General features: G+C 39.1%; 1 protein-coding gene and 1 non-coding gene across 5 annotated transcripts; one reads left to right on the forward strand and one right to left on the reverse strand.

The window, feature by feature from the left end:
- Positions 1-21,496: 21,496 nt before the first annotated feature.
- LOC107800841 (serine/threonine-protein kinase TOUSLED) lies at positions 21,497-53,699 on the reverse strand. Of its 4 annotated transcripts, none has more exons than XM_075243496.1 (17): positions 53,450-53,699; positions 52,557-52,802; positions 42,953-43,042; positions 42,554-42,751; positions 34,644-34,700; positions 34,338-34,445; positions 33,981-34,025; positions 28,705-28,817; positions 25,796-25,862; positions 25,114-25,180; positions 24,444-24,541; positions 24,170-24,349; positions 23,804-24,014; positions 23,393-23,657; positions 23,201-23,255; positions 22,820-22,981; positions 21,497-22,188 (listed from the first exon to the last, which is right to left on the reverse strand). In XM_075243496.1, the coding sequence occupies exons 2-17, from the start codon at positions 52,785-52,787 to the stop codon at positions 22,093-22,095; spliced, it is 2,043 nt and encodes a 680-aa protein (XP_075099597.1). In that variant the 5' UTR covers positions 52,788-52,802; positions 53,450-53,699; the 3' UTR covers positions 21,497-22,092. The 4 variants fall into 4 exon arrangements, with proteins under 4 accessions (XP_075099597.1, XP_075099598.1, XP_075099599.1 ...); XM_075243497.1 differs by having other exon boundaries at positions 52,557-52,798; positions 53,450-53,698; XM_075243498.1 differs by having other exon boundaries at positions 34,644-34,694; positions 53,450-53,698.
- On the forward strand, positions 51,797-51,947 carry LOC142176864 (U4 spliceosomal RNA). The gene has a single exon (XR_012705670.1). It is a non-coding gene; the product is annotated as a U4 spliceosomal RNA (small nuclear RNA).
- Positions 53,700-72,089: the final 18,390 nt, after the last annotated feature.

Consider the following 72,089-nt stretch of genomic DNA (forward strand, 5'->3'; position numbering starts at 1 on the left):
TAAATATGCGAAATAGGGGGATCTCCCGGAATACGTCCGTAGTCCCAATTTAAATATGCAACGTAAGATGAAATGATAGGTATGACATTGAGTTATACAATTTATACTGAACACATATAAGGAAAGTAGGGACTTAACTAAGCATGGCGCACAGAATGTCAAATAGGCAGTTAAAACACGTAAGCATGCTTCTCTAGTCTAAGTTTAACAATTAAATGTATTAGTGCAATTTAATAAGGAAAAAAACAGTTTATGATTTAGGAAGGAATTTTTGTAATAATAGCCTGTGTACGTACTCGTCACCTCACATACACGGCGCCTACACGTCAATTAATATCAAACATCCTTTGTAAAAGTCCCCAACACAAGATTAGGCAAGCCACTTACCTCGAACCGCTCAAATTAACTCGATATCACGTTCTTGCCACGAGTATCCGACTCCAAATGGCCCGAATCTATTCAAATTAATTGCATAATGTAAATATAACTACAAGTAACTAATTTAGCTAATTGATTCGAAGCTAAAGCGTGAAATTAGGAAAAACGCCCAAAAAGTCTCCCCGGGCCCACGTCTCGGAATCGGGTAAAAATTATAAATTATGAACACTCATTCACTCACGAGTTCACTTGAATAAAAATCATCTAACTCCGACTTCAAATTCCCATTCAAATATCAGATTTTCAATTGGGGAACCTTTTCCCCCATTTCCAAACTTCTACCCTCAATTTCCTTAATTAGACAAGAAAAACAACAATAGATTAATGTATTATGATTAAAATAGAGTTGGAATTAGTTACCCAATAGTTCTCCTTCAAAATCCCTCGAGAAATCATCTCCCACCGAGCTTTAAATCGAATTGGTGAAAATATGAGGGATGAACCCTCGAAGCTGCCTCTTCAACCCAGCGATGTCCGCACCTGCGCTCATGGGGCCGCATCTCCGGTCACGCACCTACGGAAAAATCATCGCAGGTGCGAACATCACTTATCCGGGCTGGGTTCGCACCTGCGCGCTTGAGTCTGCACCTGCAGATGCGCTTCTGCGCTCAATCGTCCGCTTTTGCGGAACCTTGGGCCCTTCTCACCTCCGCATCTGCGACTGCCCTTTCGCAGATGCGGCTCCGCTCCTGCGGCTCACTCGTCACATCTGCGACCACTGACTCCCCGACCTAAAAGCGCACCCGCGATACCGGCCTCGCTTCTACGGGGCCGCACCTGCGGACTCCCCACCGCAGGTGCGAAAACAGTAGAACCAGCAACTCAAAAATTCCTCTAAGTCCAAACTTTCACCTGTTAAGCACCCGAAACACACCCGAGGCCCCCGGGACCTCAACCAAACATACCAACCAATCCTAAAACACCATACGAACTTAGTCGAGCCTTCAAACCACATCGAACAACACCAAAATCATGAATTAAGCACAGATTCAAGCCTAAGAATTTAAAATTTTCCAAATTCTACAAACGACACCGAACCACATCAAATCTAGTCTGAATGACCTTAAATTTTACACAAAGGTCACAAATGATACTACAAACCTACAGCCACTTTCTGAATTCCATTCCGAGCTCGATATCAAAATTTTCACTATCAGCTGAAATCGCTGAAAAACTAACTTTCGCCAATTCAAGCCTAAATCTACTACAGGCCTCCAAAACACATTCCGGACACGCTCCTAACCCCAAAATCACTCAACGGAGTCGACAGAATTCCATTTCGGATCCGTCTTCACACAGTTCCGATTACGGTCCAAACTCTAAGGCTTAAACTAACAACTAGAGACTAAGTGTCCCAAAACTCTCTGAATTCCATAACAAATCACTCCAACAAGTCCCAAAGCATAAACAAATATGGGGAAAGAAAATATTAGGGGATCGGGGCTCTAATTCTCAAAATGACCGGTCGGGTCATTACATATCCACATGTGGACTTAGAATCAGTTGAACCGGTGATCAAATTTGTATCACAGTATCCCTCAATCACCGCATGATATTTACTGTAGTGCAAAGCAAAGTCCTAGGTATGTTCTAAATATCCCAAACCTCGTTTCATTGCCATCCAATGAGATTGACCTGGATTGCTCGTGTATCGACTCAATTTACTTATAGCACAAGCTATATCTGGTCGTGTACAATTCATGATATACATTAAGCATCCCAACACACGAGCATAATCCAATTATGATATGCTTTGGCCTTTGTTCTTTGCTAATGTAAGATTTACGTCAATTGGAGTCTTTGCAACTTTAAACCCCAAGTGCTTGAATTTTTCAAGTACTGTCTTAATATAATGAGATTGCGACAATGCCAGACCTTAAGGAGTCTTATTCATCTTAATTCCCAGAATTAAATCAGCAACTCCCAAGTCCTTCATATCAAACTTGCTAATTAGAATACGCTTAGTCGCATTTATGTTGGCAATGTTATTACTCATTATCAGCTTATCATCCACATATAAGCAAATAATGACTATGTGATTTGGAACATTTTTAATGTACACACATTTATCACATTCATTTATCTTAAAACCATTTGACAATATTGTTTGGTCAAATTTCGCATGCCATTGTTTGGTGCTTGTTTTAGTCCGTAAAGGGGCTTAACAAGTCTACATACCTTTTTTGATGTTTACTACGTCTTGGATCCTCCTGATGAAATATACTTTCTTTTGTTTCTTCCCGAGATCGTTTAGATCCTTCACCAATCGACTCACATTCCTTTTTATACGGGTATATATTTTCAAAGAATTCAGCATTCTCTGATTCTACAAGCAGTTGAAGAAAAGCCTCGCATTTGCTTCCTTTCTTCTATAAATAGAGGAGTTTTCAGTTCATTATATATATATCAGTTTGAAAGTTGAATAAAATATCAATCTCCCTTTATACGTGTCTTCAGTTTATTTCTTTTATAGTCTTTATTTTATAATAATCCTTGTATTTTTTTTTTATTTGTCTTAAAAAGAAAAGAATTTGAAAATGAAATAAAAAAACAAGAGCCAATTAGAAATGACCAAGTTGCAAAGATTCTTTTTAATAACAAACTTTGCACCTCCACATAGGATTCTTGGGCACTCTCGTAGCTCACTTTTGGCATGACCCTCACGAGAATAATTCTTATCCAACGGATTTGCACAGCTTATTCCACAAGCTACGTCCCACACTCGGTGATATAAACACATACAAACGCGCATCTGGAAAAAGAATAGAAAGCAGAGAGGGGGTAAAAACAGAGAGGAAGAAAAAGAGAGGAAACAGAGAACGAGGAAGAACATAGAAGAAGAAAAGATCTTCTTCTCTAAGAAGAAAGGAACGAAGCAGAGGGATAAAGAGGGGATGGGATTAGCTTAAATTTCAGCCATGGATTTCTCTTAAAACCCCATGAAAACAACTTGAATCCCCCCCGTGAAAATCATGTTATTAAATTGTATTTGTAAAACAATTCTGGAGAAGATAAAATAGCATATAAATAGAAATGTAAAAGAAACAGAATTTAATCCGAGCCCACTGAATTCACAGTGTATCCTTAAGGAATTTAATCCCCTTCTAGTACCCAAGGTTGTGGATTATTTCCTCCCAGGATAGAACGAATTACACACTGGTGTAGTGATACTTCAAACCCCAGTGTTTCAGCGAACACAAAGATCGGTAGCAAATCACACTTACTGTTGCTTTGTTTGTAGTTAAAACAATGCAGAAGAAAGGAGGAGAAGTCAGAAATTCGTATGAAAAATTTGAGAGAATGGACTGGTATTTATAGCCAATGTTGAGCTCAAACTGAAGAGGTGCAACTCTTCAAAACTTAAGAGGTGCAACTCTTCAAATTCGAAGAGGTGCAAACTGTTTTTTCAAATCTAAAGAGGTGCAAACTGTTTCTTCAAATCCGAAGAAGTGCAAACTGTTTCGTCCATATTGTAAATATCTTTTACCAAAAGCGAAAGGGCATATACTATTCCGTTGGATTTAATATTAATATTCCGTTTATAAAAAATTGGATATTTAATAACATTTAATATTAACAAACCAAAACCAAAACCAAATCCGAAGCTGAAGCCGAGCCGAAGCCGTAGCCGTAGTCATAGCCGTAGCCGAGCGAGCGACGACGGCGGCGGCGTGAAGCTTGCCTTCTTCTTAACTCTTTAAGAGCTAGAAGAAGTACAATTGTATATATACCCATCAAAACCTTTTCCTCTTCCAACATGGGACAATGTCCCTTTGTCAAGGAGGGAAACTCAAATATTTTTAATTTCTCTCCATTTTCCATTCACCCGCTTTTAAGCTATATTTAAGCTTAAAAACCCAACAAATCAGTCCAAAAACAGCCTTCTTCCTCAACCATAAACCTCACTGCTCCAGCTCTAAAACACCATAGAACACCATTTTTCTCCACCTAAAATTATCAATTTCAGCCCTCAAAATCAGCCTTAGACAACCGAAAAACCACCCCAAACCAATGTGAAAATCAGTCGGTCAAGCTGGGTCTGTTCGAGGTTGCGATTCCGGTTCGAGTTCATGGTCCATAGCTCGCTTGAGGATTGATTTTTCTTTGGAGATTCTTTTGCACTGTACCCGTTGGAAAATTTTCAACAATGAAGGTCCCATCTTCGCCTATTGCTACTTCATTAATTTTGAATGTCATCTTATTGCTTTTTTTTCTACTGAAATTGTTTGCTATTTTGATTCCCTTGAGCTATAAGAATATAGAGCCGTTGTTTTGATTCCTTTAAGCTAAGTATTAATCGTGCTATGATGGGTGTTTTGTTGGTAAAATTTCATGTAAATTGTGTACTATTTGATATCATTGATTACATACTTAATTTTGAATTGATTAGTGTATACGGTCAAAATAGATTTCGGCCTTCCTACGTTCGATCGAGTTCAAGTGTTAAAAAGTCGGAATGAGATTTTGGGAGTGAGTTCCGAAGTCAGTACTAACGAGCCTCGAGTCCGAAGGTCACTCGAGGAGTCGGCTTGGTAACCTTATCGAGCCCGTGACCGAATTGATCCGCAAGGCACTGCTTCGAGGTCGAAAATACGCGACGCCCATCTCTAAGGTCAAACTCGAGCCAAGACCGAAGGGCCCGACCTAGTAACGAGTTCGAGCCAGTATCGAGCTCACAGACAAGAGTTGTTGCAACCGCACCAAGAGAGAGAATCTTGGCGGGAATCGAGGAAGAGACAAGTCATCATGGGCCTTCCACTATATGCTTTATTTTATTATTATTTGTAATGACCCTCTACTATAAAAGGGGGAATCCTTATAAGCTATGAGGGGAAGAAAGAAAAACACACTGTAACAAAAAATCACTTCTCATATTGAAAGATATCCCTTTGTGCTTGTTTTACTTTATCTTATTCATTCTTGTTGCTCACTATTTGCATTCTCATAGTCAAGAATAAACATATCTTTATTTCTCTACACGATTTATATCGAATTGTATCGCATATCCTTAGAACCATACACAAATCTAACATTATCCAATTTTTCGGTAAATAGTTTGGCGCCACCGTGGGGCCAAGGGTAACAGTGATCGTTTGATATAAATCTAAAGTACACGCCAGCTTGCAACTTCAAATCAGCAATGTCTTTACCTATCGACCACGAAGCCGGCCTTCAAGATAAAACCAACAACTTGGCACCCGAGGCTGGAAGGCCACTTAACGATTGCACCGAGGCTCGAATCGAAGTACCCGAAGTTTGAGCCGAAGTACCATTGGATGTCAATTCACAAATAGCTTTGGAGGCGAATCAACATTCCGAATCGGAAAAAAGCATTCATGGTGGTACTCGATCCGTAGCCCGAGATACCCATAACGCGGGGGAAATCGGGGCCAGCTTACGTATGATCTTCGAGAAGCTACAAGCCCAACAAGTAGCGATAGCTCAGTTACAGAGCCAAACTCGCGTACAAAGCAGGCCGGACTCCAATCCACTTCGAGAAATCACCCCCAGAACGGAGCCCGCTATAGTGAAATCAAATGAGCAAGAATCGGGGACCACTCCCAGAATTACTAAATTGCTCGAGGAACTCACAAAACGAGTCGAAGCCAATGACAAGAGAGTGGAAGCATACAATTTCAGGGTCGATCAAATCCCGGGGGCTCCACCAATGATAAAAGGGCTTGATTCGAAAAAAATCATACAAAAGCCTTTTCCCTCGAGTGCGGCACCGAAACCAATCCCCAAAACATTCCGTATGCCCGAAATTCCCAAATATAACGGTACGACCGATCCTAACGAACATGTCACCTCTTACACATATGCCATCAAAGGTAACGATTTGGAGGACGATGAGATCGAATCTGTGTTGTTGAAAAAGTTCAGGGAGACCCTCTCGAAGGGAGCGATGATCTGGTATCACAATTTACCACCAAATTCCATCGATTCTTTTGCCATGTTAGCAGATTCGTTCGTAAAGGCACATGCTGGTGCCATAAAGGTTGCAACAAGAAAATCAGACCTCTTCAAAGTAAAACAAAGGGATAATGAAATGCTGAGGGAGTTTGTATCCCGATTTCAAATGGAACGCATGGAATTGCCACCGGTCACAGACGATTGGGTCGTACAAGCTTTCACCCAAGGGTTGAACGAGCTAAGTTCGACAGCATCACATCGGCTGAAACAAAATTTGATCGAGTATCCAGCAATAACTTGGGCAGATTTACACAACCGATATCAATCGAAAATTAGGGTCGAGGATGATCAGTTGGGAGCTCCGTATGGACCCGTGCATCAGAACAGGACAGCTACTAAAAACCAGAAGGAGATCGACAGAGAACAAAGGTCGAATAGAGATCGATATCAACCGTACGTCATAGATCGGGTGAACAACGGTTCAGCACGCAATACAGTTCGGAACAATCAAAGGATTGATCGAGGGAAAAATTCTCGGGGACTTATGAGTAAGAGCAGCTTTGATAAATATGTCGATCATATAGAAGCACCTCGATTATCAGAATATAACCTCAGCGTTGGTGCATCCGCTATCGTGTCGGCTATCGGATGCATCAAAGACACTAAATGGCCTCGACCCATGCAGACTGATCCTACCCAAAGAAATCCCAATCAAATGTGTGAATATCATGGCACCCATGGCCACAGAACGGAAGATTACAGGCAACTAAGAGAGAAAATAGCTCGCTTATTTAACAAAGGGCACCTTCGGGAATTTCTAAGTGATAGGGCGAAGGAACCATTTTAAAAACAGGGATTTCGGCAAGCAAAACGAGCAAGAAGAACCGTAGCACGTCATTCACATGATCATCGGCAGCATCGATACCCCTCAGGGACCAGTGCTTAAACGCACTAAAACATCGATTGTGAGGGAAAAGCGATCTCGGACTCAAGATTACGCACCCATGGGGACTTTGTCCTTCGATGATAAAGATGTAGAAGGGGTCATCCAACCTCATAATGACGCACTGATAATATCTGTACTCATGAATAAAACTAAAATTTAGAGTGTGTTAATCGATCCAGGTAGCTCGGCCAACATCATCAGATTGAAGGTCGTAGAACAGCTCGGCCTGCAGGACCAGATCGTACCCGCAACTCCGGTTCTAAACGGGTTCAATATGGTATGTGAAACCACCAAAGGTGAGATAATCCTACCAATAAACGTGGCCGGAACCATCCAGGAAACAAAGTTTCATGTGATCGAAGGCGATATGAGATATAACGCCCTTTTCGGAAGGCCATGGATCCACAACATGAGAGTTGTACCTTCGACCCTACACCAGGCCCTCAAATTCCTGACATCGAGAGGTGTCAAAATGGTGTACGGAGAACAACCAACCACAAAGGAAATGTTTGCCGCCGAGGAAGCTAAACCAATGTCCTCGCCTTCGCCGATAAAGGGATCGGGCTCAGAAGGAGAACGGGACACCAAATAGCAATCACAGACATCGGCTTCGACCCAGCCAGATAACCAGAAGATCGAAGAGGATGATGATCAAAGGGTCCCTCGATCTTTCATGATTCCCGATGACTCCGACGCCACCAAATCAACAGTCGAGGAACTAGAGCAAGTCACATTAATCGAGCACTAGCTCGAGCGAAAGGTATACTTGGGAACGGGGTTGAGCCCCGAACTCAGGAAGAAACTTGTTCAATTTCCTAACAATAACATCGATTGTTTTGCCTGGTCCCATTTAGATATAACAGGGATCCCGCCGGACATAACAACGCATCGGCTAAGCTTGGACCCTAGGTTCAGACCGGTGAAACAAAAGAGAAGACCCTAGTCCAAGGGAAAGCACGTATTCATAAAGGACAAGGTAACCAAGCTTCTCAAGATAGGGTCCATTCGGGAGGTGAAATATCCCGAATGGTTAGCCAACGTAGTTGTAGTGCCTAAAAAAGGGAACAAACTTAGAATGTGTGTGGACTATAAGGATTTGAACAAAGCATGCCCCAAAGATTCCTTTCCGCTGCCCAACATCGATCGCATGATCGATGCCACGGCCGGCCACGAGATCCTCACTTTTCTCGATGCCTATTCCGGGTATAATCAAATCCAGATGAACCCGGAGGACCAGGAAAAGACTTCATTTGTCACCAAATATGGAACGTATTGTTATAATGTGATGCCCTTCGGGCTAAAAAATGCAGGGGCTACTTACCAACGCCTAGTAAATAAAATATTCGAAGAACAAATAGGAAAATCAATGGAAGTTTATATTGATGACATGCTAGTTAAATCCCTGCGCGCAGAGGAACATTTGACCCATTTGCAGGAAACGTTCAAAATTTTGAGGAAATACAACATGAAGCTCAACTCCAAAAAATATGCCTTCGGGGTCAGTTCGGGCAAGTTCCTCGGCTTCATGGTGTCAAATCGGGGAATCGAGATTAACCCCGATAAAATCAAGTCCAATGAAGACATCGTCGTTGTGGACAGTGTGAAAGCTGTACAAAGGCTAACGGGTTGGATTGCAGTCTTAGGCCGGTTCATTTCGAGATCATCTGATCGAAGTCACAAATATTTCTCTCTACTCAAAAAGAAGAACAATTTTGCTTGGACCCCGGAGTGCCAACATGAATTAGAGGAACTAAAACGATATCTATCAAGCCCACCACTACTTCACACTCCAAAAACAGATGAAAAACTTTGCTTGTACTTGGCAGTATCGAAAATCGCCGTAAGCGGTGTCCTAGTTCGAGAAGAGCAAGGTACGCAATTCCCCGTTTATTATATGAGTCGAACCTTAGGAGAAGCAGAGACTAGATATCTGCTCCTAGAAAAATTGGCACTTGCACTGATAAGCGCCTCTAGAAAGTTAAGGTCGTACTTTCAGTGTCATCCCATATGTGTATTGACCACTTGCCCGCTTCGTAATATTTTGCGCAAACCGAGCTATCAGGCCGACTGTCCAAATGGGCCGTCGAACTCGGTGGGTACGATATCAAATATCAACCCCGTACGGCCATCAAGTCTCAAATTTTAGCAGACTTCGCGGCCGATTTCACGCCAACCCTAGTACCCGAAGTCGAAAAAGAACTCCTGTTGAAATCAGGTACATTATCGGGGGTATGGATCCTTTTTATGGACGGGGCTTCGAACGTGAAAGGGTCCGGGCTAGGCATAGTTTTGAAACCACCCACGGGTAACACTATTAGGCAATCTATTAAAACTATCGGGTTGACTAACAACGAGGCCGAGTATGAAGTCATGATTGCAGGTCTCGAGCTAGCTAGAAACTTGGGAGCAGAAGTCATTGAAGCCAATTGTGACTCTTTGCTGGTGGTGAGTCAAGTAAACAAAACATTCGAAGTTCGAGAAGGTAGAATGCAAAGGTATTTAGACAAACTGCTTGTTACTTTACACCATTTCAAATAATGGACTTTACGGCATATTCCACGAGAACAGAATAATGAGGCCGATGAGCTTGCGAATTTGGGATCGTCGGTCGAGGTAGATAACTTAGGCTCGGGGAATGTTGTTCAACTTTCGAGATCGGTAATCGAAGAAGGTCACGCCGAGATAAATTCTACAAGCTTAACCTGGGATTGGAGAAACAATTATATTGAATACTTAAAGAGCGGAAAGCTCCCATCGGACCCTAAAGATTCTAGGACCCTACGGACTAAAGCTGCTCGATTCACGTTGGCTTCGGACGGAACACTATACCGAAGGACATTCGATGGACCGTTGGCCGTATGCTTGGGTCCGGGAGATACCGATTACATCCTACGAGAAGTGCACGAGGGCACTTGCGGGAATCACTCCGGTGCCGACACATTAGTTTGAAAAATAATCAGAGCAGGGTATTATTGGATCGATATGGGCAAAGATGCGAAGGAATTTGTTCGTAAATGTGACAAATATCAAAGGTTTGCATCAATGATCCATCAACCTGGAGAGAAACTTCACTCAGTCCTATCCCCATGGCCATTCATGAAATGGGGAATGGATATCGTCGGCCCTCTGCCATCGACCCCAGGTAAAGCCAAATTCATTTTATTTATGACTGACTATTTTTCTAAATGGGTTGAAGCGCAGGCGTTCGAGAAAATAAGAGAGAAAGAAGTTATAGACTTTATTTGGGATCATATCATATGCCGATTCGGGATACCCGCCGAAATAGTATGTGACAATGGAAAATAATTCGTTGGCAATAAAGTAACAAGATTCCTCGAAGATCACAAAATAAGAAGGATACTATCGACGCCATACCACCCCAGTGGGAATGGACAGGCCGAATCAACGAACAAAACTGTCATTCAAAACCTAAAGAAGAGGTTGAACGACGCTAAAGGAAAATGGAGAGAAATCCTGCCCGAAGTCCTTTGGGCATATCAGACGACGTCAAAATCCAGTACGGGGGCGATCCCATTCTCCTTAGTATATGGGTTCGAAGCATTAATACCAGTCGAAGTTGGTGAACCCAGTACCAGATTTCGATTCGCGATGGAAGAATCAAATAACGAGGCTATGAATACCAGCCTCGAATTATCGGACGAAAGACGAGAAGCTGCTCTCGTCCAATTGGCCGCCCAAAGCAGTGAATCGAAAGATATTATAATCGAAGGGCCAAGCTCCGCCATTTCAAGCCCGGGGACTTAGTGTTAAGAAAATTCACCATCAATACCCGAAATCTGAACGAAGGAAAACTAGGACCGAATTGGGAAGGACCATATCAGGTGCTCGAGAACATCGGAAAGGGATCGTATAGGCTCGTCATTATAAACGGCAAACAGCAACTGGAATGTATCACATCTTAAACGGTACTACTGCTAAGGTACGACCTTTCCATATTCGTTTACATTTCAAAATTGTCCCCTGCAGAAGTCCGAACAAGGGCTAAGATGGATCTTTCGATTGAAAGCACGCGTTGCACTCTTTTTCCCTTAGACCGGTTTTATCCCAAATGGGTTTTTCGGCAAGGTTTTTAATGAGGCAACCATTGATCGTGCTGCACTTACAACAATATCTGAGGTCTATTTAGAATCGAACTCGAATACTGAGGGGGCATTAGGCCCTCAAATACATCGAGTTCAGATGCAAGAGAGTTATTTCACAACAACAGGGTTCCAATAGGAAAAATTGTAAGAGCCAAATGGTCAAAACGAACCATGTTCATGTAGATTGGCCCGAACCCAGGCACGAAACATGAACACATGTGTAATGACATGTGAAGAAAGTTCTCTTCTTTATCGACATCTTATATCCAAGGAAAATTCCTCTATTTGGAGATTTATTATGCAAACAAAATTAAGTTAAATTTGACCGTTATGCCTACGGGCTACCTTTTATTTTCGAGTTCGAGCAAACACTCACTCGACCACTAAGCCTACGGGCTACATTGCATCGAGTTCGAATCATTCACTCGACTGATAAGGCTACGGGCTACCTTTTATTTTCGAGTTCGAGCAAGCACTCACTCGACTACTAAGCCTACGGGCTACTTCGACCATTATGCCTACGGGCTACATTGCATCGAGTTCGAGTCATTCACTCAACTGATAAGCCTACGGGCAAATTTTTATTTTCGAGTTCGAGCAAGCACTCACTCGACCACTAAGCCTACGGGCTACTTCGACCATTATGCCTACGGGCTACATTGCATCGAGTTCGAGTCATTCACTCGACTGATAAGCCTACGGGCTACTTTTTATTTTGAGTTCGAGCAAGCATTCACTCGACCACTAAGCCTACGGGATACTTCGACCATTACACCTAACGGGCTGCATTGCATTGAGTTCGAATCATTCACTCGATGACTTAAGCCTACGGGCTACTTTTATTTCGAGTTCGAGCAAGCACTCACTCGATGATTACGCCCACGGATTATATTTCTTCAAGTTCGAATCATTAACTCAACTAGTAAGCCCAGGGGCTACGTCACTTCGAACAATCAATCATAGAGACTACGAAGTCCAAATTTGATTGAATTGTTACGATCCTTGTGAAAACATTTGTAAGGCACGCATAAAGTCTTCACAAATCAGCCAAAGTTATCTATATACAAAAAAAAATTACATTATTGATTACAAACACACACAAAAAAAAATTATAAACTAAGCTTCCTGATCATCTTCAGGGGCGTTTGCTTCTCTGTTAGGCTCTCCCCCATCCTCGGATCCGCTCTTGCTATAGTCATCATCATCATCATCATCATCGCCATCAGAAGCCAAGGCTTCAGCTTCAACTTCGAGCTCTTTAGCCTTTTTTATTTCTTCAGTAAGGTCGAAACCCCGAGAATGTATCTCCTCGAGGGTCTCCCTCCGAGACCTACATTTAGCAAGTTCGGAAATCCAATGTGCTCGAGTGTCAGCAGTGTTCGCCGCCTCTCGTGCCTCCATCTGAGCAGCCTCGACATCAGCCCGATACACGGCAATGGACTTATCTGCCAAGATTTTCGACGACTCAACCTCTGCCTTGGCTTCAGCAAGCTGGGCTCCAAGCTCCTCGATCCTCTTAGCTTGAGACGAACCCTTTTGCTTAACGTTTCGAAGCTGAACATCGGCCGATAATAAGTTGGTCAAAATGGTCTCTTTTTCCGCAGCCAGGCGATCGATAGTCTCCTTCCACCGATTACATTCAGCTTTGATTTGATCGACTTCTTCCCGAAGTGACCTGATCTTTTCAACCTTTTGTTGCAGCAGAGACAACGAAGGGTTAACTTCCACAGTCGAGTCAAACCCATACTTTAATAGAACGAGGCTCACCTGCTTGTCAAGTTCGGCCTCTTCTTCACGAGCCTTAGGCAAATCCACTTGGAGGTCCTTTATAGCCTGGTCCTTTTGGCTGCAAAGAAGCCGCAAGGCGTCTCTCTCCCCCGAGACCTTCTGAAGCTCGATCTCACACTGGATAAGGTCGACTCGAAATCTACTAATACCCTGCACAGTAGGGAAAGAACACGAGTCAAATTCGAAAAAGAACAAAGAAACCAAGTATAGTAAAATCATTACTCGAGTAATGAAACGTTGGGCCTCTTCTAGTAGAAGAGAAGCGTCCCCAATATCGGAACCATCATCGACTCCAGTAAAGCAATCCCGAAAGGAATCCCCTACACTAGAGCCTCCGCCTATATCAGGGGTTTTCAATTCTCGAGCTTCCTTTAACGCCTCCTCAGAAAAGGTAGGAAGAAAAGGCGAATAACCCACTGTCATAGTCCCAAGCGAATCACTCGGGGCGTTCCGATCAAAACTCGGGATCCTGGGGTCAACCTCGACCGGTACAGCTGCCATCGGTTCAGGAGCTTCGGTGACCTCGATAGCTCTCGCAGATCGGGTCACCAAAGCCGAGGAACCTCCTTCTTCCTCTTCTTCTTCTTCATCTTCTTTTTCATCTTCTTCTTCTCTCAGTCGTTGGACCGAGTCAATCGAAAGGGCAATTGCCTTCCTCCTCACCCTTTGAGTTTTGGGCTTGGGGCCCTCTGACCGAGAGGCAGCTTTTCGCTTCTTGTCTTTCCCCGGTTTCGGGACCGGGGACTTGGTTCCTTCTTCACCACTCGAAGGCCTCAAAGCAGCGTCCTTGGTTACGCCTGCGTGAAAGGAAATTGGTAACGAATGGAGCACAAAGAACACTTCGAAGGAAACGAGAAGTAAAACCTTACCATGGTTCTTGGATTCCCATTTGCATTTTGCCAAATCACGCCAAGCGCGTTCGGCATAAGAGAAAGTCGAGACTAACTTCCGAACCCAATCCTCGAGGTCGGGCACCGCTTGTGGCATCCAAGGGGCAGCTGTATATCGGGAAGAGACATCAGAAAAAATCGGGAAAGGATACAAAAAGCAACGTCTTATGAGAACAACTTACGGTCGAAATTCCATTCCTCGGGGAACGGCATCTTCTCTCCCGGAATAAGGTCACGGGTCCTCACCCGAATGTAACGCCCCATCCAACCCCGAATATTGTCTTCGTCGATGCTCGACATCAAAGCCTTCGATGCCCGACGATGAAGTCTGATTAATCCTCGAAAGATTTGAGGTCGATACAACCGTATGAGGTGATTCAGGGAAAAATCCATCCCCCTAGCTTTGATGGAGAAGAAGCGAAGTAGGATTACTATACGCCATAGAGAGGGATAAATTTGACCGAGGGTGACCTGATATTTCTTGCAAAAATCAATGATCACCGGGTCAACCGGACCCAGTGTGAAGGGATAAGTGTAAACACTTAAAAACCCCTCCACATGGGTGACGACGCTCTCTTCGGGGGATGAAATTTGCAACACAACCTCGGAACCCCAGTTGCAGTCTTTTCTAACGGCCTCGAGATGACCCTCCGTTATAGAGCACATATACATCGACACGTGCTCGCATCGACCGGGGACGGGTGAAGGATTTTCAATCTTAAAATCGATCTTTAGAGTACACGGGCTGGGAATGTAGTCATAGGTGGACGGCTCCATCGGCGCCTTGTCGCCGGACGGCCGTGAAGAAGAAGCTTTCTCCTTCTGAGGCACAGTTTTCGATGTCTTAGCCATTGATATGGGAGGAAGAAAGACAAAGGAAAGTGAAAAATTGACGACATCAAAACTCTAGTAACAAGAAAGGAAGAAAAGATGAGAAAATTTGGGGGAGTGAATGCATGAAAGTAGTAAATGATAGATGGAAGAGCTATTTATAGGCTCGCATCATGACGGTTCAATATCAAAGGTGGCCGACCGCCATCTGACAAGCATTAAATACCTTGAAAGGCTGAATCGATGGGACAGCTATCACATATGTCATAATCGATCCCTGTGAAAACGTCGGCTTATGACCCGATCGAACCACCAAAAATCTCACTGATTCTCACCGCATCCTTCGTGAGAAACGAGAGGACTATCTGTATACGGTCGAAATAGATTTCGGCCTTCCTACGTTCGATCGAGTTCAAGTGTTAAAAAGTCGGAATGAGATTTTGGGAGTGAGCTCCGAAGTCAGTACTAACGAGCCTCGAGTCCGAAGGTCGCTCGAGGAGTCGGCTCAGTAACCTTATCGAGCCTGTGACCGAACCGATCCGCAAGGCACTGCTTCGAGGTCGAAAATGCGCGACGCCCATCTCGAAGGTCGGACTCGAGCCAAGACCGAAGGGCCCGATCCAGTAACGAGTTCGAGCCAGTATTGAGCTCACAGACAAGAGCCGTTGCAACCGCACCAAGAGAGAGAATCTTGGCGGGAATCGAGGAAGAGACAAGTCATCATGGGCCTTCCACTATATGATTTATTTTATTATTTTTTGTAATGACCCTCTACTATAAAAGGGGGAATCCTTATAAGCTATGAGGGGAAGAAAGAAAAACATACTGTAACAAAAAATCACTTTTCATATTGAAAGATATCCCTTTGTGCTTGTTTTACTTTATCTTATTCATTCTTGTTGCTCACTATTTGCATTCTCATAGTCAAAAATACACATATCTCTATTTTTCTACACGATTTATATCGAATTGTATCGCATATCCTTAGAACCATACACAAATCTAACGTTATCCGATTTTTCCGGTAAACAATTAGGATTTTATATGGTTAAACTCTATAATTGCCGATTAGTATGGACAATGCATAAATCTGGGATTTAGCCAACTGAGCCTTCATATTTCTACTCCTTCAAATGATTGAGTCATTGGGCCAATTTTTGTTGAAGTCGAAGCTTCTGGTGGTACAAAGAGAAGGGAAGTACCAAATGACTCTCAAGTCATACCCTACAGACCAAGAGCTAACTAATTACTTATGATGGGCTGCATAAGGGACGTTGGGCCTCAGCAAGTTTGGAGCCAACTTTTTCCTCTATTCATTATTTTGGGCCTAGATATGTTTGGGTTTAGACAGCTTATGGCATTTTTGCTGAGGAACTCTCTAGAAGATGATGAGTAACAACAAATCAGGGTTTTAATTCTTGTCCTCATATACAGAAAATTTGTCTTTGTACAGAGACAGTTATATGTTTTTGTCATTTTACATTTCCTAGTTTGCATATAAGTAGGACATACACCTTCTAATACATACAAGCAGAAATACAAAAAGAAACAATTTACTCTATAATATTTCACTGCTTTTAATTTTTATTTAATAAAGCTAGTCTATATGTCACAAATTAGTAGATATTAAAATAACTCAAAAGATGGAATAGTTGCAAATATTTCTAAAGGTGAATAACTTGCCAATACTCCAAATAGCTAAAATATTTTTGACCTCCAATAACTCCACATCTATAAACTATTGTCCTTACAATAATCACTAGGTTAGGAAATAATCTTTGAACATCGTAGTTTGCTTTAAGCACGATTAATAATGAATTATCGTGGCTATGGGAACGGTTCCCGTGGCATACTCGTGATACATAATTCCAAATTCAAGTGCACGTTCGCGTGATTTGACTTCAATTTCATAGTAACAATAAAAATAAACATGCTATAGATTGCGGGTGCATTTCACGTGGCGCGATTTGCGATGTGCATAAACAAGAGTGTATGACATTGCGATTCGTCTCAAATTAATTTCATAAACGCCTAAAATGGAGTAAATTAATTTTAATAAAAGCGGTAAAAGGTAAAAAAAAATGCACATATGTCTAACACATGTAATAATCGGATGATTAAGCCATGTATAATTGTAAAACGACCGTGCTAAAACTACGAAACTCGGAAGTGCCCCTTCTCCTGGGTTAACATGATTCTTTACCGAGATCTTCTGTGTTTCGTAGACTTATACAGAGTCAAACTTTCCTTAATTTGGTGGAGTCAAACTTTCCTTGATTTGGGATTCAAAAATAATTGGTGACTCGATACATCGTTAATTAAATAATTCCGAGTGGCGACTTTGAAAAAATATACAAAATCAATCCCATTTCAAATAATGTCACTTTAATTGGAAAAACTCATTATCTTCGAAAAAATGAGGCACGACAAATACTAATATAATTTTATATAATGTTTACCAAACTAACTTTGCAACTATTACTTTAACATTTTTCCAACTATCACCAGTATTCCAATATATGAATCTGATTTTATATTTTTTTAATTAAATAACAGCAAATTCAGTGTAATCTTATAAGTGGGTCTGAGAAGGTTAATGTGTAAGTATATTTTATCCTTATCTTGTGAAAGTAAAAAGAAATAGACCTTTGGGGATAATAAAATATTGGTTTAATTAAACACGGTTCTATCAATTGGAACAAGAAAAGTACTTTTAATTAAAAAATGGAGGGAAGATAATATCGTAAAAAAAGATCTTTGACAACATTAGCTTACAAAAGGACCATTAAAGTAGGTGGAAAGGGTCTTCTGAGTTCTGAAAGTGACAATGGATTGAAGTTGGAATGACATAAAGTCACTAAATGATGGTTAATGCTGTTAGCATAGCAAATACATGCTAATTGAGACTGAGCCTTCTTCAGACACGTCTCTGTTGTATATAATGGGAGTCCATTACTCAAATGGTCATTTAACTATCCCAAATTATTTGTTAAAGTCACTTTTCTTTCGTTTGTAACAACAAAGTCACTTAACTATGCTTATACCACTTAAAAGGTCACCCAACTAGATTTTTCAAATTTTAGGTTGTCAAATACCTATTTTACCCTCTAAATTATAAATATTATCTTCTTTTTATTTTTTTAACTTTTTAATATTATGATTTTTCCCTTTTTAATTTATATTATGGACTTACCTATAGAATAAATAAATTTTATTTATAAATTTAAAAAATAAAAAGTATTTAAGCATATATAATGCTGGAATAACAAAATAGTGAGCATAGTAAAAATATTTATTAGAATAATTTGTTCGTAATAATAATTTTAGTATTAACAACAAAAATTCAAAATTTTAATTAGAATAATTTGTTCGTAAAATGTATATCCATGCATGTAATATAAAAATAATTATTTAAATAAAAATATTTTTATAATATACATTATATATTCTTGAAAAGTATACATAATTATATTATTATTCCGTCATTATATGAGCTGAAAACTAATTTTTTATTTTTTATTTTATAAATAAAATATATTTATTCTATAGGTAGTCCACAATGTAGATTAAAAAGATAAAAAAAATATAATATTTAAAAAAATTTAAAAAAATTGATAATTTAGAGGGTAGAATAGGTATTTGACAATAAAAATTTTGAAAAATCTAGTTGAATGATTTTCTGAGTGCTATAGGCATAGTTAAATGACTTTGTTGTTACAAACGAATGAAAAGTGGTTTTAACAGATAATTTGGGATAGTTGAGTGACCATTTGAGTAATGGACTCTATATAACGGAGTTTCCTCATAAAATTAGGCTCATAAAGTACGAATCATTACTTTTTTTGTTGGGGGGTGTGGGGAGGTGGGACTACGAGAGATTGCAGTGAAAGCCTGAAAGTAGGAGTGTGCATGGATCGAGTTAGTTCGATTTTTATCAAAATCGAACCAAATCAACTATATCGGTTTGGATTGATTTGATGTTGTCGGGTTTTCGGTGTTTTTCGGGTTTTTTAATACTTAAATATTATTTCAATCTTACTTTGTTAAATTTTTGATAAGTAAATATATATTTAGTAAAAATATAAAAAAAATGACAAATATATTATCTATTAAAATATTCTTAGTAATGCATAATAGTTATTTTTTTAGTCGCCTGACAATAATTTTTTGTTGATGTACACTTTCAAGGTTAACCGAATTTAGTAATTAAATAAAAAAATCAATATGATACCTAAATAATAATAATCACTTCACATTCAAAAAAGATATAAGAATTTAATAGATCTTAACATATGATATGAATATGGAAGAAGAAAGGGATTGACGCATTTCAGTAACACTTTATGGGAAAGTGATCATACAACCCATTATTTAAGGTTAATAAATATGGAGCACTTCATATACTATTAAATATTATATTCCGCAAGAGAATCCCAAATATTTCTAGACATTTTTAAAAGAAAATTCTATGTAAAATCTTAAAAGTATATAAAAATTACTATATATTTATGTCGGTTTGGTTCAGATTTTTTTACTCAATACCAAACCAAACCTAGTCGGATTTTTAATCGGTTTGGTTTGACTTTTCGGTTTGGTGCGATTTTTCGGTTCGGTTTGTACACCCCTACCTGAAAGGTTTACAAATTGAGTTTAAAATTTATGCATTAGTGGAGTAAAAAAATTATTATAGTATTATTAAATAATTATAGATAAATCTCTTGATAAATATTAATTGGCAATTTAATAAAAGATGTAACTGACTTAGATAACGAGTTAATATTACTTAATAATTTATTTTTACACTATCATATACTAGTATAACTTAAATCCTTAAATTTGATAGGATCATAGGCCACAGAAGATATTACACAAGCTTTCCTGAGGCACTAATTAAGGAAGAGACATCACCAATTATCGGAAAAAAATATAATAATAGGTCCAGCTGTTCAATGAACTGTTCTATATCGTGTATTGCGTTTCACAAACTTCAATTTGATAGAATTGAGGATATAAATTGATGCAATATGTTGGAATTTCATTAATTAAAAAAAGTCCAATTTTTTCAATCTTAAACATCGACGTAACGTTACTTAAAACTGAGAAAAATACTTATATTGCATGTGGATGGTTACAAATTTACAATTCTACGTGTCTAGCTAACATGTTTGGCAAATCTAAACAAGGAAAATAACCAATTGATACGCAGGCTCAATACTGAAAGAGGACAGACACAATTTCTAGCATTTTACTATGTAACAAGAGTATTTTTGATAATTATTTGCATTAAAAGGATGTTTTCACATTATGTGTATAATATTATTAGTTACTAAAGATAGGAAATTTGACCAAATTGATGCAGACACAACACTCAAAGAGGACAGACACAAATTTTTGGCATTTGATTATGGGCATAAAAGATTTAACATAATCATGTAAAATCTTCAACAAACGGTATGGCGTGATACTAGCTATAAGAATCTTTTTCTATAATTATCTGCATTTAAAGGATAATTTTACTATAAGGGGTAAATTTTTCACTGAATAATTATGTGTGAACATAGGGTAAATCCATAATATTCACCCTAATATTTTGAACTTATGTAACTTGATCGGTCTTGATTCAACACAATTTCAACTTTCAAAAACTTATTTTTTCAAGTTTCAACCAAATCTATATCCAAACGCTAGCTAAGGACAATATTTGGACCAAATTCAAATGGAGAACAAATTTATTTTATTTTCTATAGTTCAGAGACATTTTTGGCCCTTTTCCCATTAAAGTGCTACTCCATTATCTTTTACTTGTACAGTTCCTCTTGAACACTTAATTTTATAGTAAATTTAACCGTTATTATCAAATTGGTTATTACGTTTTTAGAGACATTCAAGGTTGATGTAAATTTTTTTTTCAAATTCTCACGGCTCCTTTCAGTTGAAGTTGTTTTCAGTCACCATCAATTACAAAGTACGGAGTCATCTTCCCTTTTTTTTTTAAATAAAATATTTATATTTTTTTCCACAAACTTTAATGTTGTCTAGAATAATATAAAATCATAAAATGTACTATTAAAAGTTTTTGGGCCTCAAAATTTTGTAAAACTTGCATTGGTCGCTCCCATTTAACCTATACCCACTTTTTAAAAAAGTTTTAACTTATACCCACTTTTTAAACAACTTTAAACCTCTTTCTCCTCCTCTTTCGTTTTCTGAATGCTGAAGCTTGAGATATTGTTATGCGTTCTATCCTGATGATTCATATATATCTGTTTGTCCCATTATGTTCAGTTTGATCTTATTCACAATAATTTAACCTCTTAGATATTTTAGCTTTAAAGGCACATTGATTTTTGGTTCTAATTTATCTGTAGTAACTTGTTTTCATGTCAAAAATATTTTTCATTTTTTAATCTTTGAAATGAACATCAATCGATGCTAATCATGATCTATTAAATTCATTGTTGTTTAGTACTATTTCGTTTATGAACAATATGTTCTTTTGGTGAATTCTTTTTTTGAAGGATTATCTTCCTCATTTCCGTGTGCAGACTTAGAACTTCAGCTCTAAGAATGCTGAAGTTCAGCAAATATAAACAAAAATTTCAACTCCTAGAATGCTGAAGTTCAGCAAATACAAAACAAACTTCACCCCTAGAATGCTAAAGTTCAGCAATTACAAAACAAACTTCAGTTCCTAAAATGCTGAAGTTCAACAATTACAAAACAAAAACTTCAGCCAAAACATGCTGTAATTTTATTGAGCTGAAGTTTGCCATTGCACTATGAACTGAAGTTTGCGTGATTGACTTTGCAAGTCAGGCCAAACTTCAGGCAAAAATATCTGAAGTTTTACTACACTTCAGGCAAAACATTCTGAAGTTCAAACTTCAGACATAAATTTTTGCTACTTCAGACCCGAATGTCTGAAGTTACCCGAAAAGTAGGTATGCTTGCAATTTTTTTTGCAATGCGGATATAAGTTAAAAGTTAACCCAAAAACTGGGTATAGATGCAAATGCCCCCAAAATTTTGGGGCCTAAAGCAAAGCTCCCCTTGAGCCGCCCCACTCTAGTCGAAGGTACAGGGACAAAAAATTACATGGCTTTACAACTATACAAAATTCCTTTGAGCACCAATCCTCGTCCCAATACCCTCTGTCCAAGTAGTTGGGATTAACATCCTCCTATCATTTCTTTGAGTATGTCAAGTAAGGGTCTTGAGCAATACTTAAAACATCTGGCCTATCTGCTTGATTATATGTTAAACAACGACGAATGAACTCCTGCTCAAAATCCATAGAAAAGAGTGAATCAACTATCCAAGAATAAGTGGCAGGAAGAAATAAAACATAATTCCATTTTGTCCTAGTAAATACTGTTTTCTGTTGGAATGTAACTTATCTTGTACATAGCTTAATTGAATTTTGTTTCATCAAACAGCTAGTATGCCAAGTGTTATGGCCTAAAGTAGTCATATGGGATACTAGACATAAGTTCTGAACCCTGATCCCAAATCTTGATATATACTAGAAGTCTTTGGTCTTGGTATGTTTGGACAACTCTCATACTGGCAATATAAAGTAGTCGATGTGGACTGAGATAAGAGCATGGAGTCAATTTGAGCATCGGAGGATGTACTCGAATTGAAACCATATCTATTCTGTATCACTAAAAATACAATATAGCTATTTTGCAACTTTAACCACATTCGGGGCATCAAATGACCCTAGAAGAGAAGGCAAACCATTGGTCGGTTGACTCATTTTATCATATAATCGGGTATATCTACTGCACATTGGTAACAATAACAATATCAACTGAGTTTGAGGGCCACCAGTTGCTCTTGATAATGATTCACAAAAAAAAGGGACAATTAATCATATCTTTGTCAGATAAGGATAGAAAAAAACGCACCTTTGCCTCATTAGAGACAGCTGGTCGTGTAGGGAATTCAACCTTTCTTGCTTTAATAATTGTGTCCTCCCTTAGTATTCTTTCTTGTGACTGGTCATGCCCAAAGGGACGTTTGCCAAACAGCATTTGGTACAACAAAATACCAGCTGACCAGACATCAACCTAGTTGCATAAATAAAAATCACAAGTTTATTTCATAAACAAATAACTGTTCATTCGTTGGACTTTTAGGATAAATGCATCAATTAAGATGCAGACGCTGCATTAGTCCAAGATCATTAGAAATAAGAACTAAAGAAAATGTTGAGGACCTTTCTCCTGGATTTCAGTGGATACCTATTTAACTTTATCGACAAGTGAAAGTAAAGCAGGAGCACTCACCTTTGAGGATATAAGAGGTGTCTTGCTTAGCTCAAAGCATTCAGGAGGTAGATACCTGAAAAATCAATTGACAGAAATAGTGGACCTTATTAATACTTTACGGAGGCAAGAGATGAAAGCAAAAGTAAGTTTCGAACTAATACACCTGGTAAAAATAATGCTAAGTGTGACATTCAAAAATTTACCACTCACCAGTACGTTCCAGCTCCCTGGGATGTTAGCTCCATCCCCTGGGATCCAACATCATCCTCCACTATCTTGCTAAGGCCAAAATCAGTGACCTTAGCAATGCCAAACTCATCAAATAAAACATTGCCTGGCTTCAAATCATAATGGATGATCTTCTGTGACTTCTTATTCAAGTAGACAAGGCCTTGAAAAATCTGCACAATGATGATTCTTGCTTCTCTTTCTGGCAACACAGGTGTTGCTTTGAGAACTGCATCAAGGTCCTTTCCTACAGACAAGAACATTTATGACCAATATGAGAGAGGGAATCCTAAAATACTTCATTCCACTGAGCATAATAACAATTGTACCATATAATTTTTTTTTATTTTTCAACTGTACTATATTGATTATGCAATAAAGAGAGTAACAAACCACTACAGTACTCCAAGATAGTGCAAAAGGTGTTTTGGTCTATCTCAAAAATGTCCCAAAGCCGCACAATGTGATGGTGCACCAAAGTCTTGTGGATGTTGTACTCCCTGATTGCATGCCGTATATAACTTTGCTTCTTCTCTTCACTCCACTGAGCGTTTAGTCCATGTAGCTTACATGCAACATATCTATGGTCTACCAAGTCGAAAGCCTGCCAGAATTTTGCAATTTGAATTGAATGGAACGATATTTTGTCTCAACCTATTTACCAAATAAAAGAGGTCTACAGTGCAATTTTGGTGACTGATCATTCTATTGGTTTTTTTTGACTGGTAATAAGACGAGCAGTCACTTTAAAATTCCTACCTTGTACACCTCACTAAATCCTCCTTTTCCAAGAAGGTTTAAGAGGGCATATCGGTGGTTCAAAATCTGAAAATTGTTAAAATGAGAACCATCTTCATCACGTATGCGTTTCATTTCACGAATTAGCCTTCCTTTCTCTAGTTCATATCGGTCCCTCTCACGCATTATCACATCTTCCTCCTAATTAAAAAGAAAATGTGGTGTGAAGCATGGACAAAGAACTGACATGTGGACAAATATTCAAAAAAAAAGAAAAAAAAGAGAGAACAGTTACACGTTTGATGCTGGCTAAACGAGATTTGTAGATCTCATCCTGAATGAGAGAATCTTCTTCCTGCAAACCTCCCTCCACATCTCCTCCATCACTTTTATCTGCAATGGTAGGGTAAGCATTATTGCTAGTAACCTTTTATACCTCAAGAAACATAGTTGAGACAGTCCAGGAAATTGAAAAATCAAATGAACAGCTATTCCTGCTGAAATTTTGACAAAACTGTCATGAACAAGAAGCCCAACGTGGAAGTCATTTTAATCAGAGAGTACTTCCAAGCTGACAAGACATAAGCAACTATAAATTATAATAAGACAGGACCTCCAGCAAATGTTGCTGAAACCACACTCAAGCAAAAGATGACAATAAATAAAATATGTTGTGCTTAAAGCTCCAGCTTTATTCTAATGCCAGCTGACAAGACAGGAATGAAATTGAAAATCACCCCAACATGTCTTGACCTTTGGAATGCCATGCAACCACTTAACACAAAGCAGATTCAAGTCCAGAAAATATAGTAAAAGAAGTTTTAGAGGTCTAGTACCATTACTAAAAAGCATACAGGTTAGGGACATTTTCAGGAGGAAATCACATTCATGCACCAAAATAACACCATTTCTAGCAAGAGAAGGAAAAATGAGAAAGTACATATGATTCAAAGGGAAAACTTTACCTGGTTGTCGTTTCTTGAGCAATTTACGCTGCCGTTCAATAGCTTCTTTAGTTTCTAATAAGTTTCTCTAAAGAAAAAAAAAATCCATTAACAATAATACCTATTGAATCTAGGCATATGATAAGCAATGATTAGCAGTGTAACTAATATTAAACAGCAAAAACTAAATAGCACACAGGATAAGTGTGTATTGGGCTTATCGGTGAGTTCAGCTTGCAAGAAATCTAACAGAAGTTTCTTCGAAATAGAACTAAACTGGAAAATGTCCAAAGTTACTTGGCCTGCTTTCCTTTTTATCCATCAATTTTACTGATCTCCTTCCCTGATGGACAACTCTTGTGCGTTCTAGGATCCAGGCAGAATAAACTAGTGCCAGTTCGTCCATCTTATTAGTGGTGTTGTGTGGTGTGTTTTCAACTAATTATAGCCCTTCATCAAATTTTAAACTGTTATTTAAATTTTTTACTTGAACTCTTAGATTTCAGTATACTAACTTTTCCTAATTTAAGTCTCCCCTTCTTTTGTGGACATGGTTGTTAAGACATAAGTTGAAGCTCTATTGTACTGTATAAGCTAAACAGAAGTGTAGTAACTATGTTAATCGTCAGTATAGACACCTTAATATATCCCTATAATGAAAAACAAGCACTCTCTTGCGAGAACACCAAATTAAGGAACGTACAAGCTGAGCATTGAGGTCCTTTAGTGCTTGCCCATCTTCCCAGGCCTCAGAAATAATGGTTCCAGCTCTGCAATTAACCAAAGAACATAAAGAACAGAAAACAATCAGCAGTCACAAAAATGAAGAGGTTAGATTAAAATGATACTAAGAGGAGTTTGGCATACAGGATACTGATATTATGGAGTTCTAATGGTACACCTGTTTCATATGTATACATCTACAAAATCACAACTACAATCAATCAATTAACTACACCTCAATCCATAGTTGTGATTGGATAATATGAATCCTCTATGTCTACTTTGCTCTATTCAGATCATTCATTTTCAACACTAGAATATTTGTCCTTTAAGACATAATAGAAGTTCTCTCAAGCTAGAGTTTTTCTAAGCCTCAAACTTATTCCTAGGCAGACCTACAAGTACAACAACAACAACAACAAGAAGTCTCTAACTAAAATAAAAAATTACTCGTAAACAACACACCTAAAGTAAGCTAATAATAACAATTAAACCTTACTCCAAATTAGTTGTTATTAATCATACGGATTTTCTGCTTCCATAGTATTCTATGTTTTATATGTGTCCGCATCTGAAAGAAAGATTGGTGTTCTAAGTCAACTTCTTTCCATGTCATTTTAGGTTATCTCATTGTTTTATTATGTTACCTTCAATCATTATAGTGTTGCACCTATGGACCGGTGATATGCAAGTTTACATAAAGATATGGCCAGATGAAACTCTGTTTTGTTTAATCTTCTATATGTGCTACTTGCAAAGTGGATGTGATCACTCTAATTTTGTCCAATCTTGTACATCCATCTTAAAATTCACATTTTTACAATTTCATCTAGGGATATGGTAGACCTTAGATGCCCAACATTTACTCCCATATAACGTTGTTGGTCTCTCAACCTTTATACAGAAATTACATTTCTTTTTGTTATGTATCTTCCTTTTTGAATATCACTCCTGTAGCATACCTCTATTTCAGACATGCAATTTTAATTCTTTTTTTCTTTCTAAAAAGTCATCCTACTGTGGTTCTATCTATTGCATTTTTTGAGAAGAGTGGTTCTATCTATTACATTTGCATCTATTATGCCTTCTCCTGCAGGACTAAGCTTAGGTATCTCGATATTTGTGTTTAGACATCACAATCCCGTCAAATCCCACTTCACCTTTATTTTTTATTTTTGTTGTGGTAGCTAAACTTGGTGCATATATTATGTCTTTCTTCTACTTATCCTAAAACCTCATTATCTAGAGTGCTTATCCATAGTTTCAAACTTTGATTCACTCTCTTACTGGTTTAGTCATTTAACCTAATGCCCTACGAAAATAACATGCACCATGGAATCCATCATTATACGATTGTAACAAGAACCTCAATCCCAAACTAATTGGGGTTGATTATAAGTAAATGACTGTTAGCTCATCTATAACTAAGGTAAACAAGTACCGACTCAAGAGAGATCCTTCGCGTAAACACAATTATAGGAACTCCTCTTTACCTTCTCTCACTTCTTACACTTGTGAATGCTCCTTCACAAATATCCTTTATGGAACTTGTATGATTGATATGAATTTTTTTCAAACTAAAAGATATTTCTTAGTGCTCTATCATCTGCTTTAGTTAGGCCAATGAATATCAGATGCAGATCTTTCTGTCTCTTCCTATAGAATATCATCCATCTTCTTATAAAAAATATAACCACTATTGCAGATCTATTAAGCATAAAATCAAACAGGTTCTCATTTCAGATATACTTTCTTACTAATTTGGCATTTTTCATTCTTAAATATGTCATTGAATACCTTGGTTCGCCATACTACTACAACTGCTTCAAAGCCACTTCCAAACGTCTATGAAGATATCACCAGCCCTTTCTGGGCCTAAATGGTACCCCTAGTAAATTGTTAAGTGAAAGGATCAAGACTCCAAATTTCCTTACCAGAAACTAACAAGATACTTGAATATTTTGGTTCTAAGTTTGCCCTGGCAAGGTAAGCAAAATAGAGGTAGCGCAGTACACATAGTGCATAGTCTAGAGAATCTACTTCTTACTCCTTGGATTGATAATGATAGCACAGTCATCTGGTATACATGTCCAGTGAACTACGGATATCAATCCACATAAACCGTAAAGCCATTCTTTCTTTCAAGATATTTCGTTTTGCTTCCATTTCTTTTTCAGAATTAACTTGACTAGCATCTTACATAAGACAAAAGCTCCAGTTTCACCTACAATCTCCAGCTGGCATCCTATGGTTAAACCATGACCACGTCCATTGTAAAGCACCTTCAACAGTCATCACTATATTCCAAAAGTGAATGTGCTTTTTGAGCAATAACTTGCTATGCAAGCTTCTGAAAGAAATCATGGAAATCTCTTAAAGCATGGTCAGAACAACAGTTGGGGAATTTTTGAAGCATGTGACCTTCAATCGATACCATAGTGCTAAACAATTCAAAATCCCTAGAGACAAAACAGAGTACATTTCCAGATAAGAAGCAGAAATACAGGCTATATTTTGCATATTAGATTAAGTACCCTTCGCTTCCAAAGCGTCGAAATATTATAAAGCATTTTCCCTCATATCAAATATAAAATGAACACAACAGATAAACAAAGGACAGCATCGTTGGAGATGAGTGAACACTTTGATACTTTAGCAAAATTCTACCATTAGATCAAAATGTGACGCTTATATAACACTGGGCACTCTATAAATAGATTTTCTGTTGATGGGTAAACAAACTTTCTTTAAGTAGGTTTGATGAGGAAATATAATTGCTGGCGGCTTCCTATGGACAGCTTAGTTGAAGTCATCTGTTGAACTTATTATATACACTAGACCAAGCAGCAAATTGCTTGCTCTAAGTAACACGTGATAAGGATGAGGTACCTGATTACTCCCACGTTGCCCAGTCTCAAAGATTCCTGTCGCACTTTCATTCGTGCCTCTTGCCTCTCAGCTTTTGAAACAGATATTAACAATTCAGATATTATTTTCGTTCTCTGCAGAATAAAATATACGTATGAACCACTGCCATGAGGAAATACAAATAAACAGGAATACATCAACCATATTTCTTCAGATTTTTTTTTTATCAAGTAAATAAAATTCTCATTAATGATAGGGCCAAAAGAAAAGTGCCCGTATACGAGACGTATACCAAAAAGTAAAAAAACCTACCAAAAAATAAGGTTCTCTACGAAGGACACCCAATATTCTATACAACAACGAACTTCATGGGTGCACCAAAAGAAAATAAGGGATAGGAGGCTACTCCTCAACTGAACAAAACTCATCTCTACCCCTTCAAAAGCTCATATGTTTCTTTCCCTCCAAATAAACTGATGGAATCCCACATCAGAGATGGATGGATTCTTGGACTCTTTATATGGCTTGGGCAATCCTCATAATTTGAGCTAGCTTTTGGGGTTGATTTAGGCCCAAGGTCCATTCTTATCAAGGTATTAGAGCCAGGCCCCCATTGTTGGGCCCCCAAGATAGATTGTTCACGCTCCAGTTGGCCAGCCTGGGCGTGCGGCGGGGTGATGGAATCCCACATCGGAGATGGATGAGTTCCTTGGACTCTTTATATGGCTTGGCAATCCTCACCCTTTGAGCTAACTTTTGAGGTTGAGTTAGGCTCGAGGTCCATTTTTATTATAAACCACATGAGTGCTAATGGAACAGCAGTCCATGCCATGTGCCTTTTCCTCCTCCTCCCACAATTCCAATTGATCATTAATTCTTTAAGAGTACTTGGCATCACCCATGAAATACCAAACCAAGTAAGTATTTCCCCCATAACTTTGAGCCAACACGACAATATACAAGGAGATGATCCGCATCTTCACCCGCCTCCTTGCACAAGAAGCAGCAATTGACACAAATGACCTTCCGCTTCCTAAGGTTCTCGGCCATCAAGATCACCCCTCTAGCTGCTAACCAAGTAAAGCATACTTTCCCCGACACCTTCGGGATCCAAATCGAGCTATATGGAAAAACAATCTCCTCCCTAATTAAAAGCTTTTCATAGAAAGGCTTAATAATACTCTGTATTCCCCAACCCCCACCTCCATGCATCATGGCCATCTGGTGACGTACATTATTTATGGAGCAAGTCGATCAATCTTGAAGCATACTTTCCCCGGCACCTTCGGGATCCAAATCGAGCTATATGGAAAAACAATTTGCTCCCTAATTAAAAGCTTTTCATAGAAAGACTTAATAATACTCTGTATTCCCCAACCCCCACCTCCATGCATCATGGCCATCTGGTGACGTACATTGTTTATGGAGCAAGTCTATCGATCTTTGGATCTCAATCACCTCCTAATCATGGAAACTCTTCCCAAATCTCAAATCCCAAAAATCTCTTCACCTTCTATCCTCCGAATTTGTTGGACTATCAACTCCTTTTGGCATGATACTCGGTACATGTTCGGTAAATCATCCTTCAACATGTTATCTCCACACCACCTATGTCTCCAAAAACTAACTCTCCTCCCCTCTCCTACCTTGAATGATATATTGCCACTAAATTCTGTCCATCCTGTCATAATGTTCCTCCATAGCCCACAACCATAAGGCATGTTGACATCTTTAGCTCTCCCCCCCCTATTCCCCCCCCCCCCAAAAAAACCCACCACAACCCCTTTCATATAGGTATTTTAACCTTCTTGTCGACATGAGATCATTGCAGACACAAATGGAACACAGATAAGAGGAACATTTTAAAGTTTAACAAATCAGGATTAGACAGCAATATTTGAGAGGAAGCTAAATAGTGATGTTCGTGAACAACTTGCATGAGATGATAAATATGTCCACAGATGGACCATAGCAAAAGGAAGCATTTTAGATTCAATAAAGCCAGATTCCACAACAATATTTTGATAGACAAGCTGAATGGCAATGGCTGTGCACAAATTGCATGTAATACATACCATACATATGTAAAGAACTTCAGTAGTACAGGGTATTTGATATTCCTCTATTCTACACAAGGTAGAAAACTCTGTTTTTTAATTTGAATAACTATATGTTCTACTGAGATGGTCAAGCTGAATACACACCTCTTACGATTTCTGTATGTGTAACGACCCGGCCGGTCGTTTTGAGAGTAATAGCCCTGATTCCCTATTTATTATTTCCCCCGTATCTTTTTCTGCTTATGTGACTTGCCGGGAGGTTTTGTTTTTGGTTTCGGAGTGTTTTGGGACACTTAGTCCCTAAAACGGAAGCTTAAGTCTTAGGATTTTGACCGTAGTCGGAACTGTGTGAAGACGACTCTGGAATGGAGTTTCGTCGGTTCCGTTAGCTCCGTTGGGTGATTTTGTACTTAGAGGCGTGTCCGGATTGTGTTTTGGAGGTCTGTAGCTCATTTAGGCTTGAAATGGCGAAAGTCAAATTTTTGGAGATTTTGACCGATAGTGGACTTTTTGATACCGGGGTCGGATTCCGATTCCAGAAGTTGGAGTAGGTCTGTAATGTTGAATACGACTTGTGTGCAAAATTTGGGGTCAATCGGACGTGATTTGATAGGTTTAGATATCGGTTGTAGAAGTTTAAAGTTTCAAATTCATTAAGTTTGAATCGGAGGGTGATTCGTGTTTTTAGCGTTGTTTGATGTGATTTGAGGGCTCGACTAAGTTTGTATGGTGTTTTAGGACTTGTTGGTATGTTTGGTTGAGGTCCCGGGGGCCTCGGGTGTATTTCAGATGCTTAACGGATTGAATTTGGACTTAGGCTAGTTGCGGAAGATTTTCTAGTTTCTGGTGTTTTCGCACCTGCAGAGGGGAGACCGCAAGTGCGGGATCGCAGGTGCGGGATCGCATGTGCGAAGGAGGAGTCGCAGATGCGGCCAAGAAGGAGCTGGGCAAGAACCGCAAGTGCGATGCATTTCCACACGTGCGATAGTCGCAGATGCGGTCGCATAGCCGCAAGAGCGGAACCTGGGATTCTAAGTGGAATCCGCACCTGCGATGGCATTTTCGCAGGCGCGGCGTCATAGATGCGACAGAGAGTCCGCAGGTGCGAGATTTCTCGACAGAACACTTAAATGCAAAGGTTCGCGATTTTTGCTCATTTTCAACATTTTGAACTCGGGTTTGGCGATTTCTTGGGAGCATTTTGAGGTGTTTCTTGAGGTAAGTCCCTTGTGCTTATTTTTGATCAATAATCTTGCTTCCCCATTTATTTCCCCACCTAGTTAGTGTGTATTTAAGGTGGAAATTGGGAGTTGGAGGCTAGGGATTTGAAGAGTTTGATTTGGGCTTTTGAGTGGTCATTTGAGGTCGAATTTTGATAAATTTGGTATGGTTGGACTCGTGAGTGAATGGGCTTTCGGATTTTGTAATTTTTGCCCGATTCCGAGACGTGGGCCCAGGTCGACTTTTTAGGGAGAATTTCAGAATTTTTGTTAAAGTATTGATTTCATTAATTAGATGAGTCTATTATGGTTGTATTTATGATATGTAATTGCTTTTGGCTAGATTTGGGCCATTTGGAGCCGGATATTCGTGGGAAAGGCATTGTGAGCGATTGATTGAGCTTGGTTCGAGCTAAGTGGCTTGCCTAACCTTGTGTGGGGGAAATCCCCTTAGGATTTGGTACTGCTTTAATATGTGAGCGCCGTGTACGTGAGGTGACGAGTACGTACACGGGCTAATTGTTGTAAAAACCCGATTTCTGCTAAGTAATAACATGTTTCCTTCTTATTTGAGTTACATCAGCATGTGTAGTATCATGTTAGCTTAGAATAGCATGTCTACCTGCCTTAATTGCTTATCTGAACTCCGTGCAGCATGTTTAGTGAAATTCCTGCTTTTCCTTGACTTGTACTTTGTCTAAATTGTAGAACTTCGTGTTGTAGCTGTTAATTCTATTGTTTGAGCTGCATATTTACTTTTGGGACTACGGAACGGTATTTCGGGAGATTCCTCTGTACTGCATATTTACTTTGGGACTACGGAACGGTATTCCGGGAGATCCCCTGTACTGCATATTTACTTTGGGACTACGGAACGGTATTCCGAGAGATCCCCATGTACTGCATATTTACTTTGGGACTACGGAACGGTATTTCGGGAGATCCCCCTGTACTACACATTTACGTTTGGGACTACGAGACGGTATCTCAGGAGATCCCCTATTGTTATCTCTATGTACTCATGCTACTCTCTGCACATGTTTTTCGTGTGCAGATCCAGGTGCTCCTTATCAGCCGCACTATTAGTGAGCCGGGACAGCTTTGGAGACTTCAAGGTACATCTGCCGCGTCCGCAGACCTCGGAGTCCCCTTCTACTCTTTCCCATGTCCATTATCTTCTGTATTTTTCCTTTGTTAGACTCTGATGTATAGAGACACTAGACTTTCCTTCTGTAGTTTGTGATTCACGATGTTCCGGATTTTGGGATTTCTGTGTATTTTGAATAATTGATTATTGTACATGACAAGAGTGAGTTGCTCTAGTGGTAAGCACCCTCCACTTCCAACCAAGAGGTTGTGAGTTCGAGTCACCCCAAGAGCAAGGTGGGGAGTTCTTGGAAGGAGGGAGCCGAGGGTCTATCGGAAACAACCTCTCTACCCCAGGGTAGGGGTAAGGTCTGCGTACACACTACCCTCCCCAGACCCCACTAGTGGGATTATACTGGGTTGTTGTTGTTGTTGTTGTTGTTGTTGGTTATTGTACATGTCAGGCGGCATGGTACCCAGTTATGTTGTTACTGCTACAGTTAGTTGTTAAATTTATGTTTTCATTTCATTATTCCGCAAATGTTAGGCTTACCTAGTCGTAGAGACTAGGCGCCGTCACGACATCATACGGAGGGGAAATTGGGTCGTGACAGTATGTTTCCTCCAAAGGAAAATCATATGAATAGATACATTCTTTAACAGCATATTCAGACTAATATGATATCTCCAAAGGAATACAACTTTAAGAAAACATAGTGCCAATCAGACTCAGCAAAAATTTGATTTGGCGACAAGCACACTGATACAGCTAATAGCCTAATAATAGTGTCCCATATATTTCTTTGGTCTTGAGGTTTAGAGAGGCAACCGCACAAACTAAATAATTCCTTGCACAAACAATACTTATTATTTCTAGGGCAGAAACAGAACTTCACCAACCAAAAGAAGTAAAGCAACTGATGAAGCACACCTTTGGCTTTGTCTGCTGCTCATAATCTTTAAGATCCTTCAATTCCTGTATAATTGAATCATGCAATGACGAATAATCAGTTGCAACTGAAATTATTATTGAAAGCGAAAGCAACTAATGGTTCGTCTGCATACGGACAAGTTATATACAGATTATAATATTAGGGATGCTAATTCAACGAATAATAATTTCTGAATTACTTGCATTCGTTATCGAAGTGTTGGTTAACCATTTAAAAGTTTGTACATAAAATTTAAAACATTTGTTTCTAATAATACCCTGGATCTATTAATGTCGAGATCACTTCCAGTAATGCGGGTAACCAAACAACCGCTATGTCTAGGAAAGAAGTTGTACCTTTTCCAGCTGTTGACACTGATGTTGATAATCTGATGCCTCTTGACGGGATTTCTTAAGCTCTTCCTCCAAAGCCACAACTTTTGCCCGTAAAGAAGTGATCTCCTCCTAATTTCCAAGGGCATTCCACATCATTTTAATAAATTAGAGGTTATAAAACAGTAGCAAACAGTGACTGCAAAAAATTGATGAGCTGCAACACTTTTTATGGGATAAATTTCATCGCATAGAAATTGCAGGTCAGAATGCACTTTTTGCCAGTAAAAAGGAACGGAAGAAATCTGAAAACTGTAACTAAACCCATACTTCGAATACAGTCTGTCGATCGTGCCCAATTTGCTCTTTTGGCAAACCATCCTGCAACTACACCAAGCAAAACGATAATGTGTTAATCCACTGATGAACTGCCTACTCTGCAATCTATCATCCTTTCCATTGTAAAGTTTCAAAATTGGCATCTGTTACCTTTTGTAATCAACTTCACATAGAGTAAAGTTACAATCTATTTGCATTTGATACTTTCCAAAACAAACTGATGTTTACTATTAAATATCATAAGGGGTTGGGGTTGCAGAGGACTTATATTGCGTATTAAGTGCTCACACATTTGGTAGATGGCTGCTTCCCACTGCTTCTCAGAAATGCATAAACACAGAACAATCTCGTAATATATCTTTAACAGACCCTATAAAGAAGCTCATGGACATCAACAGAGAAGAATACAAAACAAAACAAATATACCTGGAGTGACCCTCCACGGCAACGAAGCATTCTTAACAATTAAGCAACACATGACAACTAGGTAAACCTACATAAGCAAGCTCAATTGCTTCACTGTGATTAAGATAGCTACAAGTTGAAGAAGCACAATCAAAGGAATCTACTAAATGACAAAACACTGTCCAGAAACTCACAAGTCATTGCTAGTGTCCTATATAACTACACAGCAGGAAAAGGTATACAAGGATAACTAATCACGCAGAATATCTTTTTCAGAAGATCTTAGCTAGTCAATTCAACCAGAATTTAATGCTCGATAAATGCCAAAAAGGAGAAGAAGAACAAAAAAGAATAGGTAAACTCATAGTTGGTGTGTGTTTCCGATCTCTAAAGTTCTGGTGCTAGCTTGTTCTCCTTCCTTCTTTCTTATTTATTTCCTCTTTCAATTGCAGTATCTCTCTTGTATTCTCCTCATTTTCTACCAAATGTTCTGACCCAGTATTTCCCCAAAGACCAAAACCTTTAACTATTATGTCATACAAAGTCTCACATCTCGTATAACATAGAAGTGACAAGATCAACACAGAAATTAGTAACCAGCAACCTGCCCAAGCACTTATGAGTTTGGTGAGTGATGCTTTTCACTTTGGGTCACCTTTAGCCCAACCCATAGTGACCCTAGTCCCTAGTCATATTCTGTTCACAGATCACTTTCTAACCTGCCCAAAATAGCCCATGTCTAATGTTTCTAAAAAAATTTTTGGGATGCAATACCGGCAGAGTGTCAACCCTTTCGCAGATATGATTGCAAAAAGTGCAATAGATATAAATTTCTTTTCTAATTAGTTTGTTCATATTGATATATTTGCCCCAATAGTGGGACTCCACTGAGTTTGTTGTTGTTGTTGTTGTTCATATTGATATATTGAGGCTAGTCCAGAAGATCTTTTGGGCAGGTTAGTTTATCACCTACCTAAACCCATTGTTGACCCAACCCAATAGTGGCCAAGCAAACATTGGGTGGATTGGGTCTGACTTGAAGTTTTCCATAAGCAATAGTGACCTGCCTATCCTTTCTCGAATAAGAAGGTTGCTCCAACCTCTACAAGGGGCTGTTAGACCCGTGCATACTTACACTGGTTCTACCCTGATCAAGCAACCGAATTTGACTTAGTCTGCCCACTTGACACCTCTCCTTACATCATATTAGTGTTTCTATCTCTTACGAGCAAGGAGTGTTCTTCCACAAATATTATCATATCCTCTAAAGCACTGTCCTAGATTGTTTTTTTCATTTCATCGAACTCACAAATCAGATAAAGACTTTGCATATCCATAACCATGTCAAAGAGTAGTCCCCTCATTTTCCAGAACCCTCTTCTCCATGATTGAAGAAGTTCTGCTGCTTTAGTCATCATTGTCAATAGGGGAACTGGGCTTTTTGAGTCATGGAAGGTATAAAGATGAAATACAACATTTCCCGATTATGATAAGCACACCTAAGAGGCTATAAGAGCAAAAAGAAGAAATTACACTCATTTAATTATCATACCAAATTTTGTATAATTACAGCTAAAAAAGAATAGTACAAAAATTAGGCGTGATGGCAGGGCGGTGTAGGGGTGCGAGCGGCGATACGTGAGCAGGCATGGTGAAGAGTTAGTGCTCATGTTGGGGAATGATCAGTGGTAAGGGAAAGGGGTAAAAGGATATTTACGCTTAACCCAGTACAATAGGTTTCCCAACTCGTCTCCCCACAAGAAAAAAAAGAAGGATGGGCAATGTGCTTGTTAGGCCGATGCGAACCTGGTCTACTCAATGTTTAAAATCATGATTTTAGCCGGTAATACTATGACGGAGAAATGCTAACTAATAAGCAGGATAAACCAACTCATCTTTAAACTTGTTAGTTTACAGCTATGTATATAGTGTAGTCTTGTCCCACATTGGAATAGGAGTAGTATGTCCTTGTATAGTATAGCTATAAATAAGGACCTCTTGTATTATATTGAACATCTAATATTAATAACATAGTTTCTCCCGTGCCTTCTCACATGGTATCAGAGCAATTGTGAGAGATTTATCGCTGTGCATAAATTCCAGCGATTCCGGGAAAAGAAATCAGTCAGCGGAAGTCTTTTTCCGGCGACTCTTTTTTAAGGTTGTTTTGCGTCTGCTTCGTCTCCGTCAGTGTTGTGCAAAATACAACACTAACGCAAGAGTCGTCACTGTCTGGCGACCAAACCCCAGTGAAAATCTCCGGTAGCAGCCTCCTCATATGCCTCCACGCGCCACCAGAAGCTCACGCAGGTGAGCTCACGCGCCTGCGCGTACGACCACTTCCGGCCATTTTTTGAAAAACTTCCTTAAGAACAGTTGGGTCGCCTGGTAATTCCGATCCTACCCCTACTGTTTTCATTTCATTCCGACCACTTTGAGTTTTTTTCCGGCAGCTACAGTACTATTCCGACAGGTACAATAAGATTCCGGCAGCTACAGTATTTCATTATTCTGTTTCTGTGTTTCCTTACTCTGTTTCAGTGGATTATAGCTGATTCTTTCTCTTATTTGGTAATAATTTGCAACAATGTCTTTGGGATTTGATGCTTTTGGGTCTAGAAACATGAGTTCTGGAAGCTCTAGTGCTATTATTACCTCGGAACCTTTAATGGGAGGTTCAAACTACTTAGCTTGGGCTTCATCTGTCGAGCTGTGGTATAGAGGCCAAGGTGTTCAAGATCATCTAATCAAACAGTCTAGCGAAGGAGATGAAAAGGCAATAGCACTTTGGGCAAAAATCGATGCTCAGTTATGTAGCATCTTGTAGCGATCTATTGATTCCAAGTTGATGCCCTTGTTTCGTCCATTCCAGACATGTTATTTGGTTTGGGCAAAGACACGCACCTTATACACTAATGACATATCTCGCTTCTATGATGTGATATCGCGGATGACAAACTTAAAGAAGTAGGAATTAGATATGTCTACTTACTTGGGTCAAGTATAGGCATAGGAATTAGATATGTCTACTTACTTGGGTCAAGTATAGGCAGTCATGGAGGAATTTGAGAAGTTGGTGCTAGTTTCTGCTAGTGTTGAAAAACAACAAGAGTAGCGACAGAAGATGTTTCTCGTTCTTACCCTCGCTGGACTTCCTAATGATCTTGATTCAGTACGCGACCAGATTTTGGCTAGTCCGACTGTCCCGACAATTGATGAATTATTCTCTCGATTACTCCGCCTTGCTGCAGCACCAAGTCACCCAATGATCTCATCACAGATACTTGATTCCTCTGTTCTTGCATCCCAGACAGTGGATGTTCGGGCATCTCAAACTATGGAGCATAGACGAGGAGGAGGTCGTTTTGGAAGATCTAGACCCAAGTGTTCTTATTGTCGCAAACTTGGACACACTCGTGAAATGTGCTATTCCTTACATGGTCGTCCACCCAAAAATTCTTACATTGCTCAGACCGAGACTACAGGTAACCAGGGATTTCTTTATCTAAAGAAGAATATAATGAGCTCCTTCAGTATCGAGCAAGTAAGCAGACATCTCCACAAGTAGCCTCAGTTGCTCAGACTGATACTTCTGTTACTGGTAATTCTTTTGCTTGTGTTTCCCAATCTAGCACTCTTGGCCCATGGGTCATGGACTCAGGCGCTTCTGATCACATCTCCGGTAATATATCACTTTTGTCAAATATTATATATTCACAGTCTCTTCCCACTGTTACTTTAGCCAATGGATGTCAAACTAAGGCAAAAGGAGTTGGACAAGCTAATCCCTTGTCTTCTATCACCCTAGATTCCGTTCTTTATGTCCCTGGCTGTCCTTTTAGTCTTGCATTTGTTAGTCGTTTGACTAGTGCCCTCCATTGTGGTATATATTTTATTGACGATTCTTTTATTATGCAGGACCGCAGTACGGCACAGACAATTGGTACAGGACGTGAATCAGAAGGCCTTTACTACCTTAACTCACTCAGTCATTCCACAACAAATCTAGTTACAGATCCTCCGGATCTAATCCACAGACGTTTAGGACATCCGAGTTTATCCAAACTTCAGAAGATGGTGCCTAGTTTATCTAGTTTGTCTACATTAGATTGTGAGTCGTGTCAACTTGGGAAACATACCCGAGCCTCCTTTTCGCGTAGTGTTGAGAGTCATGCAAAGTCTGTCTTCTCCTTAGTTCATTCTGATATATGGGGTCCTAGTAGAGTCAGTTCAACCTTGGGATTTCGTTATTTTGTTAGTTTCATTGATGATTATTCAAGATGTACTTGGCTTTTCTTAATGAAAGATCGTTCTGAGTTATTTTCTATATTCCAGAGTTTCTGTGTTGAAATCAAAAACCAATTTGGTATTTCTATTCGCATTTTTCGCAATGATAATGCCTTAGAATATTTATCTTCTCAGTTTTAGCAGTTTATAATTTCTCAAGGAATTATTCACCAGACATCTTGTCCTTTATACCCCTCAGCAAAATGGGGTTGCTGAGAGAAAGAATAGGCACTTTATTGAGACTGCTCGCACACTTCTAATTGAATCTCGTGTTCTGTTGCGTTTTTGGGGCAATGCAGTTCTCACAACTTGTTATTTGATTAATCGGATGCCTTCATCTCCCATCAAGGATCAGATTCCGCATTCAGTATTGTTTCCCCAGTCATCCTTATACTCTCTTCCACCCCGTATTTTTGGGAGCACGTGTTTTGTTCATAACTTAGCCCCTGGGAAAGATAAGTTAGATCCTCGTGCTCTCAAGTGTGTCTTCCTTGGTTATTCTCGTGTTCAGAAGGGATATCGTTGTTATTCTCCAGATCTTCGTAGGTACCTTATGTCAGCTGACGTCACATTTTTTTAGTCTAAACCTTTCTGTACATCTGCTGACCACCATGATATATCTGAGGTCTTACCTATACCGACCTTTGAGGAGTTTACTATAGCTCCTCCTCCACCTTCGACCACAGACGTTTCATCCATACCAACCGTTGAGGAGTTTAGTGTTGTTCCTCCTAGTTACCCAGCCACAGGAACACCATTCTTGACTTATCATCATCGTTCGCGCCCTACATCAGGCCCAACTGGTTCTCGTCCTGCACCTGACCCTGCTCCTAGTACACCGATTGCACTTCGGAAAGGTATACGGACCACACTTAACCCTAATCCGCATTATGTCGGTTTGAGTTATCATCGTCTGTCATCTCCCCATTATGCTTTTATATCTTCTTTGTTCTCGGTTTACATCCCTAAGTCTACAGGTGAAGCGTTGTCTCATCCAAGATGGCGACAAGCTATGAGTGACGAGATGTCTGCTTTACATACAAGTAGTACTTGGGAGCTTGTTCCTCTTCCCTCAGGTAAATCTACTGTTGGTTGTCATTGGGTTTATGCAGTCAAAGTTGGTCCCGATGGCCAGATTGATCGACTTAAGGCCCGTCTTGTTGCCAAAGGATATACTCAGATATTTGGGCTCGATTACAGTGATACCTTCTCTCCCGTGGCTAAAGTGGCTTCAGTCCGCCTTTTTCTATCCATGGTTGCGGTTCATCATTGGCCCCTCTATCAGCTGGATATTAAGATTGCCTTTCTTCACGGTGATCTTGAGGATGAGGTTTATATGGAGCAACCACCTGGTTTTGTTGCTTAGGGGGAGTCTCGTGGCCTGGTATGTCGCTTGCGTCGATCACTTTATGGTCTAAAGCAGTCTCCTCGAGCTTGGTTTGGTAAGTTCAGCACGGTTATCCAGGAGTTTGGCATGACTCGTAGTGAAGCTGATCACTCTGTGTTTTATCGGCACTCTGCTTCAAGTCTCTGTATTTATCTGGTAGTCTATGTTGATGATATTGTTATTACTGGCAATGATCAGGATGGTATTACCAATCTGAAGCAACATCTTTTCCAGCACTTCCAAATTAAGGATCTAGGCAGATTGAAGTACTTTCTAGGTATTGAGGTTGCCCAGTCTAGATCAGGTATTGTTATTTCTCAAAGAAAATATGCTTTAGACATTCTTGAAGAGACAAGGATGATAGGTTGCAGACCTGTTGACACTCCGATGGATCCGAATTCTAAACTTCTGCCAGGACAGGGGGAGTCGCTTAGCGATCCTGCAAGTTATAGGCGTCTGGTTGGAAAATTAAATTATCTCACAGTGACTAGACCCGACATTTCTTATCCTGTGAGTGTTGTAAGTCAGTTTATGAATTCTCCCTGTGATAGTCATTGAGATACAGTTGTCCGCATTATTCGGTATATAAAATCGGCTCCAGGCAAAGGGTTACTGTTTGAGGATCGAGGTCATGAGCAGATCGTTGGATACTCAGATGTTGATTGGGCAGCATCACCTTCTGATAGACGTTCTACGTCTGGATATTGTGTTTTAGTATGAGGCAATTTGATGTCCAGGAAGAGCAAGAAACATAATGTAATTGCTCAGTCTAGTGCAGAAGCAGAATATCGAGCAATGGCTATGGCAACATGTGAGCTAGTCTGGACCAAACAATTGCTCAAGGAGTTGAAATTTGGTGAAATCAGTCGGATGGAACTTGTGTGCGATAATCAAGTTGCCCTTCATATTGCATCAAATCTGGTGTTCCATGAGAGAACTAAACACATTGAGATTGATTGTCACTTCGTCAGAGAAAAGATACTTTCAGGAGAGATTGCTACAAAGTTTGTGAGATCGAATGATCAACTTGCAGATATTTTCACCAAGTCTCTCACTGGTCCTCGTATTGGTTATATATGTAACAAGCTCGGTACATATGATTTGTATGCACCGGCTTGAGGGGGAGTGTTAGTTTACAGCTATGTATATAGTGTAGTCTTGTCCCACATTGGAATAGGAGTAGTATGTCCTTGTATAGTATAGCTATAAATAAGGACCTCTTGTATTGTATTGAACATCTAATATCAATAATATATTTTCTCCCGTGCCTTCTCACAAAACTTACTAAATCACAAGAGTAAATTGAAGATACCACCCAAAAATATCTCATCCAGTTACAAATTTGTTCAATTGTAGTCATCTTAAGTGATAATCCATTAAACATTGAATAGCTATTATCAAATGGTCCCAGTAATCTGCTGAAACAAGAGTAGCTAAGGTATAAAGGAAGACATAAGAAAAAAGGAAACACATTACAACAATGAAAACTAAATTTGTTTCAGCATATAGAATGTAGAACTAGCAGCATAAGTCCAGATTTCAACCATTGTAAAGGTACAACAAAGAAATGAATGTCAGCCGCAACTCTAATATGTATTAATATTAAGCTTAAATATTTCAGAATTGACATTGATAAAGCAGGACCTTCTCTAGTCTTTTTTTTTTTTTTTCCTAGTCTTGTTTGTTAACTCTCCATATGCACTGTCTATGGTGTTGGACAAACATTTGCCAGTATATTTTACACTTATCTTTTCAAGCTCAATCACTACTAATACTCATATTATCCTAAAACAAACCTAAAATCATGCCAGGAAAAACTCACCTTCTGGTAAGAGTTCTCGAGCTGACCATTTGACACAGAAACTGCTTGTGACTTGGTCTGATCACTAACTCGGGAACCACGTCCTCTACCAGAATTAGTTTGTCCCTTGACACGGCTTTGTTTCCGTCTATTCACATCTGAACCCACTTTGCTTGTGTCTGTATTGTCTACTATCTTTTTCACAGTATCAGCTGCTGTCTACAAAAAGTATTTCCTTCAGCATTAGCATATACATTCTTCCAGAAGGGTAAGCTGAAAAACACCCTAAGATAACATGGCTAGCAAATCAACAGTTGTAAAAGAGAGTATCTCAGTTATTAGAATGCTTCGCACCTAAAGAAACTGCCAAGAAGAGTAAGACGTTATATATAAAACATAGCATATAAATATAAGATATACCTCCACATGTTCAAATGAAGTTGAGCTGTTGTCATCCTCGAGTTTGCGCCGCTTCTGAGTGTTTGCTTGTATGAGAAATTCCCTTCCATTCTGGTTGAGGGAAGGAGAAATGTCAGCAATGAGAAAGAAAATCTTGCTTTAAGAGCAGAAGATGGAGAACGATTTGCAGCACTGGAAACTAATGCAAATTTGCAATCAGTAGTTTGTGCAGTTCATACAGAGTAATTAATTCTTCTTGATCATAGCCAGGAATGCTTGTTATTATACCAGAGCAAAATCTGGCTTATTAAAGTAGATATTAGATTTGTTCCAAGATTGAAGATATTTGGATCCAGATTTCTCATTTAAAAGTACAGAGGGGAAATCATCCAATGCACCTTATAATCAATTCCGAGTTGTGTTTCTTTCGAGATGCTGAGGTCACAAACTACTAGGTTCTGATAACTCAAAAAGACTTTCTGTTCAGAACTATTGGATCGGAATTTGGAAGGAAGAAACTTTAGTAGATGTGAATTGGTTGAAGTTTGAAACCTACAAGGTATGAAAGCTTTTTACGGAAGACAGTTCCCATTAATACAACTGGATAAGTTTTTTCTTGAACATAACTACTGGCAATAGAATGCCAGAAACTATTAAACTTCTCTAGAATGAGTTGTAGAATTTTCCTGCAGAAATTTAGCTTGAATAAAAAGAGAGGAGATGGAAACAAGGCGTGCATACGTAACTGATAGACAAAATACAAAGAGAATGGTACTTAGTACACAATTACATTGGAAAATATAGGTATGCGGCCACATATTTCAAATGCATAGAAAGAACCATGTGAAAAACGAGGTTAGATCAGTATCAACACTAGGTCATATAGAGCCCTAATTTAGAGGCACAATAAGCAGAGTATGATAGTCCATACCAATTATGCGATATGCATATAGCCCTGACGCAGACATAAAGTAAAAAGGATACTCTACAAAAAAGTGAAAGTTAGCAGAATACAACAACAACAAACCTAGTGAAATCCCACAAGTGGGGAAAGTTAGCAGAACATGTAGTGCTATTAATTTCACACACAACAGTAATTCTAATTCTAAAGTACAAAGAGAATTCTATTTCACATGAAATTAACAGTACAACATCTTCTGCTAACCTTTCACTGTTTGTAGAGTATTATAGTCACTTTATTTCTATCATACATATCACATAACTCATATGGACTATCCTCCTACTCGCTTGTTGTGCCACTAAAGCAGGGCTCTATGCGACCTAATGATGCTATTGATCTAGCCTCGTTCTTCAAAAGGTTTAAAGAAGGTGTAGTACTGTTAATTTCATGTGCAACAGTAATTCTAATTTCCTATTGGAAATTGGAATTAATCAGCAACAAAATTATTCATTCTGGCTTTATTTTTATTTTTTTTTCTTCGGTAACCTCTTACTTAAGCAGCTTCAATACTTAATAGTACGAATGAAAGAGTTAAAGGCAATGACAGCCTAATACTGCTGATATAAGTTATAGAAGCTGAAGGATGAGTGTATGGTGACACCACCCCATCCAGAAGGATATTATTTAATCCCATTTCAACTATTCCAAAGGCACCAAGCATGTGATCGGGTTTTATTTGCAACAGAAGAAAAGCAAAGTGGTCAATGCAGATTGCTGCCCCCCAAATCCACCTTGCCTACCTTCTCTAGGCCGGAGATTCAAAACAATTGCACGTTCTTTTTGAACGGCTAAAAACCAAATGTAACCTTCCATATATGGATCATTAAGAATTGTACATTTAGCTTCCATTTTTTGGTATAATAATTAGCTATTTCTCTCTACATTGAGGGGTCATATTAGCTAACACAGGGATAAAGGCATCTAGACATCCACGAAAAATTGCCAGCAAGCCTTGAAGAAAAATGTCTCGTGTACTAGCCATGGTTCACTTTATTATGATCATGCATCATTTCTGGTATCATGCTTCCTGCCCCACCTTTTACTGTCATCCTCATAACAAGCATTCTTTTTCTTTTCTCTCAGTTAGTTTTCCCTAGAATTGTACACATTTTACCTCTTCCTGCAATTGAGAAGCGCTATTCTAGAATCTTTTAACACAAATTTTTTATTGATAACGCGTTTATGAATAATATCCTTGAAGCTGATACTGCTTTATAAAATCATTGCACCTGAACTTAGGCAATATACACAGCAAATCCAACCCCACGTGCCATGAGCTTTCAAGTGTGTCTCCAACCATGATATGAAAACTCAAAACTCCAAGAAGTGGAGATAACTAGTATTTTTGGTGATCATGATCTATGTAGATTCATCATAACCAAAGACAGAGTTGAAAGTTAGCGGTAGGAACTCTAAAGATTCCCCAGGAAAAAAAAAGAGTTGTTGATGCAAAATCAAGAAGACCAAGAACTTCAAGAAATTGAAAAAGTCCAAGAATCCATTCAAGATTAGGATTTCTTTTCCTTAAAGATTGGGATTTCTTATTTCTTGTTTCCTAGTAATTTAATTTTTGTTTTAGTAGGATTATATTTGTTGTTCTAGTCAAACTAGGATTGTTAGTTGGTATCCCATTCCTACTAGAATTCTTTTTCCTATTTTAGGCAGGATAAGTTTTCTTAATCTTATTTTTATTCTAGTTTAATTAGGATTAGTTTTTCTTAACCTTATCAATTTTACTCATTGTAAGGCCTATTTAAAGGACTTATTATGCTGAAAATAAATATTGGTGATTAGTTTTTCCAAGCTTTTGCTTCCAAAAACGTGATTGATCTTTTATTTCATTCTTCTTCATTTATTCAACGCTTCTTCCAATCTTGCAGGATTGAGAAACGTGTGGGTGAGGTTTCTTTCCATCTTACATTCTTCTAACGTGAGTTTGAAGCACGCTTTCGCTAGCTTTGTGAAAAACTTTAGCGGGGTGCTTTTGTTTTTCTCTCTTCTTTTTACTTGAGAGGTGCAAAACCTTGAAAATACATCAATTTGGTATCAGAGCACAGGTTCCAGATTCGAATTCTTGACTTGCTATCTCATTCATCGTGTCACCAAACAAGAAAATAGCAAATTTGTGATCCTCTTCAATGGATCTTCAATTAAAAATTCAGAAATTAAGAACTACAGTCCTTGAGCGAGACAATGAAGAAACTAAATTGCAGTTAAATAGCTTGACATAATCAATAATGCATCTGACTGAATTGGTTGAAGGTTTGGAGCTTCAATCACCACACAACATACAAATGCTACCGCCACGTCTACCATTTCGGTATCCACCAATTCAACCGCACAGAGCAAGATATATTGAGCAAATTGAAGAGGTTGAAGCCGACCAAGGCATAAGAGTACCAATGCACCATGCCCAATATGATAAATATTTAGATAATCAAGGGAATGAAGAGGACAAAACTGATGAAGACCAATATCAAAGAGATGAGATACATGCATTGGATCCAAAACTTGAGGAATTACCACCAAAGTTTTATGACGATCCATTAGATTATCCAGCCATGTGTGTCGTTGACTTTTCGCCTTTCAGATATGCTCAACACAGTGTTTTTGAGAGTGAGAAGCGCAAAAAAGCGACAGGGGCTCGCCTCGCTTCAAAAGCGAAGCGCAAAGCGAACCGCACGCTTCATTGAAGTGAAGCGCAATTCTTAAAAAACATAATGTAAACCTTGCAAAGACAAAATATAAATACTCAAAAAGTTTAATTTAAAAACTTAAAAGTAGGTACCACCAAATCCTCCACAAACCACAGGACAAGCAAAATCAAAGCTACTAAATTACTAGAATCAACATCTTATTCCTCTTCCTCTTCATGAGCACTTTCATCTTCATCAATTAGGGATAGGGATCGACTTGTAGTAGCCACACTTTTTCCCTTCCTAATCGAGCTTGAACTTGAAGTATTCCCCCTTAAACCATAAGGGTTCTCCCCAACTCCACTAGCATCCGCAACATCACCCCAAGTGAAATTAGAGTCGCCTTCAATTACTTCTTCATCTTCACAATTTTCGGGGACTCCGGTTAGCCACTCATTAGCCTCGTCAATATTGTCCAAAAGAATTGGATCAATTAGATTGCGGTGGTTGTAGCGACGTCTCAATGCTCTATTGTATTTTATGAACACTAGATTATGGAGGCACTTCAAGGTTAGTCGATTCCTCTTCTTTGTATGAATCTGCAAACAAGATGTGTCAACTAAATAGTAGGAAGGACAATTGAGATATAATTTACTTTATCTCAAAACACGAAATTATTCTTTTTATTTCTCACGTGTTCAAAAACGCTCCAGTTCCTTTCACATCTGGAAGAACTACAAGTTAAACTTAGAACTTTGATCGCGAAAGTCTGTAAATCCGGAGTCTCTGTACCATATTGGTCCCACCACTCAACTATAGAAGTGAAAAAAAATATATTCAAGAGTTAATAAGTATAAAAAATACATTAAAAGTTAGAGCTATAAAATATAGAAGCACTCGATCACCTGGCGACTTCGTCTTTCTTTGTTTAATAGCCAGTCGCAGCTTGAAAAGTCCTTCACCTGCCTTGTAAATAGCAAACTGATCTACTATCTTTTCTTGCAAGTCTTCATCTGGGGTCAACTTAATAACACACCCATGGAATCCCGTCCACACTTCTCTAGCCAATGAATTATTCTCATACTGATCATAAAAGACTGACGGGTTCAGAATAAGTCCAGCTGCATGCAAAGGTCGATGAAGTTGCTCCGTTCATCTTGCATCAATGATCTGAAAGACCTTTGCATATTTCTGCTCATGAGTGAATGATGCTTGAATAGCCTCATTGGCCCTATCCATAGCTTCATAGAGGTAGCCCATTGGTGGTTTTTAATCCCCATCCACCAAACGGAGTACTTTAACCAAAGGGCCACCAATTTTAAGAGCATGGAGGACATTATTCCAAAAAGAATAAGAAAGAATAATGCGTGCAACATCTTTCCCCCTAGTTTCCTTTGCAAATTTACTCTTGTTCTATTCCTCTGAAATGAACGACTTTCTCAAATTGGCTTTTTGCAAGTGGATACTATGCAAAGTCAAGAAAGCAGTGGCGAACCATGTCTTTCCCGGTTTCACCAAATTTTTTTGTCTGGTGAATCTTCTCATCATATTCAATAACAAGGGTCGTTAAGCAATATAAGAATGTACCCTAGTGCCCTGGCCAAAAACTGTAGAGAAGGGTTTTTCCTTGAAAATGTCCCCGAATATTAAGTTGATACAATGAGCCGCACATGTAGTCCAATAGACATTCGAGTATGCTCCTTGCACTATGCCACTCGCTTTCACATTTTCACTCGCATTATCAGTAACCACTTGAACAACTTTGCTTGGGCCAATCTTTTCAATGGTGTTCTGAAACAAGGTGAACATTTTGATGTGGTCAGTGGACGAGTCGCTAGCATCAATCGACTCAAGAAACAAATTTCCCTAATCATTTTTCCCAGTTCTTGTTGTCCACTTATCCATCATAATGGAGCATCCATACTTGTTCCACACAACTTTATGTTCCTCCACAATTTTATTGGTCTTCTCCACTTCCTTATTTAGATAAGGACCTCTGATTTCATGATAAGTGGGAGGCTTCATTCCAGGGCCATATTGACCAACGGCCTCAATAAAGTCTCCAAAAGTGTCAGTATAGTTGACACAATTGAAGGGGAGCCCAGCATCATAGACCCATCGTGCAAAAGCTTTAACTGCACGATCCCTCAAAATGTCCTTAGCAATTTTTTGCACATCTTTTCCACCGCTCTTTGCTTCTGGCTTCTTTGGGAAATAGCAATATATAGGACTTTAGTCCTACTCGTACCCGTCGATCCATGGCTTGAAGAGATAGCATCTCTTCCCCGTTTTGTTGGAAGTGACAAACCTTCACCTTCTTCAATATCATCATCATCAGATTGGTCACAAATGGTTGATGACTCATTTGATTTTTTTTGCTCCTTCTTCTTCTCAACAAAATTCTTTATTTCATCCCTCACCTCCGGTGGACATTTCGGACAACTTGTGACATTTCTATCGCCACCAATAAGAAGGAATTTAAAGCGATAAATTACCCCCTTTGTAATCTTGTTACAAAACTTGCATACAACATTTGTACTATTCTTCTCATCAGCTTTATCGCTATATCGCCAAGTCGGGTTTTTCTCTTTCAAACTTTGGGACATTTTTAAATCCCTATTAATATAAGAAAATACATAATCAAATAAACTGAAAATACATATAAAATTAATCAAATAAACTGAAAATATAACATATATATAATAATTAATTTTATAAACTAAAATACACATTAAAAAAATCAAATAAACTGAAAATATAACATATATATAATAATTAATTTTATATATTGAAATATACACTAAAAAATATAAACTGAAAATACATATAAAATTAATCAAATAAATTGAAAATATAACATATATATAATAATTAATTTTATAAACAGAAATACACATTAAAAAAATTAAATAAACTGAAAATATAACATATATATAATAATTAATTTTATAAACTAAAATACATATTAAAATTAATAAATAAGAAGAATAAGGGGGGGGGGGGGAACAGCCTGCCCTAGCTGTGCAGACGGCTGGACAAAAAAAACCGAAAAAGAAAAGAAAAATTACCTGGAGGCTGAAACCCTAGTTGGCTGCTACTGCTAACGTTGGGAAGGAGAAAGAATGGTCTTTTCACTTTAGGTCTGTTTTGTATAATAAAAACAAAGACCAAAATTATTATTTTTTTAAAATGACCCCTCTGAACAGAAGCGAGCGCTTCTGCGCTTCTCACTTCTGTGTCGCTTCGCGCTTTTTTGGCTGAAGCGATCGCTTCTGCTGGTCGTGTCGCTTCAGTTAGGAAAAAGCGACGGCTTCTCGCTTCGCCTCGCTTCTCGCTTAAAGCGACGAAGCGCTCGCTTTTCAAAACACTGGCTCAACACAATATTGACTTGATTGTTGACTCAATCATCCCAAACAAGTCAGCATATTGTGTTAATCCTAAAGTCCATAAAAATATGCATGAACAAGAGGAAAGATTACCTAAAAGGGAGTGGATAATGGAGAGTTTGAGTCTATATATTGGAGAAACAAGATATCATCACGTCGTTTATATATATGGCTATCGTCAAAGTGATTGTCGGTGTAGAAGCGTTGCAATTGAAGCATTCTCAAAAAGAGTGTTGGACTCAGTGTTGTCAAAGGCGCGCTTAAGCCCTGAAGCGAGGCTCAAAACATGTTGAGCGCTTCGCCTCGCTTTGTGGGTGTTTCAGTGCCGCATCAAGGCTCTAAGGCATGCTTTTACTTGCCAATGAGTGTAATCCTGAAAAGGCGACACTAAACAATTGATATTTCACTTTATCGTAATCTTTTTTTCAATTTCTTTGTCCATATATTTGTTATTCATGCTTATAATTATTGTTCTTAGACTACATATGCATATTTTTACTTTTTCTCCAGTTACGCCTTTTTTCATTAAAGCCCATGCTTTATTTGCGTTTTGCGCTTAAAGCCCCAAAGGACCTTAGAACTTTTTTGCGCTCTTTGCTTTTGATAACACTGGTTGGATTCCATACTTAATTTAAAGCTAGACATAGAATTAGTTAAGTTCCATGAAGTTCTAACATCAATAACTTCATATCGTAAGTTGAAATTTGAGAGACAACGTAGAAAGATTACATGGAGAAGACTTGGTAGAAAGTTGAAACTTAGAAAGTGGGATTTATTCAACCACATGCTAAGTTTTCTTACAACACGAAGAAGCTCTGTGATAAGCTAGCAAAGTGTAACTTGAAACCGGGCGAGCATTGGGTCCTCATTCTTTATGATAGCAAATCTTGCGCCATTTATGGAAGTTGTTAGACTCGAGGACGAGTCTTTCTCAACCAAGGGAGAATGACGCAAAATCAAGAAGGCCACGATAGGGATTTCAAGATTAGGATTTCTTTTCCTTAAAGATAGGGATTTCTTATTCCTTGTTTCCTAGTAATTTAATTTTTGTTTTGGTAGGATTATATTTGTAGTTCTAGTCAAACTAGGATTGGTAGTTGGTATCCCATTCCTACTAGAATTCTTTTTCTTATTTTAGTTAGGATAGGTTTTCTTAGCTTTATTCTTATTCTAGTTAGATTAGGATTAGTTTTTCTTAACCTTATCAATTTTACTCATTGCAAGGCCTATTTAAAGGGCATAATATGCTGAAAATAAACATTAGTGATTAGTTTTTCTAAGTTTTTTCTTCAAAAACATGATTGATCTTTTATTTCATTCTTCTTCCTTTATTCAACTCTTCTTCCAATCTTGCAGGATTGAGAAATGTGTGGGTGAGGTTTCTTTCCATCTTACATTCTTCTAATGTGAGTTTGAAGAACGTTTTCGCTAGTTTTGTGAAAAACTTTAACGGGGTGCTTTTGTTTTTCTCTCTTTTTATTGTATTTGAGAGGTGCAAAGCATTGTAAGTACATCAGTTGTCTCATATGTTACCCATAATATATGGAAGTTTCCACGTAACTTCATAGTCATTCGGTCTGAATTCTACATGAAGAACATAGATGACGGAACAGAAAGACCCATGATGTAGAAGATCATAACATGAGTGATTCGGCAGATTTGGATTCATATATATATATATAAGGGAGACCAACACACCCCTGAAAGAAAATGTGAAATACCTTGACAGTGCAATGCCAAAATTATAGGAGCATTGACGTTCTATTATCTTCTCAGTGTAGGTTGGGTAAGATAAGTGATACACCTAGTCATAACTAGCATTTATAGTACACCCACAGTCACCATTTCCAATTTGACAACTAGCTAACAAAGTTGTCAATTCTAGCTCGCGCTTGGGGCAATGCTGAAGCTAGTGAGGTTCTCACCGAGGCACGTCTATCGCTGGTGGAAAACTATTCCAAACAAAGTTGCCAATTCTCTTTTTCTAATTTCCCAAATTAGTCATTCAAAATTTCAACCTACTATCTGAATATACAAGCACATACAAGTTATAAATAGCAAGCTATTCATAAAAGTTCAAGATGCACCAACCATATACTATTGCACTCGTTCAAGAAGTCAAATTACTTCTACTCATGCTCATTCTGCAAAAGCTAATAGATCTCTCGTTTTATACAATTATTCTCTACTACTTTAGTGTTGCACAAGTATCCATGTTTGCAGAGGTACATGTCTACATGGAACGCGGACCAATAAACTAGTAGAGAAAGTAATTAAGTTGACACATAGGTAGATAATTCTAAGCTTTTCCAGGCACCAGCATGACAGACAAGGATGCCATTTACAAGATTTTGCTGCATTTAGCAAACCCCATTTTGTAAGGATTTAAGTTATATATACTGACAATGTATTAAATTTTAGCACTATCAGACTAATTTAACATGTTATAGCAGGTTACTTACAATCTATTATATGATACTAATAAGTGCTTATTGAAAAAAATTACCTATAATTACCTTTTAAGTGACATCACACATTTTTTACATTGTCAATGCCCAAAACTTAAACAACAATAAGAATTGCATTTTTCCATACCTACGCTAATTAAAAGAAAGAAAAAGATGAATTTCACAAACACTTACATCATCATCATCATCAGAATCACTAGAGACAGCAAGCTCAGCAACATTGTCAGCAGGCCCAGGCCCAAGCCCAAACTTGGCTGGGGCAGACCAGGAAGTAGCTCGGGATGTAGATGTAGATGAGGCTTTGCCCACCATTCTTGCCTCAAGTTTAGCAATCTTTGTGGGCAGAGACTGGTCTGATTGGTTTGAAGAATTGGATGCAAAATGAATGACCATATCATCTGACATTTTTCAAAATGCTACCTTAAAGAACAAATAATCAGATTATTCACAAGTACTTTTCAAGACCCAAAACATAAAAGAGATGAACTTGGGTATCTTGTTTATAATTCAAAGAGAATTTAGGAGATCCCTTCTAGTCAAAAGGAGTTGTAAAACCAAGAAACGGCAGTGTCCCTCAAATGAATTCAATCCTTTTGACAACAAGAAAGTAAATAAATGGGTACTGTGGAGATTTAGGGTTAAATTCCTATTTTGTGGAAATGGAAAAAATTAAAGGGCGGGAAAGAATAATGAGTTGTAGAGGAGGTGAGGGGGAGATTTTTGAAATCAGAAGAGTGGGTCTTTTTGAAAACAGAACATCACGTATCAATACTTACGGACCAATTTAAGATGCCATAAGCGTAACTAAAACAATCCAACAAAATTACGAATTTGCCATCTGAGAAACAAATGGAACTTTTAGGGTAAAATCCACAGAGAAAAAGATGCCAACTTTAGCTCAAAAGTTGTTTGCAACTCAAAAACATATTAAACTACAAATGATACAGAATCTGAGGCAGAAGAAAAAAAAGCAAAATCTAAGTTGAACTGCTTCATGAAAAACTTAATCAACGACGTAAAAGGGATCAGATTATGTTATTTTAGAATTTTGGAAGAGAAAATTGGACCTTGAATATTTGAGAATATCTCTTCTGCATTCCCATCAGTGTTTATGTAACAATTCTGCAGTTAGATGTGTAGATATCCCCTTCCATGGCGGCAGATTCAGTCAAGTAGGAAGCGGAACTGACGGCATAGCGATGAAGAAACAGTAGGAAGATCGACGCGCTGTTGGTTGACGGTAACGGAGAGAGAGTAAACTTGGTGCGAGTTATGAGCAATTTGTTCTATAATGTTTTAGAATAACTCATTTGTTCATTAAAACTATTTCACTATTTCACTATTTCAACTTCAACTTTAAATACATTTTAAACAACTTTTTATAAACTAAAATACATATAAAATTAATCAAATAAACTGAAAATATAACATATCTATAATAATTAATTTTATAAACTAAAATATACATTAAAAAATTAAATAAACTGAAAATATAACATATATATAATAATAATTAATTTTATAAACTAAAATACATATTAAAATTAATAAATAAGAAGAATAAAGGAGGGGGGAACCAGTGCATGCCCTAGCTGTACAGACGGCTGGAATAGAAAAACCGAAAAAGAGAAAGAGAGAAGGAGGAGAAGAAGAAGAAAAGAAAAATTACCTAGAGGTTGAAGGCTAAAACCCTAGCTGGATGTTGATGCTGCTAACGTTGGGAAGGAGAAAGAATGGTCTTTTCACTTTGGGTCTGTTTTGTATAATAAAAATAAAGGCCCAATTTTTTTTTTTAAATGACCCCTCTCAAAAGAAGTGAGCGCTTCTCTACTTCTCGCTTCTGTGTCGCTTCGCGCTTTTTTGGCTAAAGTGATCGCTTCTGCTGGTCGTGTCACCTCAGTTAGGAAAAAGCGACGCTTCTCGCTTCGCCTCGCTTAAAGCGACGAAGCGCTCGCTTTTCAAAATACTGGCTCAACACAATATTGAATTGATTGTTGACTCAATCATCTCAAACAAGTCAGCATATTGCGTTAATCCTAAAGTCCATAAAAATATACATCAACAAGAGGAAAGATTACCTAAAAGGGAGTGGATAATGGAGAATTTGAGTCCATATATTGGAGAAACAAGATATCATCACGCCGTTAATATATATGGCTATCGTCAAAGTGACTATCGGTGTAGAAGCGTTGCAATTGAAGTATTCTCAAAAAGAGTGTTGGACTCAATGTTGTCAAAGGTGCGCTTAAAGCGCGCTTAAGCCCTGAAGCGAGGCTGAAAATATGTTGAGCGTTTCACCTCGCTTTGTGGGCGCTTTAGTATCGCATCAAGGCTCTAAGGCATACTTTTACTTGCCAATGAGTGTAGTCCTCAAAATACGACACTAAATAATTGATATTTCAGTTTATCGTAATCTATTTTTTAATTTCTTTGTCCATATATTTGTTATTTATGCTTATAATTATTGTTCTTAGACTACATATGCATATTTTTACTTTTTCTCCAGTTACGCTTTTTTCATTAAAGCCCGTAATTTATTTACGTTTTGCGCTTAAAGCCCCAAAGGACTTTAGAGCTTTTTGCGCTTTTTGCCTTTGATAACACTGGTTGGACTCCATACTTAATTTAAAGCTAGACATGGAATTGGTTAAGTTCCATGAAGTTCTAACATCAACAACTTCATATCGTAAGTTGAAATTTGAGAGTCAACGTAGGAAGATTATTTGGAGAAGACTTGGTAGAAAGTTGTTAGACCACATGCTAAGTTTTCTTACAATACAAAGAAACTCTATGATAAGCTAGCAAAGTGTAACTTGAAACCGGGCGAGCATTGGGTCCTCATTCTTTATGATAGCAAATCTTGCGCTATTTATGGACGTTGTTAGACTCGAAGACGAGTTTTTTTTAACTAGTGGAGAATGACGCAAAATCAAGATGGCCACGAATTTCAAGAAATTCAAGAAGGCCACGATAGGGATTTCAAGATTAGGATTTCTTTTCCTTAAAGATAGGGATTTCTTATTCCTTGTTTCCTAGTAATTTAATTTTTGTTTTGGTAGGATTATATTTGTAGTTCTAGTCAAACTAGGATTGGTAGTTGGTATCCCATTCCTACTAGAATTCTTTTTCTTATTTTAGTTAGGATAGGTTTTCTTAGCTTTATTCTTATTCTAGTTAGATTAGGATTAGTTTTTCTTAACCTTATCAATTTTACTCATTGCAAGGCCTATTTAAAGGGCATAATATGCTGAAAATAAATATTGGTGATTAATTTTTCTAAGCTTTTTCTTCAAAAACATGATTGATCTTTTATTTCATTCTTCTTCCTTTATTCAACTCTTCTTCCAAACAAAGTTGCCAATTCTCTTTTTCGAATTTCCCATATTAGTCATTCAAAATTTCAATCTACTATCTGAATATACAAGCACATACAATTTATAAATAGCAAGTTATTCATAAAAGTCCAAGATACACCAACCATATACTATTGCGCTCGTTCAAGAAGTCAAATTACTTCTACTCATGCTCATTCTGCAAAAGCTAATAGATCCCTCGTTCTCTAAAATTATTCTCTACTACTTTAGTGTTGCACAAGTATCCATATTTGCAGAGGTACGTGTCTACATGAAACGCGAACCAATAAACTAGTAGAGAGAGTAATTAAGTTGACACATATGTAGATAATTCTAAGCTTTTCAATGCACCAGCATTACAGGCAAGGATGCCATTTACAAGATTTCGTTGCATTTAGCAAACCCCATTTTGTAAGGATTTAAGTTATATATACTGACAATGTATTAAATTTTAGCATTATCAGACTAATTTAACATGTTATAGCAGGTTACTTACAATCTATTATATGATACTAATAAGTGCTTATTGAAAAAAATTACATATAATTACCTTTTAAGTGACATCACACATTTTTTACATTATTAGTGCCCAAAACTTAAACAACAATAAGAATTGTATTTTTCCATACCTATGCTAATTAAAAGAAAGAAAAAGTTGAATTTCACAAACACTTACATCATCATCATCATCAGAATCACTAGAGACAGCACGCTCCGCAACATTGTTAGCAGGCCCAGGCCCAAGCCCAAACTTGGCTGGGGCAGACAAGGAAATAGCCTGGGATGTAGATGTAGATGAGGCTTTGCCCACCATTCTTACCTCAAGTTTAGCAATCTTTGTGGGCAGAGACTGGTCTGATTGGTTTGAAGAATTGGATGCAAAATGAATGATCATATCATCTAATATTTTTCAAAATGATACCTTAAAGAACAAAATACCAGATCATTCACAAGTGCCTTTCAAGACCCAAAAACATAAAAAAGACGAACTTGGATTTCTTTTTTATAATTCAAAGTGAATTTAGGATATCCTTTTTGGTCAAAAAGAGTTGTAAAACCAAGAAACGACAGTGTCCCTCAAATGAATTCAACCCTTTTGACAACAAGAAAGCAAATAAATGGTACTATGGAGATTTAAGGTTAAATTCGTATTTTGTGGAAATGGAAAAAATTAAAGGCGGGAAGGAATAAGGAGTTGTAGAGGAGGTGAGGGAGAGATTTTTGAAATCATAAGAGTGGGTCTTTTTGGGAAGGTCAATTTTGTTTCCTATGTGCTGTTAGATTTGTTATGTTAGGGTGAGTTTTGTGCGTTTGTATGTGTTATATCTAAAAAGCTACTTTACTAGAATTGGGGCTTACGGGGGAGAGGGGGAAGATTTTGAGGGAAGATAAAGAGTTTACAAGCGGGAGAGGGGAGAGAGGAAAGGAAAGGAATATAAAGTTGAAAAGAATTTGGGAAAAGGCATAACACTCCCCTCAAACTATCACCATATTTTCAACTACATATTTATTTTTCAAGAGGGTCCTAATACCCTCTTAAACTATTTTACGACGTAATATATACCCCTTTAAAAAGTTACATCTAAATTTGTATTAGGTGGTGATTTGCATGCAATGTGCCACGTAATATTATAGTTTTTATTCTTTTCCTTTTTTTGCTTTTCCTTGTTGTCCTTTTTCCTTTAATTCCTTTTCTTTTTTTTTTCTTTTCTTTAATTGAATTTCTTTCAAATAATGGAGTTTTCTATTTTATAATATTGGATTTGGGGTTAGTGAAATTCTTCGATAGCTGACAAAATGGTAAGCTTTTCGTGATAAAGAAAGAGCTGAAAATTTTGTAAGATTTTTGTGAATAGGGAATATCTAATGACAAAAAAGAGTGAGAGAGGTGGTGGCAGAATGGGTGGTCTTTTGGTGGTGACGGTGGGTGAAATTCCTTTTTGAAATCTGATTATGTTTTAGGAGAAAAAATAAACACGAGGATGAAAAACTAGAGTTTATGACTGAAAGATAGTATTATGCCTTTGCGGAGTGGAGTTGGCGACAGTTGATGATTTACGAAAACCATGTAGATGTAGATGAGGCTCTGCCCACCATTCTTGCCTCAAGTTTAGAAATCATTGTGGGTAGAGACTAGTCTAATTGGGTTGACGAATTGAATGCAAAATGATTGACCATATCATCTGACATTTTTCAAAATGCTACTTTAAAGAACAAAATATCAGATCATTCACAAGTGCCTTTCAAGACCGAAAACATAAAAGAAATGAACTTGGGTATCTTTTTTATAATTCTGTTACGACCCAAATTAACCCTTGTCGTGATGGCGCCTATCGTGGAACTAGGCAAGCCGACTTATTTTCAAAACAAACTGATATTTTCATTTCAAAGATAATTACAATATTATTTAACATAAAAACCTTCGTAAAGGAGTTCCAATCAAAATAAAAATACGGAAGGAAAAGTCCGACATTGGGGTGTCACTAGTCATGAGTATCTACTACAAACTGTCTAACAATATCAAGGCTAACTCTGCCTGAAAAATAACTAAATACAACTAGAAAAAGATAAGAGGGAGAAGAGCAGGGACTGCGATCGCCAAACAGCTACCTTGCTATCTCCAAGAAAATCTGCAACCAGAACAATCAATAACTGCTACCGTGTCCGGCTACCCCAGAATCTGCACACAAGGTGAATGGAGTAACGTGAGTACGCCAACTCAGTAAGTAACAACAATAAATAAAGACTGAGCAGTAGTGACGAGCAATAAAGCATATAACATTCATATCGGGAAATCTCAGTAAAATATCACATGCTTTTTAAAAAAAAAATCAGGGTTTGAATCAAAACATCTCGTTTAACCCAGTTCCAGTAAAAATCATTTAAAGATATTTTTCAATAGTTTTCAGACAGAGAAAAAATGCAAAGGTGAGCAAAAATGATGAAATCATAAACAGCCCCTCGGGCAAAACATCACTCATATACAGCCCATCGGGCAAACCTCACAGTCATACGTGCCACTCGGGCATACCTCACAATTACTCTTGCCACTCGGGCATACCTCACAATCACTCATACCTCCCAGTCACTCAGCACTCGGCACTCGCATTCAGTAGGTACCTGCACTCACTGGGGGTGTGTATAGACTCCAGAGGGGCTCCTTCAGCCCAAGTGCTATAATCTGCACGGACAACTCACGTGCTATAATAATAAAGTATATTGCAGGCGGGCAACCCCGATCCATACTCATCCTCACAATCAGGCCCTCGGCCGATATCAAACATGCTGCAGCGTGCAGCCCGATTCCATAAATATCCTCACAAATCAGGCCCTCGGCCTCACTCAGTCATAAATCTCTCAAGCCGCTCGGGTATTTCAGTAAAACAAGGCATTCTGCCCTAAATATTTATATGCATCAAAATAGAGTCATAAAACTGAGTTATGTGTTAAACAAGTATAAACATGACTGAGTATAGATTTTCAATCGAAAACAATAAGAGGATAGTAAGAAAAGGCCCCTAAGGGTCCAAACAGCACTGGCACAAGGCCCAAACATGGCATTCGGCCCAATTTACAGAAACTCTTTTTAAAACATATAAGTATCATATAGTTTCAACAAAATATGCAACTTTACAGTTGCTACGGGATGGACCGGGTCATCAATACCCAACGGTGCACGCCCACACGCCCGTCACCTAGCATGTGCGTCACCTCAAAGTAATAAAATGATAAAAAATCCGGGGTTTCATACCCTCAGGATTAGATTTACAATCGTTAATTACTCCAAGCCGTGAAATTCTTATTCTGCAATGTCCTTTCCTCGTGAATTGGTCTCCAAACGCCTCGAATCTGGTCATAAATAATTCGTTTCAGTTAATAAAATTCATTGGAATTAATTCTACAAGAAAATAATGATTTTCCATAAAAATCCGAAAATTAGCTCAAAAATCACCCGTGGGGTCCACGTCTCGGAACTCAACAAAAGTTATAAAATCCGAAAGCCCATTCAACCACGAGTCTAACCATACCAATTTTACCAAAATCCGACCCCAACTCTATCCTCAAATCTTCAATTTAAACCAAGAGGGTTTTCAAATTTTCCCAACTCAATTCACCAATTAAATAATAAAAATAACCATGGATTCGGGTAATTTAACCAATATTGAGTTAAGAACACTTACCCCATTGTTTTCTCTGAAAATCACCCAAAACTCGCCTCAATCTGAGCTCCAAATCGTCAAAAACTGAGAACTTAAACTCACTGCCCAGGCTTTTCTTCTTCGCGTTCGCGATCAGTGCCTCGCGTTCGCGAAGCACAAAATAGCTCCCGTCCAAATTCCTCCTTCGCGAACGCGACTTCACCCTCGCGTTCGCGAAGCACAAAATGCCTCTGCCTCAATGCCTTCTACGCGAACGCGTTCAACCCATCGCGAATGCGATGCTTCGTTCCCCCTCACTACGCGAACGTGACACCCCCCTACCGAACGCGTAGACCAATTGCCTGGGGTTCTCGGCTGCTTTCTCTCTTCTTCGTGAACGCGTAGCATCTTTCAGTTCCTCTTCACGAACGCGAGGCTCCACTCGCGAACGCGATGAAGGAAACCAGATGGTTCATCAGAAAAATTCCAGCAGAGTTCCAAAGTCCATAATCCAACCCGTTAACAATCCGAAACTCACCCGAGCCCCTCGTGATCTCAATCAAATATACCAACAAGTCCTAAAACATCATACGGACTTAGTCGAACCCTCAAATCACCTCAAACAATGCTAAAACCATGAATTATACCCCAATTCAAGCCTAATGAACTTTAAAATTCTTAATTTCTACAAATGACTCCGGAACCTATCAAATCACGTCCGATTGACCTCAAATTTTGCACACAAGTCATAAATGACATAACAGAGGTATTCCAATTTTCAGAATCGGATTCCGACCCCGATATCAAAAAGTCAACCCCCGGTCAAACTTCTCAAAAATTAAACTTTCGGCATTTCAAGCCTAATTCCTCTACGGACCTCCAAATAATATTTCGGATACGCTCCTATGCCCAAAATCACCATACGGAGCTATTGGAATTATTAGATTTCGAATCTGAGGTCGTTTACACATAGGTCCATATTCGGTCCACTTTTCTAACTTAATTTTTCAATTATGAGACTAAGTGTCTCATTTCACTCCGAGTTCCTTCCGGACCCGAACCAACTAACCCGATATAACATAATATAGCTGAATAATACAAAAAGAAGTAGAAATAGAGAAAATATGGCTATAACTCTCGAAACGACCGTCTGGGTCGTTACAAATTCAAAGCGAATTTAGGAGATCCCTTTTACTCAAAAAGAGTTGTAAAATCAAGAAACGGCAGTGTCACTCAAATGAATTTAACCCTTTTGACAACAAGAAAGAAAGTAAATGGTACTATAGAGATCTAGGGTTAAATTCGTATTTTGTGGAAATGGAAAAAATTAAAGGGCGGGAAGGAATAAGGAGTTGTAAAGGAGGTGAGGGGGAGATTTTTGAAATCAGAAGAGTGGGGTCTTTTTGGGAAGGTCAATTTTGTTTCCTATGTGCTGTTAGATTTGTTATGTTAGGGTGAGTTTTGTGCGTTTGTATGTGTTATATCTAAAAAGCCACTTTACTATAATGGGGGCTTACGGGGGAGGGGAAGATTTTGAGGGAAGACAAAGAGTTTACAAGCGGGAGAGGGGAGAGAGGAAGGGAAAGGAATATAAAGTTGAAAATAATTTGGGATAAGGCATAACACTCCCCTCAAACTATCATCATATTTTCAACTACACATTTATTTTTCAAGAGGGTCCTAATACCCCCTTAAACTATTTTAAGACAGAATATATACCCCCTTAAAAAGTTACACCTAAATTTGTATTAGGTGGCGATTTGCATGCACTGTGCCACGTAATATTATAGTTTTTATTCTTTTCTTCTTTTTTTTTGTTTTTCCTTGTTGTCCTTTTTTCTTTTCATAAAAGTCCAAAATGCACCAACCATATACTATTGCGCTCGTTCAAGAAATCAAATTACTTCTACTCATACTCATTCTGCAAAAGCTAATAGATCTCTCATTCTCTACAATTATTCTTTACTACTTTAGTGTTTCACAAGTATCCATGTTTGCAGAGATACATGTCTACATGGAACGCAGACCAATAAACTAGCAGAGAAAGTAATTAAGTTGACATATATATAGATAATTCTAATCTTTTCAATGCACCAGTATTACAAACAAGGATGCCATTTACAAGATTTTGGTGCATTTAGCAAACCCCGTTTTGTAAGGATTTAAGTTATATATAATGACAATGTAATAAATTTTAGTACTATCAGACTAATTTAATATGTTATAGCAGGTTACTTACCATCTATTCTAGGATACTAATAAGTGCTTGTTGAATAAAATTACCTACAATTACCTTTTAAGTGATATCACATATTTTTTACACTGTCAGTGCCCAAAACTTAAACAACAATAAGAATTACATTTTTCCATACCTACGCTAATTAAAAGAAAGAAAAAGCTGAATTTCACAAACACTTACATCATCATCATCATCAGAATCACTAGAGACAGCACGCTCCGCAACATTGTTAGCAGACCCAGGCCCAAGCCCAAACTTGGCTGGGGCAGACGAGGAAATAGCCTGGGATATAGATGTAGATGAGGCTTTGCCCACCATTCTTTCCTCAAGTTTAGCAATCTTTGTGGGCAGAGACTGGTCTGATTGGTTTGAAGAATTGGATATAAAATAAATGATCATATCATCTAACAATTTTTAAAATACTACCTTAAAGAACAAAATATCACATCATCCACAAGTGCCTTTCAAGACCTAAAACATAAAACACATGAACTTGGGTTTCTTTTTTATAATTCAAAGCGAATTTAGGAGATCCCTTTTAGTCAAAAAGAGTTGTAAAACCAAGAAACGATAGTGTCCCTCAAATGAATTCAACCCTTTTGACAACAAGAAAGTAAGTAAATGGGTACTGTGGAGATTTAGGGTTAAATTCATATTTTGTAGAAATGGAAAGAATTAAAGGGCAAGAAGGAATATAAGAGTTGTAGAGGAGGTGAATGGGAGATTTTTAAAATCAGGAGAGTGGGTATTTTTGGGAACGTCAATTTTGTTTCCTATGTGTTGTTAGATTTATTATGTTAGGGTGAGTTTTGTGCATTTGCATGTGTTATATCTAAAAAGCTACTTTACTACAATTGGGGCTTACGGAGGAGGGGGGAAGATTTTGAGGGAAGACAAAGAGTTTACAAGCGGGAGAGGGGAGAGAGGAAGGGAAAGTAATATAAAGTTGAAAAGAATTTGGGAAAAGACATAACACTCCCCTCAAACTATCACCATATTTTTAACTACATATATATTTTTCAAGAGGGTCCTAATACCCTCTTAAACTATTTTTAGACGGAATATATATCTCCTTAAAAAGCTACACTTAAATTTGTATTAGGTGGTGATTTGCATGCATTATGCCTCGTAATATTATAGTTTTTATTCTTTTTTTTTGCTTTTCCTTGTTGTCCTTTTTTTCCCTTTCTTTAATTGAATTTATTTCAAATAATGGAGTTTTCTATTTTATAATGTTGGATTTAAGGTTAGTGAAATTCTTCGATAGCTCACAAAATGGTAAGAGTTTCGTGATAAGGAAAGAGCTAAAAATTTGTAAGATTTTTGTGAATAGGGAATATCTAATGACAAAAATGAGTCGGATAGGTGGTGGCAGAATAGGTGGTATTTTTGTGGCGACGGTGTGTGAAATTCCTTTTTGAAATCTGATTATGTTTTGGCAGAAAAAATAAACACGAGGATGAAAAACTAGAGCTTATGACTGAAAGATGGTATTATGCCCAAAATCCGGAACATCATGAATCACAAACTACAGAAAGAAAATAGTATCTCTATACTCTAGAGTCTAACAAAATGGAATACAGGAAGTGTTTGACATGGGGAAAAGTAGAAAGGGACTCCGAGGTCTGCGGACGCGGCAGATATACCTTGAAGTCTCCCAAGTTGTCTCGACTCATTGATAATGCGGCTGATAAGCAGTACCTGAATCTGCACACGAAAACATATGCAGTAAAGGGTATGAGTACACCACAATGGTACCCAGTAAGTGCCAAGCCTAAAACTTAAGTCCAAGCAGAAAAATCCATCGTAGGTGCGGACTTAACTTAAGTCCACAAAAGTAGCTTTTGCACACCAGGGCCCACACCTGCGGGCCCGCTTCTACGGATATCCTTCCGCATCTGCAACCCTGCCCAGACCACCCATTCTCGCTCAAGCGTTCCTTCCTCCGCATCTGCAGCTGCGCAGGTGCGTCTCCCTTCTCGCACCTGCACCCTCTGACCAACTTGACCAAAATCGCACATGCGCTCTATCTCCCACACGTGCGAGTCCGCACCTGCGGCTCCCCTCCGCAGATGCGAAAATACCAAAAACCACCAAATATGAGCAATTGCCTAAGTCCAAATTTCAATCCGTTAAGCATCCGAAACACACCCGAGGCCCCCGGGACCTTAACCAAACATACCAACAAGTACTAAAATACCATACGAACTTAGTCAAGCCCTCAAATCACATCAAACAACGCTAAAATCATGAATCGCCCTCCAATTCAAACTTAAAGAACTTGAAACTTCAAATTTCTACAACCGATGCCGAAACCTATCAAACCACGCCCGATTGACCTCAAATTTTGCACACAAGTCATATTCAACATTACGGACCTACTCTAACTTTCGGAATCAGATTCCGACCCCTATATCAAAAAGTCCACTACCGGTCCAAATCTCAAAAAATTCGACTTTCGTCATTTCAAGCCTAATTAAGCTACAAACCTCCAAAATACAATCTGGACACGCTCCTAAACCCAAAATCACCCAACGGAGCTAACGGAATCAACGGAACTCCATTCCAGAGTCGTCTTCACATAGTTCCGACTATGGTCCAAATCCTAAGACTTAAGCCTCCATTTAGGGACTGTGTCCCAAAACACTCCAAAAACCAAAACAAAACCTCCCGGCAAGTCACAATAGCAGAAAATAGATAGGGGGAGCAGTAAATAGGGGATCGGGGCTATAACTCTCAAAACAAATGGCCAGGTCGTTACATCCTCCTCCTCGTAAAATAACCGTTCGTCCTCGAGCGAGCATAGAGACATACATGAAGTGGTGAAAAGATAAGGATAACGGCTGCGCATATCTTGCTCGGTATCCCAAGTCGCCTCCTCGACCGGTTGACCCCTCCACTGAACCTTTACCGAAGCAATGTTCTTTGACCTCAGCTTTCGAACCTGCCTGTCCAAGATAGCCACTGGCTCCTCAACATAAGATAGATCCTTGTCTAACTGGACTGAGCTGAAATCCAACACGTGAGACGGATTACCGTGATACTTCCAGAGCATAGAAACATGGAATACCGGATGAACTCCTGCTAGACTAGGAATCAAGGCAAGCTCATAAGCAACCTCCCTAACTCGCCGCAACACCTCAAATGGACCAATGAACCTTGGGCTCAGCTTGCCTTTCTTCCCGAACCTCATAACGCCTTTCATAGGCGAAACCTGGAGTAAGACCCACTCTCCAACCATGAATGCAACATCGCGAACCTTCCGATCCGTATAACTCTTCTGCCTAGACTGGGCTGTGCGAAGTCTATCCTGAATCACCTTAACCTTCTCCAAAGCATCCTGAACCAAGTTTGTGCCCAATAATCTAGCATCGCCTGGCTCGAACCAATCCACTAGGGACCGACACTGCCTACCATACAGAGCCTCATACGGTGCCATGTGAATGCTGGATTGATAATTGTTGTTGTAGGAAAACTATGCAAGGGGCAAGAACTGATCCCAAGAACCTCTAAACTCCATCACATACGCACAGAGCATATACTCTAAAACTTGAATAGTGCGCTCGGACTGCCCGTTCGTCAGAGGGTGAAATGTTGTGCTCAACTCCACTCGAGTACCCAGATCATGTTGTACGACCCTCCAGAACTGTAATGTAAACTGCGTACCCCGGTCACAGATGATAGATACCCGCATGCTATGAAGTCTGACAATCTCGCAGATATAAACTCGAGCAAGCTGCTCGGAAGAATAGGTAGTCATCACATGAATGAAATGAGCTGACTTGGTCAGCCTATCCACAATCACCCAAACTGCATCAAACTTTCGTTGGGTCCGTGGGAGTCCAACAACGAAATCCATAGTGATCCGCTCCCATTTCCACTTTGGAATCTCTAACTTCTGAAGCAATCCACCCGGCTGCTGATGCTCATACTTCACATGCTGACAATTTAGACACCAGGCTACATATTCCACGGTATCCTTCTTTATTTTTTGCCACTAATAATGCTGTCTCAAGTCCTGATACATCTTCGTGGCACCCGGATGAATGGAATACCGCAAGTTGTGAGCCTCCTGAAGAATAAACTCACACAATCCGTCTACATTGGGCACACATAGCCTGTCATGCATCCTCAATGTATCATCATCCCCAATAGTGACTTCCTTAGCATCACCGTGCTGAACTGTGTCCTTAAGGACGAGCAGATTGGGAGTCATCATACTGACGCTCCCTGATACGATTATAAAGAGAAGACTGGGAGACCACACAAGCCAAAACTCGACTCGGCTCAGAAATATCCAATCTAACAAACTGGTTGGCTAAGGACTGAACATCCAGTGCCAATGGCCTCTATGCATCAACTATGCTAAGCTTCCCAAACTTTCTGCCCTGCGACTTAAGGCATCGGCCACCACATTGGCCTTCCCGGGATGATACGGAATAATGATATCATAATCTTTAAGCAACTCTAACCACCTCCGCTGACACAAGTTAAGATCCTTCTGCTTGAACAAATATTGTAAACTCCGGTGATCAATGTAGATCTCACAAAGGACACCGTACAAATAGTGCCTCCAAATCTTCAAGGCATGAACAATAGCCGCTAACTCAAGGTCGTGGACAAGATAGTTCTTTTCATCACCTTCAGTTGTCTGGACGCGTGGGCAATCACCCTACGGTCCTGCATCAACACCGCCCCGAGGCCAACTCGCGACGCATCACAATAAGCAGTATAAGACCTCGAACCTGTAAGCAATACCAATACTGGGGCTGTAGTCAAAGATGTCTTGAGCTTTTGAAAGCTCTACTCACATTCCTCTGTCTACCTGAACGGAGCACCCTTATGGGTCAACTTGGTCATAGGTGCTGCAATAGATGAGAATCCCTCAACAAATCGATGGTAATAACCCGCCAAACCAAGAAAACTCCGGATCTCTGTAGCTGAAGACGGTCTGGGCCAACTCTGCACTGCTTCCACCTTCTTTGTATCCACCTTGATCCCTTCACTCGACACTACGTGACCCAAAAATGCCACTGAATCCATCCAGAACTCACATTTTGAGAACTTTGCATATAATTTCTTCTCTCTCAAGGTGTGAAGCATAGTCCTCAGGTGCTCTTCATGATACTCCCAACTCTGGGAGTATACCAGAATGTCATCAATAAAGACAATGATGAATGAGTCAAGATAAGGCTGGAATACACTGTGCATCAAATGCATAAATGTTGCATCATATCAGATAGAAAGCACGAAGAGTGATGCCGTGCATTCTTCTTTACTGTATTCACTATTCCTGTTGATTCATGGTATATTGACTACTCCGGTAATCATTCTGTTGTAGTTCTTTATCTTGTATTCCCCTTAGTATGTCTCCCCTCCCGACATTTCCTGTTTAGTTCTTCATTCCTGTTATTTGTGTATACACTGTTAAAATGTACAGGTTGATTGTAGGTGCCTTGCCTTAGCCTCGTCACTACTTCATCGAGGTTAGGCTCCACACTTACCAGTACACGGGGTCTGTTGTACTGATGTTGCACTCTGCACTTTCTATGCAGATTTTGATACCGACTCAGGTTGATCGAGATTTACTATTGGTCCGCTGTCTGGAGACTCAAGGTAGATGTGTCGGCATTCACAGACCTTGGAGTCCCCGTTTATCTTTTTATGTCCTACTATTTTCTTTCATTCAGACAATTGTATTTCTTTCAGACTATTACTTTTAGTAAGTTCTAGAATGCTCGTGAATTGTGACTCCAAATCCGGGTGGTAGTAGTTAATACAGATTTATGATATTCCGCACTTGTTATATTTCATCGTAGTTAATTATTGCTAATTACTGAATGGAAATAAGGAATTTGTAAATAATTCTCTAACGTTGGCTTGCCTAGTAAGTGAAATGTTAGGCGCCATCACGTTCTCGTCAGTGGAAAATTTTGGGTCGTCACAACTATTGGAGCAGATGGTGTTCTGCGACTCCAAGATCGTCTATGTGTTCCTAATGTGGATGGACTGAGGAAAAATATCCTAGAGGAGGCACATAGTTCTCAGTATTCTATTCATCCAGGTGTTACGAAGGTGTATCGTGATTTGAGGCAACATTACTGGTGGAGACGAATGAAAAGGGACATAGCTGAGTATGTAGCTAGGTGTCTAAATTGCCAGCAAGTTAAATATGAGCACCAGAGGCCAGGCGGCCTATATCAGCAGATGACTATACCAGAATGGAAATAGGAATGCATCACTATGGACTTTGTAGTTGGGTTGCCGCGGACCTTGCGGAAGTTTGATGCAGTTTGGGTCATTGTTGACAGGTTGACCAAGTCAGCACACGCGGGTTAAGTTGAGCATAGCATTTCATCCTCAGACGGACGGGCAATCCGAGCGTACTATTCAGATCTTGTAGGATATGCTCTGCGCCTGTGTTATTGACTTTGGAGGTTCTTGGGATCAGTTTTTGCCGTTAGCGGAGTTTGCCTACAATAACAGCTACCAGTCGACCATTCAGATGGCTCCCTATGAAGCATTATATGGTAGACGGTGCAGGTCGCCAGTTGGGTGGTTCGAGCCGGGGGAGGATCGATTATTAGGTACAAATTTAGTTTAGGAGGCCTTGGACAAGGTCAAGATTATACAGGATCGACTTCGTGCAGCTCAGTCCAGGCAAAAGAGTTATGCTGACCGTAAAGTTCGTGATATTGCATTCATGGTTGGAGAAAGAATATTGCTTTGGCTATCGCCCATGAAGGGTGTTATGAGATTTGGGAAGAAGGGCAAGTTGAGCCCTAGGTATATCGGGCCATTTGAGATCCTCGAGAGAGTAGGGGAGGTAGCTTATAGACTTACGTTGCCTCCAGGGTTGTCCATTGCTCATCCGGTATTCCATGTGTCTATGCTTCGGAAATATCATGGTGACCCTTCCCATGTGTTAGATTTCAACTCTTTCCAGTTGGACAAGGATTTGACTTACGAGGAGGAGCCAGTGGCCATTCTAGACCGGCAGGTTCGTCAGTTGAGGTCAAAGAGTTACCCTTCAGTTCAAGTGTAGTGGAGAGGTCAGCCTATTGAGGTAGCTACTTGGGAGTCGGAGTCCAATATGCGGAGTAGATATCCCCCACCTTTTCACCAGCCTAGGTATTTTTCTATGTTCGTTCGAGGACGAACGGTTGTTTTAGAGGTGGAGAATGTGATGACCCAAAAGGTCATCTTACGTTTTCGAACTCGAATCTGCGCTCTTAAGCCTTAAAAATCTCGTGTTTACCCTCCTCGATTTGCGTGCGCAGTCCGGACAGTTTTTCGGAAAGCGTTTATGTTAAAAACTGATGAAAATAAGAATTTTTGCCTTAAAAGTTAATTTTAGTTGACTTCGGTCAACATTTTTGGTAAACGGGCCTGGATCCGTGCTTTGATAGTCCCAGTAGGTCCGTATCGAATTATGGGACCTGGGCGTATGCCCGGAATCGAATTCGGAGGTCCCTAGCTCAAGTTATGAATTTTTGATGAAAATTAAAATTCTGAAAATTAATTATTTTTAAGAATTGATTGATGTTTGGCATTGTTAGTACCGGGTCCATATTTTGATTTCGTAGCCTGGTACAGGTTCATTATGATATTTAAGACATGTCTGTGAAATTTGGTGAGAAACGAAGTTGATTTGACGTCATTCGGATGTCCAGTTAAGAAAATAGAAATTTTAAAGTGTTCTTGAGAATTTCATTTGATTTGGTGCTAAATTTAGAGTTCTAGGTGTTATTTTGGCGATTTGATCGCGCGAGTAGGTTCATATGATGTTTTTAGACTTGCGTGCATGTTTGGTTTGGAGCCCCGAGGGCTCGGGTGCCATTCGGGCGATGCGCGAGTTGAGTTCAAACCTCAACAAGGCTGCTGGTGCACCAAATCTGGTGTGCCCACACCTGTGAGCCTTTGGTCGTAGTTGCAAGCTCGCAGGTGCGAGCGAAAGCCCCGCAGATGTGACCCAGGCCTGAACTTCGTTTTTCCGCAGATACAGACTTTTCTCCGCAGGAGCGGGACCGCAGAAGCGGAACCCTGTCCACAGGTGCGACCCCAGTTGGCCCAGTCCTTTTTCGCAGAAGCGCACACCCCGTCCGAACATGCGGATGCGCAGGTGCGACCAAAGTACCGCAGGTGTGAAGGTCGCTGGGCAGTGAGCAATTAATTCGGACTCCAGCCATTTTTTTCTTCTCGTTTTCAAAAGGATAGGAGGCCTAGGTCGATTTTTCAAAGACATTTTCTTCCCCAACTTATAGGTAAGTGTTCCTTAACTCGTTTCTTTCAATATTTTACTTCATTTCACTAGAATTCAACCTAGAAATCTAGAGTTTCATGGTAGAATTAGGGGTTAGGGTAGAAAATAGGGATTTCAGAAATTTTGGGATTTAGACCACAATTTGAGGTCGGATTCCAAAACTAATTACATACTTGGGCTCGTGGATAAATGGGTAAAAGGATTTTGGTCCGAACCTCGGGTTTTGACCAAGCGGGCCTGAGGGCGATTTTTCGACTTTTGGAGGAAAATTTAGGAAATTTAATTTATGCAATATAATTGATTCTTTTAGAAATATTTGATATTATTGAGTCATTTTTGAATAGATACGAGTGGTTTGGAGATGAATTCCAAAGGAAACGCTGTGATTGAGAATTAATGCACGAAGGGTGATGCCGTGCCATATTGTGAGTGTTAATACATGAAGGGTGATGTCGTGCCATATTATGAGTGTTAATGCACGAAGGGTGATGCCGTGCCATGATATGAGAGTAAAAGTACGAAGGGTGATGCCGTGCCGTTTCTATTAATTGTATGGTGAGATTGAGCCTCAAATCACATCAAACAATAACAGAAATACGAATCGCAACATATCAAATCAACCCGGAATGACGTCAAATTTTACATCCAAGTCTCAAATGACGTAATGGAGTTAATCGAACTCTATGAATCGCAATCCGAGCCCCATATCAACAAAATCAACTCTCGGTCAAACCTCTTAACCTTCCAAAACTTCAACTTTTCAATTTTTACCAAAATGCTTCAAATTATTCTACGGCCCTCCAAATCCAAATCCGGACGCACGCCTAAGTCCAAAATTACCATAAGAAGCTATTGAAATCATCAAAATGCCATTTCAGAGTCGTCTATACAAAAGTCAAAGTCCAGTGAACTCTTACCGTTTAAGCTTCCAAAATAAGAATCCTTATTCCAAATTGATCGTGAATCATCCAAAATCCGAACTCCACCACACACGCTAGTCATAATACATAATACAAAGTTGCTCGAGACCTTAAGCCGTCGAACGGGATACTAATTCTCAAAACGACCGGTCAGATCGTTACCTTCTCCCCCTCTTAAACAAACATTCGTCCTCGACCGTGCCAAGAATTATTCCGAAGTCATCAATCACTGAGTGAAAAAACCATACATACACCTGCGGGTGACCCCACATCACCCCAAATCCACGTAAGCCCGATAACACTACCTCAACTGAAGGTTTTTCCTTCCACCAATACACTTTGACTTGAGCTTTCTGACCTGCCTGTCCAAAATGGCTACTGGCTCCTCAACATAAGATAGATCTTTATCCAACTAGACTGAGCTGAAATCCAATACATGAGTCGAATCACCATGATACTTCAGGAGCATAGACACGTGGAATACCGGGTGAACTCCTGCTAGGCTGGGAGGCAAGGCAAGCTTATAAGCAACCTCCCCAACTCGACGCAATTTCTCAAAAGGACCAATGAACCTCGGGCTCAGCTTGCCCTTCTTCCCGAACCTCATGAAGCCCTTCATAGGCGATACCCGAAGCAAGACTCGCTTACCAACCATAAATTCCAAGTCACGAACCTTCTGGTTCGCATAACTCTTCTGCCTGGACTGGACTGTGCGAAGTCTCTCCTGAATCACCTTCACCTTATCCAGGGCATCCTGGACCAAATCTGCACCCAACAATCGGGCCTCGCCCAG

Source organism: Nicotiana tabacum, chromosome 22 (assembly GCF_000715075.1).
Source record: "Nicotiana tabacum cultivar K326 chromosome 22, ASM71507v2, whole genome shotgun sequence".
In the NCBI taxonomy this organism is placed as follows: domain Eukaryota; kingdom Viridiplantae; phylum Streptophyta; class Magnoliopsida; order Solanales; family Solanaceae; genus Nicotiana; species Nicotiana tabacum.

What these genes read in the sequence shown, in the direction of transcription:
- LOC107800841 (XM_075243496.1), bottom strand. Translation starts at nt 52,787, where the DNA reads ATGTCAGATGATATGGTCATTCATTTTGCATCCAATTCTTCAAACCAA. An exon ending in AGCAGCAGACAAAGCCAAAG is followed by an intron (nt 28,818 to 33,980) that starts GTGTGCTTCATC and finishes TTTATTCTGCAG; the next exon opens with AGAACGAAAATAATATCTGA. An exon ending in CAGGGAGCTGGAACGTACTG is followed by an intron (nt 23,256 to 23,392) that starts GTGAGTGGTAAA and finishes TTGATTTTTCAG; the next exon opens with GTATCTACCTCCTGAATGCT.